We start from the raw sequence: 72,089 nt of genomic DNA, 5'->3' as shown, positions 1-72,089 counted from the left end.
AGGTAGAGAACAGTTCAGTACACGTAGTACAGGTAGAGAACAGTTCAGTACACGTAGTACAGGTAGAGAACAGTTCAGTACACGTAGTACAGGTAGAGAACAGTACAGTACATGTGGTACAGGTAGAAAACAGTTCAGTACACGTAGTACAGGTAGAGAACAGTTCAGTATACGTAGTACAGGTAAAGAACAGTTCAGTACACGTAATACAGGTAGAGAACAGTTCAGTACACATAGTACAGGTAGAGAACAGTTCAGTACACGTAGTACAGGTAGAGAACAGTTCAGTACACGTGGTACAGGTAGAGAACAGTTCAGTACACGTAATACAGGTAGAGAACAGTTCAGTACACGTGGTACAGGTAGAGAACAGTTCAGTACACGTAGTACAGGTAGAGAACAGTTCAGTACACGTAGTACAGGTAGAGAACAGTTCAGTACACGTAGTACAGGTAGAGAACAGTTCAGTACACGTAGTACAGGTAGAGAACAGTTCAGTACACGTGGTACAGGTAGAGAACAGTTCAGTACACGTGGTACAGGTAGAGAACAGTTCAGTACACGTGGTACAGGTAGATGGGTAGATGACATTGCAGAACATTTAGTACAAATTAAGAGCAGTACAGTACATGTAGTACACGTAGTACAGGTAGAGAACAGTTCAGTACACGTGGTACAGGTAGAGAACAGTTCAGTACACGTAGTACAGGTAGAGAACAGTTCAGTACACGTAGTACAGGTAGAGAACAGTTCAGTACACATAGTACAGGTAGAGAACAGTTCAGTACACTTAGTACAGGTAGAGAACAGTTCAGTACACGTAGTACAGGTAGAGAACAGTTCAGTACACGTGGTACAGGTAGAGAACAGTTCAGTACACGTGGTACAGGTAGATGGGTAGATGACATTACAGAACATTTAGTACAAATTAAGAGCAGTACAGGACATGTAGTACACGTAGTACAGGTAGAGAACAGTTCAGTACACATAGTACAGGTAAAGAACAGTTCAGTACACGTAGTACAGGTAGAGAACAGTTCAGTACACGTAGTACAGGTAGAGAACAGTTCAGTACACGTAGTACAGGTAGAGAACAGTTCAGTACACGTGGTACAGGTAGAGAACAGTTCAGTACATGTGGTACAGGTAGATGGGTAGATGACATTACAGAACATTTAGTACAAATTAAGAGCAGTACAGTACATGTAGTACACGTAGTACAGGTAGAGAACAGTTCAGTACACGTAGTACAGGTAAAGAACAGTTCAGTACACGTAGTACAGGTAGAGAACAGTTCAGTACACGTAGTACAGGTAGAGAACAGTTCAGTACACGTAGTACAGGTAGAGAACAGTTCAGTACACGTAGTACAGGTAGAGAACAGTTCAGTACACGTAGTACAGGTAGAGAACAGTTCAGTACACGTAGTACAGGTAGAGAACAGTACAGTACATGTGGTACAGGTAGAAAACAGTTCAGTACACGTAGTACAGGTAGAGAACAGTTCAGTACACGTAGTACAGGTAAAGAACAGTTCAGTACACGTAATACAGGTAGAGAACAGTTCAGTACACATAGTACAGGTAGAGAACAGTTCAGTACACATAGTACAGGTAGAGAACAGTTCAGTACACGTGGTACAGGTAGAGAACAGTTCAGTACACGTAATACAGGTAGAGAACAGTTCAGTACACGTGGTACAGGTAGAGAACAGTTCAGTACACGTAGTACAGGTAGAGAACAGTTCAGTACACGTAGTACAGGTAGAGAACAGTTCAGTACACGTAGTACAGGTAGAGAACAGTTCAGTACACGTAGTACAGGTAGAGAACAGTTCAGTACACGTGGTACAGGTAGAGAACAGTTCAGTACACGTGGTACAGGTAGAGAACAGTTCAGTACACGTGGTACAGGTAGATGGGTAGATGACATTACAGAACATTTAGTACAAATTAAGAGCAGTACAGTACATGTAGTACACGTAGTACAGGTAGAGAACAGTTCAGTACACGTGGTACAGGTAGAGAACAGTTCAGTACACGTAGTACAGGTAGAGAACAGTTCAGTACACGTAGTACAGGTAGAGAACAGTTCAGTACACGTAGTACAGGTAGAGAACAGTTCAGTACACATAGTACAGGTAAAGAACAGTTCAGTACACGTAGTACAGGTAGAGAACAGTTCAGTACACGTAGTACAGGTAGAGAACAGTTCAGTACACGTAGTACAGGTAGAGAACAGTTCAGTACACATAGTACAGGTAGAGAACAGTTCAGTACACTTAGTACAGGTAGAGAACAGTTCAGTACACGTGGTACAGGTAGATGGGTAGATGACATTACAGAACATTTAGTACAAATTAAGAGCAGTACAGTACATGTAGTACACGTAGTACAGGTAGAGAACAGTTCAGTACACGTAGTACAGGTAAAGAACAGTTCAGTACACGTAGTACAGGTAGAGAACAGTTCAGTACACGTAGTACAGGTAGAGAACAGTTCAGTACACGTAGTACAGGTAGAGAACAGTTCAGTACACGTAGTACAGGTAGAGAACAGTTCAGTACACGTAGTACAGGTAGAGAACAGTACAGTACATGTGGTACAGGTAGAAAACAGTTCACTACACGTAGTACAGGTAGAGAACAGTTCAGTACACGTAGTACAGGTAAAGAACAGTTCAGTACACGTAGTACAGGTAGAGAACAGTTCAGTACACATAGTACAGGTAAAGAACAGTTCAGTACACGTAGTACAGGTAGAGAACAGTTCAGTACACGTAGTACAGGTAGAGAACAGTTCAGTACACGTAGTACAGGTAGAGAACAGTTCAGTACACATAGTACAGGTAAAGAACAGTTCAGTACACATAGCACAGGTAGAGAACAGTTCAGTACACATAGTACAGGTAGAGAACAGTTCAGTACACGTAGTACAGGTAGAGAACAGTTCAGTACACATAGTACAGGTAGAGAACAGTTCAGTACACGTAGTACAGGTAGAGAACAGTTCAGTACACGTAGTACAGGTAGAGAACAGTTCAGTACACGTGGTACAGGTAGAGAACAGTTCAGTACACGTGGTACAGGTAGATGGGTAGATGACATTACAGAACATTTAGTACAAATTAAGAGCAGTACAGTACATGTAGTACACGTAGTACAGGTAGAGAAAAGTTCAGTACACATAGTACAGGTAAAGAACAGTTCAGTACACGTAGTACAGGTAGAGAACAGTTCAGTACACGTAGTACAGGTAGAGAACAGTTCAGTACACGTAGTACAGGTAGAGAACAGTTCAGTACACGTGGTACAGGTAGAGAACAGTTCAGTACACGTAGTACAGGTAGAGAACAGTTCAGTACACGTAGTACAGGTAGAGAACAGTTCAGTACACGTAGTACAGGTAGAGAACAGTTCAGTACACGTGGTACAGGTAGAGAACAGTTCAGTACATGTGGTACAGGTAGATGGGTAGATGACATTACAGAACATTTAGTACAAATTAAGAGCAGTACAGTACATGTAGTACACGTAGTACAGGTAGAGAACAGTTCAGTACACGTAGTACAGGTAAAGAACAGTTCAGTACACGTAGTACAGGTAGAGAACAGTTCAGTACATGTAGTACAGGTAGAGAACAGTTCAGTACACGTAGTACAGGTAGAGAACAGTTCAGTACACGTAGTACAGGTAGAGAACAGTTCAGTACACGTAGTACAGGTAGAGAACAGTTCAGTACACGTAGTACAGGTAGAGAACAGTACAGTACATTTGGTACAGGTAGAGAACAGTTCAGTACACGTAGTACAGGTAGAGAACAGTTCAGTACACGTAGTACAGGTAAAGAACAGTTCAGTACACGTAGTACAGGTAGAGAACAGTTCAGTACACGTAGTACAGGTAGAGAACAGTTCAGTACACGTAATACAGGTAGAGAACAGTTCAGTACACGTGGTACAGGTAGAGAACAGTTCAGTACACGTGGTACAGGTAGATGGGTAGATGACATTACAGAACATTTAGTACAATTTAAGAGCAGTACAGTACATGTAGTACACGTAGTACAGGTAGAGAACAGTTCAGTACACATAGTACAGGTAAAGAACAGTTCAGTACACGTAGTACAGGTAGAGAACAGTTCAGTACACGTAGTACAGGTAGAGAGCAGTTCAGTACACGTAGTACAGGTAGAGAACAGTTCAGTACACGTAGTACAGGTAGAGAACAGTTCAGTACACGTGGTACAGGTAGATGGGTAGATGACATTACAGAACATTTAGTACAAATTAAGAGCAGTACAGTACATGTAGTACATGTAGAGAACAGTTCAGTACACGTAGTACAGTTAGAGAACAGTTCAGTACATGCAGTACAGATAGATGACATTACAGAACATTTAGTACATATTAAGAGCAGTACAGTACATGTAGTACATGTAGAGAACAGTTCAGTACACATAGTACAGGTGGAGAACAGTTCAGTACACATAGTACAGGTAAAGAACAGTTCAGTACACATAGTACATGTAGAGAACAGTTCAGTACACGTAGTACAGTTAGAGAAAAGTTCAGTACATGCAGTACAGATAGATGACATTACAGAACATTTAGTACATATTAAGAGCAGTACAGTACATGTAGTACATGTAGAGAACAGTTCAGTACACGTAGTACAGGTGGAGAACAGTTCAGTACACGTAGTACAGGTAAAGAACAGTACAGTACATGTGGTACAGGTAGAGAACAGTTCAGTACACGTAGTACAGGTAGAGAACAGTTCAGTACATGTACTACAGTAGAGAACAGTTCAGTACACGTAGTACAGGTAGAGAACAGTTCAGTACATGTACTACAGTAGAGAACAGTTCAGTACACGTAGTACAGGTAGAGAACAGTTCAGTACATGTACTACAGTAGAGAACAGTTCAGTACACGTAGTACAGGTAGAGAACAGTTCAGTAAACGTACTACAGTAGAGAACAGTTCAGTACATGTAGTACAGGTAGAGAACAGTTCAGTACATGTACTACAGTAGAGAACAGTTCAGTACATGTACTACAGTAGAGAACAGTTCAGTACACGTAGTACAGTAGAGAACAGTTCAGTACATGTACTACAGTAGAGAACAGTTCAGTACATGTACTACAGTAGAGAACAGTTCAGTACATGTAGTACAGGTAGAGAACAGTTCAGTACACGTACTACAGTAGAGAACAGTTCAGTACATGTAGTACAGGTAGAGAACAGTTCAGTACACGTAGTACAGTAGAGAACAGTTCAGTACATGTAGTACAGGTTTTTTGGGGGTAGAAAACTAGAATTAAAGAACCAAAATAATGTGGTTGCATAAATATGGACATCCTTAAAGAAATTCTTTGTTTATGCACTCTTTAATTATAAGACAGAATTCAGTCTTTTGAGCAGAATACCCACTCTTTACTCTCACTTCCTTGCAGTAGCATAACAAATTTGTCAGATTGCGATGGGGCATCTCCTGGGTACAGCTCTCTACAGGTCAACCACCAGATTTTCAACTGGATTTAGGTCTGGGCTCAGGCTGGACCATTTCAACACTTTGATCTTCTTCTGTCAAAGGCATTCTTTTGTTGATTTGGAGATATCCTTATACTCATTAATGTGCTGAAAGGAGAAATTTCTCTTCAACTTCGGCTTTTTGGTAGAGCTTTCAGGTTTTGTTGGAAAATTGACTTATATATGGAACTGATCATAATTTCCTCCAGTAACGCCATAATTCCAGCTGCTGAAAAAAATCCCTAAAGAATAATGCTGCCTCCACCATGCTTCACATTGCGTATAGTGTTATTTTTGATGATGTGCGGTTGGATTTGCGTCACACATACCTTTTGGAATTATGGACAAAAGGTTTAACTTTGGTTTATTCAAACTATAACAATTTTTTCCCACATGCGTTTGACAGACTTATTGTAGGGTTTGGCAAAATATAGGCATGCTTGAATGTCTTTTTATTGTATAAAATGGCTTCCATCATGCCATCCTACCATACAGGCCAGTCATGTGAAGAATATAGGAGATTGTTGTTGCATGTTATACACAACCAGAACTTGTCAGAAATTCCTGCAGCCCCTTTAATGTTGCTATAAACTTTTGAGTAGCCTCCTGGATTAATTCTCTTTTTGCATTTTAACCAATTTTTAGTCGACTTCTTGATAACTATATTCAGTGTTCCATGATATATTTAATGCCTTGGGGATTTTTTGTACTCTTTTCCTGACTTGTAACCAGGCTCGGACTGGCCCACCGGGGAACCGGAGGATCCTCCGGTGGGCCCTGGCACTGGCTGACAGGCCCCCCCCCCCCCCCCCGCTCCAGGCCCCCGCCCGCCGCCCGCCGCCCGCCTTGAATACTCACCCTGCTCCAGCGATGGTCTCGGCGTCTGCACTGCAGCTCGTCCTGAACGAGCGGTCACTTGACACCGCTCATTAAGATCATGAATATGCGCATATTCATGATCTTAATGAACGGTGTCACATGACCGCTCAAGCAGGAAGAAGGTGCTGCGCCGGCGCCGCCGCCTGGAGTCGGGACAGAGCGCGAGGGATGTCGGCATGGCCGTGCAGTGGGAGTCGGACAGGTGAGTATGAGGGACTGAGGGACGGGGGGATGAAGGAGGACATAAGCCAGCGCGCCCAGCAGGAGCAGGAGCGGGTGCTGGTGCAGAGAGATAAGCCGCCATGCAGGGGGGAATCTAAGCCATGCAGGGGGGAATCTAAGCCATGCAGGGGGGAATCTAAGCCATGCAGGGGGGAATCTAAGCCATGCAGGGGGGAATGTAAGCCATGCAGGGGGGAATCTAAGCCATACAGGGGGGAATATACAGTATGGAGCATCATGTGTGGCCGTTATACAGTATGCAGCATCATGTGTGGCCGTTATACAGTATGCAGCATCATCTGTGGCCGTTATACAGTATGGAGCATCATTTGTCGCCATTATACAGTATTGAGCATTATGTGGGAATGGGCCCATTATACAGTATGGAGCACTGTCTGCCCATTATACAGTATGGAGCAATGTGTGGCCATTATACACTATGGAGCATCATTTGTGGCCATTATACAGTATGAAGAACTGTGTGTGGCCATTATACAGTATGGAGCATCATGTGTGTCCATTATACATTATGGAGCATCATGTGTGTGGCCGTTATACAGTATGGAGCATCATGTGTGGCCATTATACAGTATGGAGCATCATGTGTGGCCATTATACAGTATGGAGCATCATGTCTGGTGGACATTATACAGTATTGAGCATCATGTGCGGCAATGATACAGTATGGAGCACTGCTTGGCATTTTTTTATTTGCTTTTAATTATTGTATATAAAACAGTGTGATCAGCAGTGCTAAATGGCTGCGGTTGGGACGTGGATATGGGTGTGACTAGTTGTGAAATGGGTCTGGTCAGAGGCATGGCCTAAAATTTGCCGCGGCGCACTACGCGCGCCGCAAAATTTATGCCTCCTTCCCTTCTTCAAAAGTTGGGAGGTATGGTACCGCATTTGCCAGATCACGGCAAGTGCCGCAAATCCCATAGGGAATGAATGAGGCCGAACGCAGTATTGCCGTAAGTGATCCGTTACGCGGCAGATGCAGAAAAACTGCCGGATTTGCTGCAAAAGGCGACTTTCACATCAGCGATTCTTGCCAAAGTCACTGCTGATAGTGTCATACTCACCAAAGGGGGAGGCAGCACTAAAAGTGCCTAGTGCAGCAGAAACTCTAAATACGGCCCTGGGGGGCTACATTATATTCTGTGGGGGGACTGCATTATACTTAAGGTACTACATTATATTATGGGGGGCTACATCATACTATATGAGGGGTTACAGTATACTCTATGGGGGGCTGCATTATATTCTGTGGTGGGGCTGTATTATTCTCTCAGGGGACTACATAATATTATGGGGGCTACATCATACTATATGAGGGGGCTACAGTATACTCTATGGGGGGGCTGCATTATATTCTGTGGTGGAACTGCATTTTCTCGGGACTACATTATATTCTGTGGTGGGTGGCATTATACTATATGGGGGGGGGGGCTGCATTATACCCTATGGGGTGCTACATTATATTCTATGGTGGGGACTGCGTCATACCTGAGAGGGTTGCATTATATTTTGTGGGGTGCTGCATTATATTCTATGAGAGGGGACTGCATTATATTTTATGAGGGGGCTACATTATATTCTGTGAGGGGGCTACCCCAACCCTTGCTACATTATTAAGACGTGAACTACCTTATATTATACCCTGATATTAGCGCTTTTTACTGCACAATTGGTGGTCTTGTATCTATTTCTATGTAGCTACATAGTGGGCCCCAAGAATGATTTTCTCTGGTGGGCCCAAGGTGCTCCAGTCCGACGCTGCTTGTAACTTCCAAAAGTAAGATCACTTTGCTGTGTTGTAAGCTTTTTATGTACCATGGAATTGCTGTAAAGTGCAACTTAGAAAATCCTACTAGAACAGCAAAACTTTCTTGAAGTGTTGTCGTCTTCAGACTTTGAACATCCAACCTCTTCCATGGCAGTCAGGAGCTATAGTGCTGAGCCACAGGCTGCAATACCATGTATGGGTTACTGCGCCTGACATTCTTCATAATAGGCACATTGTTCTGGTACCATAAGGCTACATCTCTATATACTGGTACATTTCTATGTACCTGTATTCAAGAGGTTAAATAAATGTCAAAGTTTTTTCTTTCTTTTACAACATGAATATCCCCTTAATGACAGCCAATGCGTCTTTTTACTGACCTGACATTTAAGAGAATAGCATTCCCGTACAAGTGACAATCCAGCAGCTGTCGGCTGTACACTATAGCTGACAAATTGCTGCATTAGCCACAATCAGCGATGACACCGTCCATGTCTGTTTAACCCTTTAGATGCTGCTGTCAATAGCGACTACATCATATAAATGGTTAACAGAGTGTGATGGGTTCCTATTTATCCCTATCTGCACTTTGAGATCATAGTTGTGTGGTCCTGATGTTTGCCATGGCACGGCCTTAGAGTCTGTCGGCTACAGCAGCCTGTTCAGAAGTTAGTGACATATAGGTGGTAAAAATGCACTTTTCATGTCACTTTGCATTAATTCCTGAAAATCACCTGAAGAGTTAATAAACTACCTGACTGCATTTTACAATATGTTAAGGGGTGTTGTTTGTAAAATGGTATCGGTTTTGGGGTTTTTTCCAATATATAGGACCCCAAAAGTCACTTGAAATCTGGATAGGTCCGTAACATAATTAGGCTATGTATATAATCCACTGTAATGCAGTGTCACTGCTAGTGCAAGATCTGGACTGCCTGCAGCACCGCAGGGTAGATGAAGTGTATTAGATGAAGAGGCCATTAAAAGGAAAAACTATTGTAAGGTGAGGAGTCGGTGTATTTAGAAATTTTTTTTATTCTAAAAAGATCTTGCATTATTACTTAATTTAAGGAATACAGATTGCCTCCATTTCATTCAGCACAACAGGTTATGTTTGTACATTGCCATTTCAAAGTGTCATTTCACAGGGGTAAGAGTCAAGGTATATTTAATTATATAAGGTGGTTCACTGATATGTATTGTGTTTCAAGAGTCTATTGAATGAAGGAGGTAATCATGCCGGCATGTCATCGATATACACCTCTTGAAGCAGTCTATACTGCAATATGGTGTCCTTGCACAAACATTGCCTCGCATATGATCAAATAGACAAAGAGGTTTAGGAGCCATGCTCTACCTTCTGCTTTACATAGGCATTCTAGAAGGTGCGTAACTGGATCACACCATTGCCATGTATTATTTTGTCTGTAAAAGTACTTCTTCCTTCCGTGCAGGACTGAGTCACCAATATCTCCAATGACTCATAACAACTGGGAAATGGATGCATTAAAAGATTGAAATAGAGATGGCCTCTGTTATGTTAGGAGCAGGTGAAGGTTGGGTTTTGACTTGAATGGCTGTAGTCAGGGCCGCCATGAGGGCATTACTGCTCTTACTGCTGTATGGGGCCTGGTGAGCAGCAGTACAGAGGGGGGCGCACACGTCGCCGCTGAGAGCATCTCTCGGAGCTCCATGTCCGTCTAACCTTGACAGATGAGCAGCTCCTGCTCCCTCCGCCTTCTCTGTACTTCCGGTCAGGTGAAGGCTTGACGTCATGTACCAGATGCTAGAAGCAGAGATGCGCCTGCAGGGTATGTGAGGTAAGTATGAAAAATGTTTTTGTTTTCTTTATAAAATGAATAAAATTGGTGAGGGTAGGAGGAGGGGCACTGCACATGATGAAGTGTGTCTGGGGGGGCGACTACACATGATGAAGTGTGTCTGAGGGGGGACTGCACATGATGAAGTGTACTTGAGGGGGGACTGTACATGATGAAGTGTGTCTGAGGGGGACTGCACATGATGAAGTATGTCTGAGAGGGGACTGCACATGATAAAGTAGTGGAGAGGGGGACGCCACATGTTTAAGTGTGTCTGAGGGGGGAGTGCACAAAATGAAGTGTATCTGAGAGGGGATTGCACATGATGAAGTGTGTGTGGGTACTGCACATGATGAAGTGTGTCTGAGGGGGACTGTATATGATGAATTGGGGAGGGGACTGTATATGATGAATTGGGGGAGGGAAACTGTATATGATGAAGTGTGTCTGACAGGGGACTGTATATGATCAATTGGGGTGAGGAGGACTGCATATGATGAAGTGGGGGGAGGGTGACTGCACATGATGAAGTGTGTCCTAGAGGGGAATGCACATCCTGAAGTGGGAGAGGGGGACTGCACATGATGAAGTGGAGGGAGGAGGACTGCACATGATAAAGTGGGGGGAGGGGAACTGTGCATGATAAAGTGTGTCTGAGGGGGACTGCAAGTGATGAGGTGAGGGAGGAATTAACTAGTACTTAACTAGTAATATGTACAATGATCCACAACCATGCTAACCTAGGTGCACCAAAATGCCCCATCTAGTGGCCAAACTTCAGTACTATATTGTCCCTATATAACAGACACACCAAATAAAATATATACATTTAGAAGAACAAGACATGGTAATACACTTGATTGTGTAGCAGTTCCATTATATAGGTGGTAATACACTCAAATTGTATAGCAATACCACCATACGTAAACCTATATACAAACACCGATAACATACGGCATTGGGACGAGAGGGAAAGGCAAAGGCAATAACACATTTTACCATATCACTTACACTGCTACATCTAGATGGCTAGCTGCTGTGTGCTCAGTATCTCTCTGTGAACTTCTATTAAAATCTGATGGCACCGCGAGCGTGAGAAAGTTCTCCTGCTCGCGGTGCCGTCAGACAGGTCCTGTGAATTTGTAGCCAGTGAACTCACTTCACCTTTCTGACGTCAATGAAAGCACCGTGGGAAAATTTGCCATCATGTTAGCCTCAAATTGCAGCTCTGAAGGAAGATCAGATTGAGGAATTGGAAGACGATGTGGTCGATGATGAGACCACTGATCCAATCTGGCACGGTGGCATGCCTAGCTAGCACAGCAGTGCAGAGAAGGATGGATCCATAGCAAGAAAACAGGCAAGAAGAGGTAGTGGTTTGCCCAGAGGTAGAACTTGGTCAACTGTTCCACAGAGCTCCCCCCCCCCACTCAGCTAGATAACAGGCAAAGGGTGCATTGTTCCCATGTGTGGCAGTTTTTCTGAAAGTCCTTCAGATAAAACAACTGGCATTTGTAGCATCTGCCAAACCAAGCTAAGAAGAGGCAAGAACACTGCTAACCTGAGCACAACCAGCATGCAAAAGTACATGGCAGCCAAGCACCCCAGTAGGTGGAACGCCTAGGTACCAAATCTGTGTCTGAGGGTGAAAGCACTGCCTCTTCCCCTGTGTTACGGCCTTCCCAATCTGCTGGGCATGAAGCAGTCGCTGATGCCTCTTGCCCATAATCAGTGGTTGAACACACACAACAGTCAACAACCACGTCCACTTCGCTGTCCCTGCCCTAGACATTTACTAGAAAGCAAAAATATCCAGCCAAACAGGCCCAAATGCTAAACACCCACATTGCTAGTTTGCTAGCCCTGGAAATATTGCTGTTTTGACTTGTGGGAACTGAGTCTCTCCGTGACCTCTTGTCAGTGCCAGCCCCATGGTACTTGATTCCCAGATGACACTATTTTTCCCGGTGTGCTGTCCCTGGTTACATAAGCACATGTTACACAATATCAGCCGTGCTCTGGCCAACGCAGTCACAGCGAAGGTTCACATAACCACAGACACGTGGACAATTTCTTGCGGAGAGGGATGATAAATTTCACTGACGGCATACTGGGTTAACCTGGTGGAGTCTGAGACAGAGTCAGAGGCTGGTACATCACACATCTAATCCACACCAAGAATAGCAGGCCCAACTTCCATCATATGTACAATAATCAATGGCATAACTAGAGTCCTGAGCCCCCCTGGAATCTTTCCTTGCCACATGTTGGTCAGATGTATGGGGCCTTGTACCATTCTAAATCCTATAAGGACATACAAGTTACACCTCATCCCTCATTATGTAGTAATGTTCCCCATCTTGGACTACTTCTTGGTATATATGTGCACCATCCTAAGCCCATCCTAGTATATATGTTCCCCATCCTGGTATATATGCCCTCCATCCTGGTATATATGTCCCTTATCCTCAGCCCCATCCTGGTATATATATACACTATCCTGGTATATACTGAATATCCTGCATCCTGGTATGCATATTCCCCATCCTGGTATATATGTTCCTTATCCTGCCTGGTCCCCATCCTCTTCTAGATATCTTCTGTCCTATGCCACTTTCTTGGATATACAGTATATCCCCCATCTTGGTATATATCCATCCTAGTATATACCGTATATACTCGAGTATAAGCCGACCCAAGTATAAGCCGACCCCCCTAATTTTGCCACAAAAAACTGGGAAAACTTATTGACTCGAGTATAAGCCTAGGGTAGGAAATGCAGCAGCTACCGGTGAATTAAAAAAATAAAAATAGATGCTCCATACCGTTCATTATTGCCCCATAGATGCTCCATATAAAGCTGTGCCCCATATAATGCTTTGCACCATTCATTATGGCCCCATAGATGCTCCATAGAAAGCTGTGCCACGTATAATGCTCTGCACCATTCATTATTGCCCCATAGATGCTCCATATAAAGCTGTGCCATATATAATGCTCCATACCGTTCATTATGGCCCCATAGATGCTCCATATAAAGCTGTGCTATATAGAATGCTCTGCACCGTTCATTATGGCCCCATAGAGGATCCATAGAAAGCTGTGCCATATAGAATGCTCTGCACCGTTCATTATGGCCCCATAGATGCTCCATAGAAAGCTGTGCCATATAGAATGCTCTGCTCCATTCATTATGGCCCCATAGATGCTCCATATAAAGCTGTGCCATATGGAATGCTCTGCACCGTTCATTATGGCCCCATAGATGCTCCATAGAAAGCTGTGCCATATAGAATGCTCTGCACCGTTCACTATGGCCCCATAGATGCTCCATATAAAGCTGTGCCATATAGAATGCTGCTGCTGCAATAAAAAAAAATCACATACTCACCTCTCTTCGCTCAGGACGCCGGCGCTTTCAATATTTACCTGCTCCTCGTGCGGCTCTGTCTCCAGCACTGACGCTCAGCAGAGGGCGCGCACTGACTACGTCACCGCGCCCTCTAACCTGAGCGTCACAGCCAGAGGATGCTGGAGATGGAGCCGCACCGGAACGAGGAGCGGTAAATATCGCGCAGCGCTCCCCTCCCCGTATACTTACCTGCTCTTGGCGTGGTCCCAGGATGTCCCTGCTTCTTCCACCGCTGCATCTTCTTCCTGCATTGAGCGGTCACAGTCACTGATCATTACAGTCATGAATATGCGGCTTCACCTCTATGGGAGGTGGAGCCGCATATTCATGACTGTAATCAGCCATCCAGGGACCGCGCCAGCAGTAGGTAAGTATAACTAGACAGCCCCCGCTCCCCCTCCCATGCCGACCCCCGGGTATGACTCGAGTATAAGCCGAGAGGGGGACATTCAGCCCAAAAAATGGGCTGAAAATCTCGGCTTATACTCGAGTATATACGGTATGTCCCTTATCTGGTATATCTACTGTATATATATATATATACAGTATATATATACATATACAGGTCCTTCTCAAAAAATTAGCATATAGTGTTAAATTTCATTATTTACCATAATGTAATGATTACAATTAAACTTTCATATATTATAGATTCATTATCCACCAACTGAAATTTGTCAGGTCTTTTATTGTTTTAATACTGATGATTTTGGCATACAACTCCTGATAACCCAAAAAACCTGTCTCAATAAATTAGCATATCAAGAAAAGGTTCTGTAAACGACCTATTACCCTAATCTTCTGAATCAACTAATTAACTCTAAACACATGCAAAAGATACCTGAGGCTTTTATAAACTCCCTGCCTGGTTCATTACTCAAAACCCCCATCATGGGTAAGACTAGCGACCTGACAGATGTCAAGAAGGCCATCATTGACACCCTCAAGCAAGAGGGTAAGACCCAGAAAGAAATTTCTCAACAAATAGGCTGTTCCCAGAGTGCTGTATCAAGGCACCTCAATGGTAAGTCTGTTGGAAGGAAACAATGTGGCAGAAAACGCTGTACAACGAGAAGAGGAGACCGGACCCTGAGGAAGATTGTGGAGAAGGACCGATTCCAGACCTTGGGGAACCTGAGGAAGCAGTGGACTGAGTCTGGTGTGGAAACATCCAGAGCCACCGTGCACAGGCGTGTGCAGGAAATGGGCTACAGGTGCCGCATTCCCCAGGTAAAGCCACTTTTGAGCTACAGAGAAGCAGCACTGGACTGTTGCTAAGTGGTCCCAAGTACTTTTTTCTGATGAAAGCAAATTTTGCATGTCATTCGGAAATCAAGGTGCCAGAGTCTGGAGGAAGACTGGGGAGAAGGAAATGCCAAAATGCCTGAAGTCCAGTGTCAAGTACCCACAGTCAGTGATGGTGTGGGGTGCCATGTCAGCTGCTGGTGTTGGTCCACTGTGTTTCATCAAGGGCAGGGTCAATGCAGCTAGCTATCAGGAGATTTTGGAGCACTTCATGCTTCCATCGGCTGAAATGCTTTATGGAGATGAACATTTCATTTTTCAGCACGACCTGGCACCTGCTCACAGTGCCAAAACCACTGGTAAATGGTTTACTGACCATGGTATTACTGTGCTCAATTGGCCTGCCAACTCTCCTGACCTGAACCCCATAGAGAATCTGTGGGATATTGTGAAGAGAAAGTTGAGAGACGCAAGACCCAACACTCTGGATGAGCTTAAGGCCGCTATTGAAGCATCCTGGGCCTCCATAACATCTCAGCAGTGTCACAGGCTGATTGCCTCCATGCCACGCCGCATTGAAGCAGTCATTTCTGCCAAAGGATTCCTGACCAAGTATTGAGTGCATAACTGAACATTATTATTTGTTGGTTTTTTTGTTTGTTATTAAAAAACACTTTTATTTGATTGGATGGGTGAAATATGCTAATTTATTGAGACAGGTTTTTTGGGTTATCAGGAGTTGTATGCCAAAATCATCAGTATTAAAACAATAAAAGACCTGACAAATTTCAGTTGGTGGATAATGAATCTATAATATATGAAAGTTTAATTGTAATCATTACATTATGGTAAATAATGAAATTTAACACTATATGCTAATTTTTTGAGAAGGACCTGTATATACCCAATTCTGGTAAGTTTGCTCCCCATCCTGGTATATATATACCCCACCCTGGTGTATATGTCCCCCATTCTGCTGCTGTTCTTTAATGCAAAGAAAAATAAAATTCCACTCACCTTCCCTTTGTTCTTCCCCGCCATGCAGCGTCATCTTTTGAAGCTGGCAGCTAACTTCAGTGTGCAAGCGACGGGAACGCTTGACATCACTGCCATGTGTCCCCAGTCACGTGCACGCTGACGTCAGGTACTGGCAGGTACGGACTGGGGCTGAAATTCAGCCCTGGCATTTGAAATCACACAGGCTCATGTTGTCCCCATCCCCAAGCACCAGATGTAATATATTACGAATATTCCCCTGGATGGTGGAAAGTAAGATTTACCACAAGACCAATATACTAATGATACCCGTGACCTGCTGGGGTAAGTGACGGAGTCAGCGACTTTGTGCTCCTTCACAATTCTTAGCAGTATGGGTGTCTTGAGAACACTGATTCTGTTAACAATGTAGAAGACAAGGCAGCCCACAACCAAACAGGCCCTTCTGGCATTTGCCAGAATTGCCAAATGGCCAGTCTGGCCCTGTTTACTGGTCTCTGATCGGCTGGCTTCATGTATTGTAGCTTTGCGCCACACTACACTTCAGCTGAATGTGCAACCACGGACGCACATCCAGTTGAAGTTTGCAATGCTGTCAGCAGGCCCCTCACCCACATTGGCCCGATCGCAGTCACGACCTCTGTGAATGCAATCATTACACACCTGAAAGCGATGCATTAACCCCTTCACGACATGCGCCATACTAGTACTGCGCATGTCGTGTCTCCCCCTTTGGTGTGGGCTCCGGCGGTGAGCCCACAACAAAGTCGGGACATGTCAGCTGTTTTGTACAGCTGACATGTGCGCACAATAGCGGCGGGTGAAATCGCGATTCACCCGCCACTATTAACCTGTTAAATGCCGCTGTCAAATGCTGACAGCGGCATTTAACTACCGCTTTCAGCTGCGCTGCTGGAAATGAGCGCATCGCCGACCTCCCGTCACATGATCGGGGGTCGGCGATGCATCAGGATGGTAACCATAGAGGTCCTTGAGACCTTTATGGTTACTGATGCCGGCCTGCTGTGAGTGCCACTCTGTGGTCGGCGCTCATAGCAAGCCTGCAATTCAGCTACATAGCAGCAATCTGATGATCGCTGCTATATAGCTGAGCCGATCGAGTGGGGCCAGCTTCTAGCCTCCCATGGAGGCTATTGAAGCATGGCAAAAGTTAAAAAAATGTTTTTAAAAATATGAAAAAAAAAATAAAAAAATATAAAAGTTTAAATCACCCCCCTTTCTCCCCATCCAAAATAAAACAATAAAAAAATCAAACCTATACATATTTGGTATCGCCGCGTTCAGAATCGTTCAGTCTATCAATAAAAAAAAAAGCATTAACCTGATCGCTAAACAGTGTAGCGAGACAAAAATTCGAAATGCAAGAATTAAGTTTTTTTGGTCGCCGCGACATTGCATTAAAATGCAATAACGGGCGATCCAAAGAACGTATCTGCATAAATGTGAAATAATTAAAAACGTCAGCTCGGCACGCAAAAAATAAGCCCCCATCTGACCTCAGATCACGAAAAATGGAGACGCTATGGGTATTGGAAAATGGCGCTTCTTTTCTTCTTTTTAGCAAAGTTTTGAATTTGTTTTTACCATTTAGATAAAAAATTTCCTAGACATGTTTGGTGCCTATGAACTCGTAATGACCTGGAGAATCATAATATCAGGTCAGTTTTAGCATTTAATGAACCTAGCAAAAAAGCCAAACAAAAAACCAGTGTGGGACTTCACTTTTTTGCAATTTCACCACATTTGGACTTTTTTTTCCCGTTTTCTAGTACAAGACATGATAAAACCAATGGTGTCTTTCAAAAGTACAACTCATCCCGCAAAAAATAAGCCCTCACATGACCATAGTGATGGAAAAATAAAAAAGTTATGGCTCTGGGAAGGAGGGGAGCGAAAAACAAAAACGCAAAAGCGAAAAAAGGCCGCGGCGTGAATTGTTGCTTCATACATTACAGATTACAATATTGCCAATAATAGTGAGGTGCAGTGTTTTACATAAAGAACCAGTACATTATTTATATCGATAGTTATTTAACAGGTTCTCATTTTATGAGGTAAAATTGGTGCCCAAGTTCCTTCAGCATGGCACAATATTCCTCAGACAACCATTAATAACCTGATTTATAACAGCAAAGGCGTGTGAGTGTGTGTATTTCTGCCCATAGCACTCATACTCGATACTGAATAAATCAAGACATTTTTTTAATTTTAATTCTACTTTTTTATCATTTGCATATTATTAACATTTCCATCAATCCTGTAACTTCCAGAATTCAACGATTTTTCTTTATTAGTGTTGCAATTTCAGTATTGAGGAGTCTAGAGGAAAAAAAATGAATACAGTTTGTTTATATGTCCTAATAAAGTGATATTCACCGCAACAGGGTAAGTGCGCGCCTACTTTTTTCTATTTTGCCATTGAAAAAATAAAGATGACAGCTTTTTTTTACCAGAGTAAAAAAAAAAGCAAAAAAAAAAAAAACCTGATTTGAAAGAAATAATTCATTTTCTGATAATACATTACCTTTAAAATCACTTGTCATTGTTCTCTAGATTCTTGGAAAATGAAAGGTCCGTCAAATGTCTGAAAAATAATTATTCTGATTTGTAGTGAATTACAATTCCACTTTCGCAATGCAAAGCAGATTTAGTTGGTGCGTGTTACAATTTTTTCCAAGGTGAAAAGACAAATTAACAAAAGAACGTTTTATGTCAAATATTCACATTATAGCATTAATGCATGTTTTTTTTTTATACAGACCACCTTTTAATTTGAGAAAAGTGCAGCATTCCAAAGGTAGATGCTGCATAAAACCTTGTATAGGTTGTATAGGTAATGTGTAGGGATGAGCGAGTAGTGAAATATTCAGACTCGCTATACTCATAACGAGTAGGTCTTAATACTCGGGTATTTATAACGAGTAGCGAGTCCAATGCAAGTCAATGGGAAATACGAGAAATTTTATGCTGGACCCCGCAAAGCACTCGGGGGGCCTGAGGAAAAGGCTGAAATGGGTGAATGATTGTTTAAAGGCAGGTGCTAAAAAGCTGTGTGTTGGTTAACGCAGGAAGAAGCCACCCACTACTGTCCTTGTTGTTCCACTGCCACTGCACAATGTGCAGGCATAATGTCTTCAAAAAATTACCCTTAGGGGCTGTATCATGGTTGACACAAGGAAGGATGCCTCAAGAGCCAGACAATTATGACACTAGACTACTAACACGGTAGTTCCAGTGCCCAATGTGCAGGCATACACATAGTATTTCCAAAAAATTGCCCAAGGGGCTTTATCATGGTTGACGCAGGAAGGAGGCCTCAAGAGCCAGACAATTATGACACTAGACTACTAACACGGTAGTTCCAGTGCCCAATGTGCAGGTATACACATAGTGTTTCCAAAAAATTAGCTCTAGGGGCTGTATCATGTTTGATGCAATAAGGAGGCCTCAAGAGTCAGACAATTGTGAAACTAGACTACTATGTGCAGGCATAGACATAGTGTTTCTAAACTTAGCCCAAGGGGCTGTATCATGGTTGACACAGGAAGGAGGCCTCAAGAGCCAGACAATTATGAAACTAGACTACTATGTACAGGCATAGACATAGCATTTCCAAAAATTAGCCCAAGGGGCATGATACCATGGTTGATGCAGGAAGGAGGTCTCATCACAATTGCCTCCGATGGGAAATATTAATGAATGCAACATTGTTTCTAGCTTGTTGACCATGAGGTACAAGTGGCAGAAGCAAGAGTAGAATACACATGTAATTAAAAGGAGGAAAGGGGTTTGTATGGGAAGGGATGGACGTGATCACCAGTAGCATAAAATAATGTTTTAGTTGACTTTAGGTTGGGATGATGTCATCTGGAGGGCTTAAAAACTGTGGCAAAATCCAGTCCTTGTTAATTTTTATCAGAGTCACCCTGTGTGAAATCTTGCTCCATACCCTGCTGATGGGCACTCAAAGATTCCATGTTTAGATTATGCAGTGATTCTTTCAACATACATAGCATAAGGATGATAACGCTGATAATACCCTGATCACCGCTCACGAGGTTGGTGCAGTACTCAAAGTTATCAAGCACCTTACAAATGTCAGCGATCCACACCCATTCGACAGTTGTTATGTGTTTTGGCTGAGTCGCAGTCTGATGGGCATGTTTAAGCTGGTATTCAGAAAGTGCCCTCTGATGCTCACTAATCCTTGCCAACATATGATATGTTGAGTTCCAATGTGTGGGCAGGTCGGAAATGAGTTGGTGATTTGGCAAATTAAATTGCTTTTGAAGCGCTGCAAGATTGGCAACAGCGGTAGAGGAATGGCGGAAATGGGCACAAAAACGGCGCACCATCTCAAGTAGGTACGGCAAGTCAGGGTATGTTTTGATAAATTTCTGAACCCCTAGGTTCAGCATGTGAGCCATGCATGGCACGTGTACCAGCTTCCCGAGCCTTAATACCACCGCCATGTTACGTCCATTATCGCAGACAACCAGACCGGGTTTGAGTTGCAGTGGGGAGAGCCACTGATCGGTTTGTTGTTTATTCCACAGCTCTGCTGCAGTGCGTGGTATTTGACCTAAACAGATCAGCTTCAGCAGGGCGTGTTGCAGCTTTGTCGAGGTTCTGCTGCACACTTCCCAACTCGGGAGTGATGTGGAGGGTAATTCAGCATAGGATGAGGAGGCGGAGGAGGAGAAGGAAGAGAGGAGACTTGATGTATATGATGATGCAGAAACCATGACTGAGTTTGGGCCCGCTATACGTGGCGTGGGAGGTATAACTGATGTTCCAGTTTGCGACTTAGTCCCACCCTCCACCAGGTTCAGCCAGTGTGCCATGACAGAAAGGTATTGTCCTTGTCCACAACTACTTGTCCACGTGTCTGTTGTTAGGTGGACCATCCCAGTTACTGCGTCAGTGAGAGCACGCTTTAGATTGTTTAACATGTGCTGGTGTAATGCAGGGACGACACAGCGGGAAAAATAGTGCCAGCTGGGAACAGAGTATCGTGGGGCAGCCACCGCCAAGAGATCACGGAAAGACTGTGTCCCACAAGCCTAAATGGCAACATCTCCACGGCTAGCAACTTGGCAATGTGTGCGTTTAGTATTTGTGCTTGTGGGTGCGTGGGTTGGTATTTACGCTTCCTTTCATAGATCTGGGGCACGGACAACTGGATGCTTGGCTGGGACAAAAAAGTGGATGGGATTGTTGTGTCCTGTATCTCTGCAACCGCAGCTTGTGAGCAGGAGGTATGAGCATCTGCTTCCTGGCCTGCAGATTGGGAAGGATGGATCACAGGTGACATGGCAGTGGTTTGACCCGCAGACACTGATTTGGTACTCTATTGTTCCACCCACCGACTAGGGTGCTTGGCTTCCATGTGTTTATAGATACTGGTGGTGCTCTGGTTGCCCTTGCCCTGGCCTCTGCTCAGCTTCGTATGGCAGATACTACAGATGGCAAGGTTTGGTTCAGAAGAACTATCTGAAAAAAATTCCAGACAGAGGATGAACGCCCCCTTGCCTTGACTTGGGGCACAGAGGGATTGCGCTTGGCAACCGTTGACACACTTTGCACGCTGCTCAAACCAGTAGCCCTTGGTGCCTTTGTTGGTGCTAAGTAACCACCTTCTTCCTCTGCTGCTGTGCTGGCTATGCGTACCAACGGTCCAGGTCGGATGAGTGGACTCATCATCGACCCTCTCGTCATCCAACTCATCCTCCTTCCATGTTGATATTGTCAACTGGCCAGATGGCAACTGTGTTTCATCATCATCAGCCTCCACCTCTTGAGCCAGTATATCACGTGGCTGAAAGTGGCTTTCTTCTGTCTGTGGGTTTTCAAATATTTGGCCACTAACAGACGATACCTCCTCACATTCCTCTTCAATGTTGTGCATTGAGAGGCCAGAGGCAACCAAAGGATCATATGTACCAAACAGATCATCGGAGTGGCCAAGCATGGGGTCAAATGTTTTCTGTGACTGCTGAGGTGGGGAGGAAGTAGGAACAGGTTGAGGATTGGATGACCCAGTGTTTTGTGTATGGACAGTAGACTGTGTAATCGTGGAGGATTGGGTGGTACTAGATAATTTCATTAAGGCCTTTTCTTCCATCCAAGACAGTATCTGCTCTTGCTCTTCAGGCTTCCAGACACGTTTATGTTCCAGACTGGGAATTTTAGACAGGAACATAGATGCATCAACCTTCTTCTGTCTCCCTGACTCAGCGCCTTGTCGGGCACCACTGACAACCCCACGTCCACGTCCCTGCAACAGGCTTTTGGGGAATTTGTTTTTTTTGTGACATAGTTGCAGAAGTTCAGATGCAGATATTGGAATACAAGGAACAGTTCGTGCTTTGTGGAAGGTAGCACTACAGCCTAGTACTGCTTTGTGTTTTACAAACAGCACCGCAAGGGTAAAAAAATTGAAATGAGTTTACCGCCGAATATTTAGCTCCACAGTCAACACAGAAGACAACGGAGCTGGATGCGTGTCAGTTGTACAGTAACGTGAGTGCTATTCGATGTGCAAACAGCACCGTAAAGGCAAAAGTATTAAACTGAGGCTAACGCCAAATATTTTGCTCGGAAGTCACCACAGAAGACTGCGGTGCTGGCTGCCTGCCTGTTAGTTGTGCAGTAACGTGCTTGCTATTCGGTGTGCAAACAACACCGTAAAGGCACAATAATTGAAATGAGTTTAAAGGGACACTGTCACCTGAATTTGGAGGGAACAATCTTCAGCCATGGAGGCGGGGTTTTGGGGTTTTTGATTCACCCTTTCCTTACCCGCTGGCTGCATGCTGGCTGCAATATTGGATTGAACTTCATTTTCTGTCCTCCGTAGTACACGCCTGCACAAGGTGCAATCTTGCCTTGTGCAGGTGTGTACTAAGGAGGACAGAGAATGAACTTCAATCCAATATTGCAGCCAGCATGCAGCCAGCGGGTAAGGAAAGGGTGAATCAAAAACCCGAAAACCCCGCCTCCATGGCTGAAGATTGTTCCCTCCAAATTCAGGTGACAGTGTCCCTTTAACACTGAATATTTTGCTTGACAATCACCACAGAAGACAACGGAGCTGGATGCGTGTCAGTTGTGCAGTAACGTGTGTGCTATTCGATGTGCAAACAGCACTGCAAGAGCAAAAAAATTGGCCTGCAGGGGTAAATTTGACCCCAAAAATAGCCGGGAAAACTGTCACTACTTCCTGACCTTATACAGTACTTTCAGCAAGAGCAGAGATATTGATGTACTATGTATGTACTGCATCTCTCCTGACTGTCTCCCTGTACTACTACGGTCACTTACTACTAGAATACCTTTCACAAGAGCTTTTGTGTTTTTTTAGATGATTTCTGGACGATTTCCAAAAGCACAACTCTCCCTAGCAGCTGCTCACACTCTCCCTACACTAGTGCTAGCTGTGTTCTGGATGCAATGTGCAGAAAATGGCGCCGGCAGGGCTTGTATAGAGCCTGTGAGTCATAGCGTACTATGATGACTCATCTATGACCCTGCGCAACAGCCAATCACAGTAATGCCACCCACAACCAAGAAGATTGCGGCATTACTGTGATTGGCTAATGCTGGACGGGAGATACGAATATTGCAAGGCGAGTAGTGAAATACTTGCTAGGATTCGAGTACCACAAGTACTGCATTACTCGCCGAGCACCGAATCCTAATGAATATGCTGGCTCATCCAAGGGTGATAGTTTTGAAGCATCTTGATAGATATAATAAATACTCCTTACTCCCCGTTTGCATAGTTTACACTAACATGTGATTATGCTCCAAAATTGCGCCAAAAATGTATCTGACTTTAATCTTAGCATAATTTTGGTGCATTTTGCTGGACATGTTATACACCTTTCTACTCACATGTTATACACCTTTCTACTCCTTATACCACTTCTGTCCTCACTTTACAACTGAATTTTGCACAATCGAGTAAAATGAGAAAAACTCTGCTACAATTCCAGGAATGTCGCCGTTGGGTCTCCGGACTATTGCTCTGTTGGAATGTTGATGACCAGCGGCCATACAGCGACTGTTGACTGGCTGCAGTGCTAACAAGACATAATAAAGTCACAAGCTTTGAGACCCACCGCCTTCATCAATTGAATGTCATCAGTGCGGGAGTTTAGTATAATCTTTTCTTATTTTGCTTGGGAGACTCGGCATTTAAAAACAGATTGTCCAAGTAGTGGACAACACCTATAATTAATGTGGTACACTTCATTATCTCAAGTAGTCACTTTTTTAAACTTTGACAAAAAAGTGTCTAAAAAGAAATCCATGTACGTTTCCTTAGGACAACTTGAGCCAGAATTCTATTTTATTTTGACAATCTTGCTTAGTTGGTCGATTTTTATTCTGTCCCATTTTTAACATTTCGGACACAATTTTTCCTGAATAGATTACAGTAAGTTCTCTGCCTAACTAAAATATGCTGATTGCGTGGGAGCTTGTGATCTGATGTCCAGATTAGTTTCCACACACGTGAGCTATAGTTGGTAATATGATTAGGTAGCGGAGGCTAAAAATGGAGCTGACTTTATGAAGGTGCTGAAGGTTATAAATCTAGCAGCTGAAAAGGCGGCACATTATGATCGTTCAGTATTTCGGATGCCACTGGTGCACAAAATCCATATTATATACGTGACATAAGATTACAAACTCCTTTAGTTTTGCTGTGTTCAAGTGAAATGAATAAGTGGTTGTGAATGTCAGTAGAATTCTCAGCACAATAGAAAGACACATAATGGTAGTTGTTCTTTAAAACGGAGGCTTATACTAAAGCACCATGGTGCCCATTACATTTTTCTTTATTTTTTATTTTATTTTTTTCCCTGATGCATGGAATGCATTCAGCATTTTTACATAAGTAATGCTTCAATCATACTATATCTAGAAGGAATAGAATTGGTTTGGCAAAAAGATTAAATATTGGGATAGTAAATAATGTATAAAGGTCAACAGATTTGTGTGATCTATCTACAGTACAGACCAAAAGTTTGGACACACCTTCTCATTTAAAGATTTTTCTGTATTTTCATGACTATGAAAATATGTGTTATATTCTAGGTTCTTCAAAGTAGCCACCTTTTGCTTTGATGACTGACTTGCACCCTCTTGGCATTCTCTTGATGAGCTTAATCATGGTACCATGATTAAAGGCTGTTAGCTGAAACATGTTGGTTGTTCATCCCAGGTTGTGGTGACCAGGATCCATGTCTTTTTCTTAATGTACTACTGTACCGAATAAAAGTTTTTCCTTTTTTTTTTTTTTTTTACAAAAAAGATAACTTTCCTTCTTGATTTCATCGCTGGAGGTTTCTTATACGGCGTTGTTACAAAGTTTATATAGCACTTTTAGTAAGATATAACAAAAAGAGCAGCCCTCAGACATCACCAAAACAAATGAAACTTTCAAAACTTACAAGAAACGATGAGAAATGCAAAATCACAAATTTGATGAAAATGTAATACTTTAATAGGGTATTTTCAAGTTCTTAAAGGGACACTGTCACCTGGATTTGGAGGGAACAATCTTCAGCCATGGAGGCAGGGTTTTTGGGTTTTTGATTCACCCTTTCCTTACCCGCTGGCTGCACGCTGGCTGCAATATTGGATTGAAGTTCATTCTCTGTCCTCCATAGTACACAAGATTGCCTTGTGCAGGCATGTACTGCAGAGGACAGAGAATGAACTTCAATCCAATATTGCAGCCAGCATGCAGCCAGCGGGTAAGGAAAGGGTGAATCAAAAACCCCAAAACCCCGCCTCCATGGCTGAAGATTGTTCCCTCCAAATTCAGGTGACAGTGTCCCTTTAAATTGATTAAAATAGACAGAATGAAAAGAAGCAAATTTGCAATCAACTTGCTTTTTTATCTGCTGCCATTTTCCTGCAATGAGAGATTTTATCTTTTATAGTGTGTAAGGGGTTCCAAAGAAAAAATAAAAAAATAAAGATTATTATTCCATATACCATAGAGCTTGGCCTCCAGACCCTGGCAGAGAATGTGCAGTAGCTACTGTACATTATTGAGAAAGCGTTAACTTTTAACATCCTAGTCACTTCTCTCCAGCACATTGATTTTTATACAGCAAGTTATCTGCACACCTCCCTTGCCATTCCTCCTTTCCCTCTTATCTTCTGAAGAGATGCAGTTATAAATCACCAGCCTGGCAACTTTCGCAGTAGAGCTGCCAAACATGGCTTTCTGGTTCTCAACTTTTGTTGTCCTGAGCTGTGTACTTGTTCACATGCCCTGTCCTTTCTAGGTGTAAATACTGTGATAACAGTGTAGACTCAGAATAATTATTGATAACTGAATATATTATAGCAAAACTTGTGATCAGCGTTATAGTTTTGCTAATACTACAGTTCTACTATTCACGAGAACTGTCATTGAAGGAGGAGGGTCAACCCCGCTAAAAACCAGAAAAGCATGGAAACTAAGGAAACTGCACAGTTGTGTGCTGCTCAAGAGACAACTGGAGAATATTCCTTTAAAAGTGATGCATGAGATCTGTTCTATAATTTAGACACAGAGACGCACAGGTCTCCAAACATGAAATCCAAAATGCTTCACATATAATAATAATCCTGATAAATCACCACTATAGTAAGTCTCAAATGTAGCATGCAAAAATCCATGCACTTGCTGAAAAGCATCCCCATTCAAAAGTATGAAACTGATATTTCGGCAGCATATCATCAAATATACTCAACTTTATTATGTCTATGCAATGTACATAAAAACTGCAAGACACAGTAGAATAAAAGCAGGCTCAGGGACCCCTTACAAAATATGAGTATTAGGTAGTAACACTGTCATATTGTCATTCAGAGAGTTTGGCTTGATAGGTGTTGTTAGCTTATTACGTCCTGTCAGGTCATTGTTTGACAGCAACCCTAGATCTGTGAGAAAAATAATCCCAAAGTTAGGTCTATAAACATAGCTTATTTCCTGTTTAGTCGCAGATTTTAGATGTTGGGAAATGACTGGCCAGAAGATATGTAATTTCCCTTTGCTTAATGTTTATTCACATATTGTATAGGTCACGGGAAAAGATATTCAATGCTGGAACACCACCAACAAGACGAAAACTCCTGACATTTATCACTCACCCCATCAAGGATATTGTGCCATGCAGTCAAACCAGAGAGTCGAATACAGGATATACCAGACAATTGTCAAGTGGTGTCCACAAAACTGTGTGATACAATTCTTGAAATCATAGAACTGCATTATACGGTGCCTAAAGAGTGTGTGAAACAAGAGAAAACACAACAATGCATCCAACGTAACCGCCTAAGTATTGATTTACCCCCCAGCTCATTCATTCTGCAAACAGGCTGCTGGAAGTCCCCAGACAAAACAATATTTAGTGATTTCCTCTTCTATCGTAGCTTATTTCTAGGGTGAGGCCAGAAGGCCATGCATTGTTCCTGGGGCGGCTGTAAACCACCATGGCCGTTATCTGTTTTTGCAGAGGAACAACATTAATCTGCAAAGCTGTGCGGACACACACCACCCTTATTGTCCTATGTCGTTCATTTGCAATTAGTTTCATATATTCTTTTATGTACTCACTTTTCATAATATTGCAGACATGAATAATTGTATTCCTCTGCTTTAAAGGGATATCAGGGACTTTACAAAAAACAAAAATGTACCTGAGTATTAACAGACAGGTAATTGCAACTTACACACTTGTTGTGCACGGCGCCGTTCTTCCCCGACACAGAACGCTCCTGCCGGGGATTCAGTAGCCTCTGCTGACATCACGTCTGCAGAGTGAAGGCTTCTTTTCCAGTCTGTTCTGTTGACGGGACAGGATTTCCAAGGTTATTATGATTGACAGCCAGATCCACGCTGCCTAACTGGGGAGCCGACTGTCAATCAGAATTACCTTGGAAGTCCCGCCCTGTTGCGTCAGCAGAGGCAGCTGAATCCCCGTGTCAGGGAATAACAGCATTGGGCACAACAGGCAGATAAGTTGCAATTACCTGCCTGTTAGTGCTTAGGTACATTTTTTGTTTTTTTGTAGAGTCCTGGATGCGCTCTTTAAGGTTTCTCCTTTGTGATCACAACAGATATTTACATTGGCAATCTACAGAAAGCGGGACACTGATAATGCTTTGTCCCGACATTACAATACTAATTAGAGTGGGTCTATCTATTCTGTCCATTTTGAATCATTGGGATAAGTAATCTTTTGATATTGTTTTTACATTCTATCCGTAACTATGGAGACACAGAGATCTGCATAGGAGCTGTACACACAAAACAATAGGATATTTTATTCAAGACAAAGTTACTTTCTGTCGCCTTCAGCTGCATTGCCGGAAATGAAAGAGCTACAAAAGTGTACGGAGATTTTATTTTATACTATACTAGCTATTGAACCCGTTCTACGCCCGGGTGGCGAGCATTTATATTGGTATATGGTCTCCATCCTGGTATGTGCTGCTCCATCCTGTGTCCCCATCCTGTCATGTGCTGCTCCATCCTGCGCCCCCATTCTGTCATGTGCTGCACCCATCCTGCGCCCCCATCCTGTCATGTGCTGCACCCATCCTGCGCCCCCATCCTGTCATGTGCTGCTCCATCCTGCGCCCCCATCCTGTCATGTGCTGCTTCATCCTGCGTCCCCATCCTGTCATGTGCTGCTCCCATCCTGCACCCCCATTCTGTCATGTGCTGCACCCATCCTGCGCCCCCATCCTGTCATGTGCTGCTCCCATCCTGCGCCCCCATCCTGTCATGTGCTGCACCCATCCTGCGTCCCCATCCTGTCATGTACTGCTCCCATCCTGCGCCTCCATTCTGACATGTGCTGCACCCATCCTGCGCCTCCATTCTGACATGTGCTGCTCCCATCCTGCGCCACCGTTCTGTAATTTGCTGCTCCCATCCATATGCCCTATACGCTGCTCCATAAAGGTTTATGGCCCCCATAAGATGCTCCATAGTATATGCCCCGTACACTGCTCCATAAAGGTTTATGGCCCCCATAAGATGCTCCATGGTATATGCCCCCGTACACTGCTCCATTATGGTTTATGGCCCCCATAAGATGCTCCATGGTATATGCCCCCATACACTGCTCCATAAAGGTTGATGGCCCCCATAAGATGCTCCACAGTATATGTCCCCGTGCGCTGTTCCATAAAGGTTTATGGCCCCCATAAGATGCTCCATGGTATATGCCCCCGTACACTGCTCCATTATGGTTTATGGCCCCCATAAGATGCTCCATGGTATATGCCCCCGTACACTGCTCCATTATGGTTTATGGCCCCCATAGGATGCTCCATTGTATATGCCCCCGTACACTGCTCCATTATGGTTTATGGCCCCATAAGATGCTCCATGGTATATGCCCCCGTACACTGCTTCATTATGGTTTATGGCCCCATAAGATGCTCCATTGTATATGCCCCCGTACACTGCTCCATTATGGTTTATGGCCCCCATAAGATGCTCCATGGTATATGCCCCCGTACACTGCTCCATTATGGTTTATGGCCCCATAAGATGCTCCAGTGTGTATGCCCCTGTACACTGCTCCATTATGGTTTATGGCCCCCATAAGATGCTCCATAGTGTATGCCCCCGTACACTGCTCCATTATCGTTGATGGCCCCCATAAGATGCTCCATTGTATATGCCCCCGTACACTGCTCCATTATGGTTTATGGCCCCATAAGATGCTCCATTGTATATGCCCCCATACACTGCTCCATTATGGTTTATGGCCCCATAAGATGCTCGATGGTATATGCCCTGTATGCTGCTGCAATATATGAAAAAAAAAATACCATACTCACCTATCGTCGCTGGGCGCCGAGTGCTGGGGGGCCTGAGCAGGCGGGGACACCGGCGCGCTGTGGGGGTCAGGTGCTGGTATCGCCGCTAGTTCAGGCCCCCAGCACTTGCTATATTCACCTGGCCCCGTTCCACCGCTGCGCGCCTCCATCTTCCTGCTCCTCTGGCTGTGACTGGTCAGTCAGCGGGCGGCGCGCATTAAGCACGTCATCGCGCCCTCTGAACTGAACGTCACAGGCAGAGGATCGGGAAGATGGTGGCGCGCAGCGGTGGAACGGAGCCAGGTGAATATAGCCGATACTTACCTTCCTGGCGGTCCCTGCATCTCTGTTGGAGATCGCGGTGTGCGTTCAGTGTTTACGCATACCGCGATCTCCTGGGAGCGGCACTCTGTGGGAGCCAGACTGCGCCGGCGCTTGCGCTTACGCAGTCTATAAAGGCTTCGGACAGAGTGACGCTCCCAGCGTTATATTATAAATGGGACCCTGTATGACTATCCAACCAGGGAAAAGAATATAAAATATGCTTTCTGGCAATTGAAAGTAAAGGTCCCACAGTCCCATGGTGGCTCAGTGGTTCGCACAACAGCCTTGCATGGCTGGGGTCTTGAGTTCAAATCCCACCAAGGACAACATCTGCAAGGAGTTTATATGTTCTCCCTGCTTTTGTCTAGGTTTCTTCCATATTCTTCTCACAATCCAAAGACATATTGAAAGGGAAATTAGATTGTGAGCTCCAATGGGGACAGTGATGATAATGATGTAAAAATGCGAAATGAAATGGTGCTGTGAAAAGAATGTAACTTTGTAAGTAAATATATCTATGTAAGTAAAATAAATACATGAAGACACAGTGAAACATTCAGTCGATTAGATTTGACGATTTAAAACTGGGTGGGTTATATTGCTCTATAACTCTCACTGTGCTATTTATTACTCACAGCATACTAGAAACAATAGACAGGAATGCACAAAAAAGCAAAATTCCTAACTCATTGAGTTATGAAACCCTAGCTCTGTCCCATCGTAGGAGAAGGATGCAGCTGCCATTTCCACCTTGTGCAGGCTGCTGTCAATCCCAGCGGATTACTCAGTGTCCTACAATGCACTGTTAGCGCACTGGAGCTGGAATACGACATACGTCTTTGTTCTGATTGAAACAATTTGTATGAATGTATTTAGTTCTATTTTCATCTACTTTCCACACTACAGTATCTGGAGCTTTGTAAAGTGAGAGTTTATATTCTGCCGCTCTCTTCATGGAAGGTGAATTCGATGAAAATTTCTTTGAGAATTCGTCAAACCTCATCCCCTTAATTCTTATACAGTTATTCCTAACTCCAATAAATATTTTTTAATCCAACTCTTTACCATACATCTGAAGTTTCGCCTTCTTTGTCCTTTTTGATTTCTTAAGCTGAAAACAATAGGCCTGATTCATCGAAGCTTTTTAGCCATATTTTTGGTGTAAAAAGGTTGAAAAATATTAGTACAATGTGAGGTTTTGGAAAAATGTTGCAACTTTTGGTGCTTTCATGACAATTTCACCAAGCTAAAGTGGGTAGAGCTGGGTCAAGACAGGGGTGTATTGACCCCCTCTCGTCAAACTCATAATGTGTGGTGCTGTTTATTACGCCGCAAATCTTACTCCAGCAAAGGACATGTGCATCATCGCTTCATTCATTCTCTTTGTGGCTGATCGAAATAACCTCAGCTTTTTTCTGGCAGTCTCAAAGAGAATGAATGGGACCGGAGGTGCACATATCCTGCCAAATCTACATTCACACATGGCATTTCAGAGCCCCATTTTCAGGATCAGCGAGAGTCCTAGTGGTCAGACAGCCCACCAATCAACAAATTATTATCATCTATTCTCTGGACAACTGCTAAAGATGGAAATAACTCAGAAAGTCCTAGCATCTTTTATCACAGGTATTATATAATGTACCAATAAAAAGTTATATGATTGCCTTTAATTTTAATTATTTGGTAATTTTATAACATGTAAAAGCAGAGGTACAAGAATAACAAGGCCCTGGTGTCACTTTAGAAGGCACTAGTTATATAAAGCCACATGGTACATAAGTGGTCTCTTAACAGATTTTCCAATTCCTCCTCTGCTCATCTGGGCTGATGAAATAGTGGTTGAAAATAGAATTAAAAAGAGAAAAATAAACTTAATAAACCTAATTCGAAACTTGAGAGATGGAGTTATAAAGTGCCAATGTTCTGGAATATTTCCACTGCTCCTCTTCTATCAGGCTATTTGTACTTATTGTGCACTTTTATCAGCAGATAATATAGTGGATAGCTCGTTGCTGGATAGTGGCAGGGTGAGCCTGCGATCTTTCAGACGCAGGTTTTTCTTTGTTTTCAGGTATTCAGGTATACACAGTCAATCTTTTCTGAATATCATGATGACATTTCCCATAATCAAACTCTGGTCTTTATGCAAGTCGCATAGTGATTTACAGTGTGATATGATTGCAAGTGTAGATAGCATCCATTTGTTGATGACCCTACATATTTTGAAATGACTCACATGAAAATTGACAGCGTTAACACACAGTGTAATATTTTAGACTCAACACTTAGAAGAAGACTACAAGAAGAGTCTTTTAAGCTCAGCTCCATTAATGTTCACTGTGGATTGGTAACAACAAGTGCTCCCCTATTGCATTTTAAAGTGTTAAGCGGTATTCACTTGTGCAATTATCTGGTTTTCCATGTACAAGGATTTATACTTGTTTATTGTGAATGTAATGCGCTTAGGCCAGGTCAGGACTTTAATATTTTTTCAGAACTAAAATTTTAATTAAAAGAAACACCGATTTCTACATGAAAGGGAATATAAAGTCCCTCAAGCTAACATTAATTAGTAGAAATCTATCCCTTTTACTAATTGTATCCATTTACTAAGGATGAGATAACAAGCTGCATGTTGAGAAAAGTCCAACCACTGCAAGACCCAGTGACTACAAGATTTTGCTACAGGCTATCTGCCATCATCATGGGCATAGTCTCAGCTGTATCGGCTAGCTGCAGCCTTTGCTTTCACCTTTTAGCCGGGTTCACAAGAGTTTATTAAATATCAGTATGGTACTCTGTTTTTCATATCTGTATTGCACATTGCATCCGTTTTTATATGTCTGTGTGCACATGCTCAAGGCATTCAGTTTAAAATTGAACATTTTAATAAATAGCAGAGCTGAAATACAGTTTTCCTATCTTAATAGTTATAATGGATCCTTGAAAACACATAACGAATGGATGATAACCCATATGTGGTACATTTTTTGTAAACCATTGACTTATAGTGGACAAGAAAAAGCCCCAGAAAAAGCATCAAAGTAACACATGCTAGGATAATTTACACAAAGACCAATTGTCCATGCATAAAAACGTTTTTAACATGGACTACCTATATGCCGATTTTATCTGGCGCTGATCTGTGCCATAGACCGCTTCTGCAGGCGAATCAGTGGCCTAGGCGGACATGTTGTTATTAGAACCCGAGAAGTGGACCCTCCGGGTCACGGCTTCAGAGCCCCCGAAGGCGAGTGGACCAGATGGGGCCACCCCCTGTACAGGGAGTGTTTGGGACAGGCCCAAGGAAGGTGAAGCCGCAACTGCCGGAGCCAAAGGGATGACTGAAGATAGGACCAAAGATGGGTCAGAGGACAGGAAAGAGATGGAGTCACTGAGGCAAACAGAATGGAAGAGACACCGGATGGGCAGAGACTGCTGAAACTATGTACTGACTGGTATGGAGGAGACACACGATAAATGGGGAATGACAGGAACACAGGACCAGCAGGAATGGCAGGAACACAGGACAGGCAGGGAAGACTGGCACACTGGACTGGCAGGGATGACTGGCACACAGGACTGGCAGGGACGGCAGGAACACAGGACTGGCTCAGATGGCGGGAACACAGGACTGGCTGAGATGGCAGGAACACAGGACTGGCTGAGACGGCAGGAACACAGGACTAGCTGAGATGGCAGGAACACAGGACTGGCAGGGATGGCAGGAACACAGGACTGGCAGGGATGACTGACACACAGGACTGGCAAGGATGGCAGGAACACAAGACTGGCAGGGAAGGCAGAAGACGAGAATGAGACACGAGCCTAGACAGGGTAAATGCTAGTGGAGCCAAAGAAGCTAAAGAGACGCCAGCTAGAAGCCAGCATACACAATAGACGCAAAGGCGTCTTACCTGGACGGATGCAGGAGAGAAATACCCAACGGGTGCCACCATATTGGGGGTGGAGCCAGCAGGTCACGACCTCCCAGAAGCCTCAGCAGTGAGAGGAGCACGTCTGCGCATGCGCGGACCGCCGAAGGGACGAGCACCAGGGAATCCAGATGGAGTGGAGCGAGGAGAAGCGTCGGGAGCGCGTCAGCCGGAAAGGTAAGTATTAGGCGGTGTAACACATGTCGATAGTGTAACAGTTTCTCTTCTGCTCTGCTTTGTTGATGGGGCGTAACTGCCATATAGTAGAAAAAAAGAAAGGGCTGACAGCACTCACTCAAGGGGGCGCCCGTTCCATGTCCAGGGAACCATCCTGGATACTCCAAACAGTCCAAAAGTAGATGAACAGCGTTGGAGCGCTGTTCATCTACTTTTGGGGCATGACTGCCAGTGACATGCTGACAGACAGCCTGCTCCCCCTTCCTAACTACTATTGTTGGCAGCAGAATACGACCTTCTGCCACAAAACAATGATTTGTATGCCTGCAATTAAAAAAGAGGAGCAAACAACAAATGATCATGTTAAGATTTGCTTGTGGGGCAGGTTTATTCTGGACAATATTCAGGAATGAACATTTGTTGTAACAGTGATCCCTCATTATTGTTTGCATTGGTAAAGGGTCTAATTGTTAAATTTTACTATTAGAAAAATAGATGTAGACTCTGGATCTAGCACTCTGCTTCTATCTCCGACACAGTAGCTTCTAACAGAAATAAGCCGTTGTCAGGGGGCATATATAGGAGCAGTGAATGACACTACTACCGCCCCACAGCTTCTAGCAATGTCCTCAAATTAAACATCATTCGGAAGCAGCGTTGAGGTCACTGACTGTTTCTATCATCTATGTTTTTGTTTTTAAAAAATGAAAAGTTAATGAGTCTAAAGTACATCGTTCTAGAAACTGAGGCCATGAATTTCTTTGAGATGTGTATTTCTGATCTGGAGATGTTTGACGTAATTTCAAATAGTAAAAATAAAGAAAGGACAAATAGATTTAAAGGTTAAGGATGCTTTCTTTCTGGGATGAATCATTGTAGAGACTGATGATGAGATGGAGTCAGACAGATATCGCTAGAACTTTTCGGTAATACATTCATCAGCCCTTCTCCTAATTCTTAGTTCTTATTTTCCATGCAGTGTATGCAGGTTCAACGTTCACACATAACAATAGTGTTACATTATGAGCTCAGAGTTTATTTCTTCCAGAGGTTAAATGTGACGAAGACAGTAAAAAGTGAATGAAGAGAAATCAATGGTCTGTACAATGTAAAACTCTCTAAGGGAAAGTTCAATGTATTGATTTTTTTCTATTGTCACACTCTTCCATGAGTACCATGTACAGAGACTATGTGGACAAGAGAGAGATATGTGTTGCATTGTATTACATTGTCCAGGTATGGAGATTGTATGATACATTTATCATTTAGCATGCATGACTTTATAGGGACAATTTGTACTTAAAATAGTTTTATTTTTTTTAAAACCATTTATTTTACAAGCATAGGTGCCAATTTAGAGGAGCAGATTTTTTCTTAGTATTTAGATACACCATTGATAATTACAGTGAAAGTTTACAGATGAAAGAAGAAAATGTGATCTTCTAGTTCCTGTGTTGTCGCCATAGAAAACTATTCCAAATGGCAAAATGTACCTATAGGGACCAGATTTCCCTTATCTATAATTTGGGGCAATGTATTCATCTGTCCGCAGGATTTTGATGCCCTAAAATGAATATGTCAGCAGGATTTTACCCCAAACTATTTATTTGCGCATGCAGCTTTTTCAAAGACAAGTCCAGCAATACCTTTACATGGCCAATCTGTTATTCCATTACTTTGAAATCAGCATATGAATTGATATGAAAGCAAGGAAGTAGATATGACGCCTCATATGCATAGATAATAAATTTGGGGGGGTGAAATCCTCATGACTGCTGCCCTTTAAGTTAATCAGATTTATAAATTACCACCTCATTGTTTGTTTTAATGTTTTCATTGGTTAGCCATCAGTAATGCATGTACAGTGTATGCTTTAAAATACCTACAAGTGGCTGTTTTCTGCAGTTTCTAGTGCTGCTCATTTCCCTGTCCTGCATCATGTGACTATTGGTCTTTCTTGCTGAATCACACATCAACCCATTATTTCTTTTCTTGATGTATGTCTATGAGAGGCTCTTAGAGCCATAATCCTAGTCTCAGATAATACATTTAGAAAGTGACATCTGATCTATCCAGAAATGCTGTGTGAGCCGACTAGTCAAAAGTGCAGACACTGATCCTGGAGACGTCTGCAGCAACGCTGGAAATGGCAAGAGAGTGATCAGCAAGTATTCTAATAAACACACTGAGCATATGTGTTTTCCCGAAAATATGCCATAGCATGAATTTAGAGGATTTTTGAAGCAGGCATAAAAAATAAGCCTTCTCCAAAAATAAGTCCTAGTTACAGTCAGGGCCAGCATTTGGGGAAGTCAAGCTGGGAAATTGCCCAGGGCCCCCACTATCTAAGGGACCACCTCTTCCGAGGTTAAGACTACTTAAGGACCTTTGGTGACTTCACAGTCAAGTGACCATGATGTCATCAACGGTCTCTTAACTAGAGGACCTGAACAGGAGACAGGCTGGTATGCAGGTCTGACGTTAGTGTGTAAGAGGGGCAAGCTGGACAATTTCTCAGGGCCCCCCACTCTCTTAGCGGTCCTCAGCATTTTTATCCTGAGGTTAAGACAGTTAAAGACATTTGGCAACATCATGATGTCACCAAAGGTCTCTTAATTGAAGGATTATAGAGCTGAAGAGACAGGCTAGTATTTATTTGTAGTGTGTCTCCTCCACATGTGTATGTGCAATGTATGTGTGTATATTTTTATAGTAGATATAGATGTGTATGTAGGTGCAGTGTGTGTATACATGTCTATGTACATTTCTGCCAGAGGCTCAAGGCACTTGTAAGATTCCGAATGTATTAAGTGGCAGGCAGCTCTTAATGAATTAGGAGCATCTTACTCCAGCACAACGCCAGTCTTAATGCATCAGGGTCATTGTTCACGTTAGCACATTGCCTGGTGTAAACAGGAAATGTGCTGCCAATAATATGTATGGGACAGAATGATCTATTAGTGATCGTTCTAACCACATCATTCTTCTTCAGCATTTCATGTTGGAATTCAGGGTGCTGTTCCAGAATGTGGTGACATGATTATGTTTGAATAAATGTTTTTTTTTATTCAAGAATAAATGGGGATTGTTGTTCATGGAAAAACAAGAAGCTATCCCCTATAAATAAGGCTTAACCCATCTTTAGAGCAAAAAATAATATAAGACCCTGTCATATTTTCGGAGAAACACGGTAGATTATTGATTGCTAACAAATGGTGAAAAAATAATTGATTTAACAATATAATAAGAAATAGTTGTATCATATGACATTTAGTCAAATTGTTCCTTTATTAAATGCAGTAGCCACTAATGATTGGTGCAGCCAGTGCTCGATTATGTAATATGCTGGATGATCCAAGTGAATTTGGACAAAGTAATACCCTGTCAGAAAAGTCGTGCTAAAGAGAGAAATACTCTGCAGTGGCTCTCCCATTTGACTAATGGACAGCCCAGAGACTTCTATATATGATGATAATAACCCTATTAGATCCCATGAACAGGGATTGAGCTGAGGTAAAATCCCTTTAAAAGGAATCTGGCAGCTGAGCACAGGCATCACATTTCAGTAACTGGCTTTATGATTTCAGCGATATATTTTTAATGCTGAAATGTTGCGGCGTGTATAGTGAGAATCCCATCACTCCAGGGCAACGGGCCGGGAGAAGTCACCGAAAACTTGCCTATTTGACTAGTCTCCTATGCGGCACAGTCCTTGGTGGCTATTAAACTATGTTCTTCTCTGAAATAATACAGCGCTTCATAATTAACCCCTTAACGACCGCCGATATGCCTTTTAACGGCGGCAGTTAAGGGTACTTAAACCACAAAGAAAAAGTGGAAAAAGTGTATAGCGCCCCCAGAGTCGGATTTTCTCTTGGGTCTCGGTTGCTGGGGATAGCCGAGACCCCAGAGAACATGATTCAGGCTGGTTTTTACCGACCCCCGAGTTGCAATCGCCGGTATTTAACCGTTTACCGGCAGTCGCAAAAAAAATCGATTTGCCATTTTATTTCTCTGTCCTCCGATGTGATCACACATCAGAGGACAGAGAAATGGAGTCCCCGATCGCCCCCCGATACTCACCCATCTCCCCCGGTGCTCCTCGTGGTTCCCCATGGGAGCCGCCACCTTCTTTTGGCAAAAAAATGGCCGGCGCATGCACAGTGCGCAGTGTGCCTGCCTGCTGGCACCCGGAAGATCTTTGGGGTCTCGGCTGCTGGGGGTAGCCAAAACCCCAGAGAACATGATCAGTGTCGGTTTTTACCGACCTCTGTTTTGTGATCGCCGGTAAATAACCGCTTACCGGCGAACGCAAAAAAAATGCGCTGCGTAATTCTCTGTCCTCTGATGTCCACATCATATGACAGAGAAATGGGGGATCGGGGACCATGTTATACTTACCGGTGTCCCTGGGTCCTCCTGCTTCTTCTCCTGGCCGCCGGCATCTTCCTCCGGAAAGAAAATGACGGGCGCATGCGCAGTGCGCCCGCCATGATCTGATGGCTGGTAGAGGAAGATTCTTCATCTTGTTTTATTTTGGTCACTGTGAGATCCTATCACAGTGATCAAAATAAAAAAAATAGTAAATAACCCCCCCTTTATCACCCCCTTAGTTAGGAAAAAATAATAAAATAAAAAAATGTGTGTATTTCCATTTTCCAATTAGGGTTATGGTTAGGGCAAGGGTTAGGGTTGGGGCTAAAGTTAGGTTTAGGATTGGGGCTAGGGTTAGGGCTAGGGTTAGGGTTGGGGCTAAGTTAGGGTTAGGGTGAGGGTTGGGGCTAAAGTTAGAGTTAGGATTGGGGCTAGGGTTAGAGTTAGGGTTAGGGCTAAAGTTAGGGTTAGGGTTGGGGCTAGGGTTAGGGTTAAGGTTAGGGTTGGGGCTAAAGTTAGGGTTAGGATTGGGGCTAAAGTTAGGGTTAGGGCTAGGGTTGGGGCTAAAGTTAGGGTTAGAGTTGGGATTAGGGTTGGTATTAGGGTTGGGATTAGAATTAGGGTTGGCATTAGGGTTAGGGTTGGCATTAGGGTTACGTTTGGGATTAGGGTTAAGGTAAGGGTTGGGATTAGGGGTGTATTGGGATTAGGGTTAGGTTTGATGTTAGGGTTGAGATTAGGATTAGGGGTGTGTTGGGTTTAGGGTTTTGATTAGGCTTATGGTTAGGGTTGGGATTAGGGTTAGGGGTGTTTTGGGGTTAGGGTTGTGATTAGGATTATGGATCAGGTTGGGATTAGGGTTAGGATGTGTTGGGGTTAGGGTTGGAGTTAGAATTTGGAGCTTTCAACTGTTTAGGTACATCAGGGGGTCTCCAAACGAAACAGCCAATTTTGTGCTCAAAAAGTCAAATAGTGCTCTCTCCCTTCTGAGCTCTGCTGTGCGCCCAAACAGTGGTTTACCCACACATAAGGGGCAACAGCGTACTACAGTAAGTACTAGTTGGACAACAACTTTTGGGGTCCAGTTTCTCCTGTTACCCTTGGGAAAAAAAAATTGGGGGCTAAAAAATCATTTTTGTGAAAAAAAATATTTTTTATTTTCACGGCTCTGCGTCAAACTTCTGTGAAGCACTTGGGCGTTCAAAATACTCACCACACATCTAGATAGAATTCCTTGGGGAGTCTAGTTTCCAAAATGGGGTCACTTGTAGGGGGTTTCTACTGTTTAGGTACATCAGGGGCTCTGCAAACGCAACATAACACCCACAGACCATTTTATCAAAGTCTGCATTCTAAAACGGCGCTTCATCCCTTCCAAGCTCTGCCATGCGCCCAAACAGTGGCCCCCTCCCATATGGGCTATCAGCGTACTCAGGATAAATTGCCCAACAAATTTTGGGGTCCAATTTCTACTGTTACCCTTGTAACAGTAAAAATTTGGGGGTGAAAAGATCATTTTTGTGGAAAAAATTTGATTTTTTATTTTCATGGCTCTACATTATAAACTTCTGTGAAGCAGTTGGGGGTTCATAGTGCTCACCACACATCTATATAAGCTCTTTATGGGGTCTAGTTTCCAAAATGGGGTCACTTGTGGGGGGTTTCTACTGTTTAGGTACATCAGAAGCTCTGCAAATGCAACATGATGCCCGCAGACCATTCTATCAAAGTTTGCATTTTAAAACATCACTACTTCCCTTCCGAGCCCCTATGTAAGCCCAAACAGTGGTCCCCCCACACATGGGGTATCAGTGTATTCAGGAACAATTGGACAACAACTTTTTTCGGGTCCAATTTCACCTGTTACCCTTGGGAAAATAAAAAATTAGGGGCTACAAAAATCATTTTTGTGAAAAAAAATATATTTTTTATTTTCACGACTCTGCATTATAAACTTCTGTGAAGCACTTGGGCGTTCAAAGTGCCCACCACACATCTAAATAAGTTACTTGGCGGGTCTAGTTTCCAAAATGGAGTCACTTGTGGGGGGTTTCTACTGTTTAGGTACATCAGGGGCTCTGCAAACGCAACATAACTTCCGCAGACCATTCTATCAAAGTCTGCATTCCAAAACGGCACTCCTTCCCTTCCGAACTCTGCCATGTACTGCCAAACAGTGGTCCCCCCACATATGGGGTATCAGCGTACTCAGGATAAATTGTCCAATAAATTTTGTGGTCCAATTTCTCATGTTACTCTTGAGAAAATAAAAAATTGCGAGCTAAAAAATCATTTTTGAGGAATTAAAAGGATTGTTTATTTTCACGGCTCTACGTTTCTGTGAAGCGCTTGGTGGTTCAAAGTGCTCACCACACATCTAGAAAAGTTCCATAATAGTCTAGTTTCCAAAATGGGTTCACTTGTGGGGGGCTTCCACTGTTTAGGCACATCAGGGGCTCTCCAAACGCGACATGGCGACCGATCTCAATTCCAGTCAATTCTGCATTGAAAAAGTCAAACAGAACTCCTTCTCTTTCAAGCCCTGCCATGCACCCAAACTGTGGTTTACCCCCACATGTGGGGTATCGGCGTACTCAGAACAAATTACTCATCAACATTCGTTGTCTAATTTCTCCTGTTACACTTGGGAAAATAAAAATTTGGGGGTGAAAAGATCATTTTTTTTTTAAAATGTGATTTTTTATTTTCACGGCTCTACGTTATAAACTTCTGTGAAGCACCTGGGGGTTCAAAGTGCTCACCACACATCTAGATACGTTCCTTAAGGGGTCTAGTTTCCAAAATGATGTCGCTTTTGAGGGGTTTCTACTGTTTAGGCACATCAGGGGCTCTCCAAACGCGACATGGCGTCCGATCTCAATTCCAGCCAATTCTGCATTGAAAAAGTCGAACGGCACTCCTTCTCTTCCAAGCTCTGTCATGCGCCTAAACAGTGGTTTACCACCACATATGGGGTATTGGCATATTCAGGAGAAATTGCACAACAAATCTGTGGTTAATTTTCTCATTTTACATTTGTGAAAATAAAAAAAAATTGGTTCTGAATTTAAATGTTTGCAAAAAAAAGTTAAATGTTAATTTTTTCTTCCACATTGTTTCAGTTCCTGTGAAGCACGTAAAGGGTTAATAAACTTCTTGAATGTGGTTTTGAGCACCTTGAGGGGTGTAGTTTCTAGAATGGTGTCAAGTTTGGGTATTTTCTGTCATGTACACCCCTCAAAGTGACTTTAAATGTGAGATGGTCCCTAAAAAAATGGTTTTGTCAATTTTGTTGTAAAAATGAGAAATCGCTGGTCAACTTTTAACCCTTATAACTTCCTAACAAAAAAAATTTGTTTCCAAAATTGTGCTGATGTAAAGTGGACATGTGGTATATATTATTTATCAATTAGTTTGTGTGACATATCTCTCTGATTTAAGGGAATAAAAATTCAAAGTTTGAAAATTGCAAAAGTTAAATTTTTTTTGCCATATTTCCATTTTTTCCATAAATAATCGCAAGAAATATCGAAGAAATGTTACCACTAAGATGAAGAACAATATGTCATGAAAAAACATTCTCAGAATCAGCGGGATCCGTTAAAGCGTTCCAGAGTTATAACCTCATAAAGTGACAGTGGTCAGAATTGTAAAAATTTGCTTTATCATTAAGTACCAAATTGGCTCTGTCACTAAGGGGTTAAACATACCAGGCAGAAATCATACAGCCGGTGTCTGAAACATGCTGCCTATGGATTGGGTTGCATGTATTAGCTGTTAGGTTCCCTTTATCTATTACTTCCATATTCTATGGTATAAGAGGTAACTATGGTTATTTACAAATACATTTTCCACAGTTAACGAAATGAAACGCCTACAAAACGTCTCTTTTCTCCTAAATGTCATTGCAAAATACTACGTTTCCAAGAATTCAAATCAACACTTATGAGAATTCTGGTAATTGTTCCACCTACCAAACATGATGTAACTTGGGGAAGAACACTCAGATCTTATTTCTGGAGAGATTACATGAATAAAGATATATATTGTTTGATTTGAAAAAAATCCTTCTTCATTTTTTCAGAATAAAAAATGTATTCAAGAAACTAAAACATAATTAAACAAAATCGCAAACAAAAATAGAAAATATCTGCTTTCATTTTTAACTCAAGACACCTATATATTGACCTGAAGTTATAGTAGTCAATAATAGTATAATGACATTATTTTCATGGAAATCAAACTTTGAAATCAATCTCTACAACTCTCTAGATATTTGTCATTCTAGCTGTCGGTTTATAAAATACCTAGATCAACCTTCCACCGTGCTACCTCTTCGCAGAAGGTGTGATTCATAAGAAATTAAAATTCACAAAAATCTCACGAAAGTTTAATAAGGTGAAGATTTGATGGCTGTATAACCCAGTGTATCAAACATAATAATAGTTAAATAGATAAAAAAAATGTATGCATACATGAGAACTTATCAACAGTACACTGTCCTACTATATACAGTGCTCAGCATAAAAAGTGATATCTTAGTCAATAGTTCACTAATGTAATCATTTATTAAACAGTTGTCCAGCAGACAGTTGACTATTAAATTTCTTTGTTGCATAATGTCCTTTAATAGTCAACTGTCTGCTGGACAACTGTTTAATAAATGAATAGACTTAACTGTGATTAAATTCTTGTTAATTTTAATGTTGTAGTCCTTTCATTGGGGTGTACTCACTTTTGCAATAAGAATGAATGTTAGGAAAACTGCACAATAGCAAATCATGTTTGTACTCAATGGCCCACATTTGTGGGAGTATTTTATAGCATGTTGAATCTGAAAGGAAACTAAAGGTTTTCTGCCAAATCTGTTGGGGCATGTTCATTTATGCTGAGCATTGTATATATTGTACGTACCAGTTAGACCCTAATCATAAAGGATGATATGACATATGAAATATAGTGATAAGATTTTGTAGTTACATAGAATGTAGTTGTATAATGTCTTCTGTTGTGAATGATGGTGTCAAGATTAGTGATGAGCGAATTTGTTCGGACAGATCGTTCGCCAAACACAAATTCAGCATGAATATGGCACATTCGGATTTGTGATGGGAAAGACTAGCAAAATTTTATAAAATCAGTAAAAATCAGTAACATTTGGTAAAAAGTGTGGGAAAATATTTGCGTTGCCAAAATAGTATTTTCAGCACTTTTGCAATGATAATGGTGGTATATCATGAGTGTTTTGCATGTGTTTGTTGAGGGGAGGTGGTTTGCAGAGCCGAGAGGCGCGGATTTCTTGCAAACTTTTTTTTCCCTAACTTTAGGGATTGCGGCTAGCTAATAAGGACGCAGGAAACATCCACAATGTCCTGACACAACGGCTTGTATCATTGGCTGCTGAAATCACATATCCATCTCCAGATACATAGTAACATAGTTAGTAAGGCCGAAAAAAGACATTTGTCCATCCAGTTCAGCCTATATTCCATCATAATAAATCATAATAAATACCCAGATCTACGTCCTTCTACAGAACCTAATAATTGTATGATACAATATTGTTCTGCTCCAGGTAAATAAAGGTAGATAAAGGGTTGAACTAGATGGACTTTAAGTCTTCCTCGAACCTTAAAAAATATGATACTATGTTAAAGTGTTAAAGAGCGGACATCTTGTTTTAGTACCATTTTGACATGGTAACAGAGCAGGGAGGCTACTACTAACTCTGGCACTGTTAGCAGCTGGGCAGTTGTATATCAGTCAGATAGTCTGGCTGTTAAAATTATCTTCCACCTTTTTTTTGGCCATTACTGAGGTCCACAGACAAAGCCAGCAGGGCACATGTCCCACAAGTGCTGTATCTCACCTTGTCATTTAGTGCTGTGGAGATATGAAACTGTCTGCAGACCTAATGCACATTAAGAAAAATATAATTTTTCAGTTGCAAAAAGTTAGACAGCCCGTCGTATTACACTTTGTCAATTTGTTGGGTTTAAATTAAGCTGTCTATAGATCTCATGCGCATAAACAAAAACGTCATATAGTAGGGGAGCTGACTTTAAAATAGTTTGTAGCATCTAGTGTGTTATAAAGGCCTGATCCAGAGGCCACAAAAAAATTCTTCTGCTCCAACTGTCATACAGTAAGGTACCTGATTTTAAAATGATTTGTAGCTTCTAGTGTGTTATAGAGGCCTGATCCAGGCATGACAAAGAAAAAGCGAGGCCGTGGTGGAAGGGAGCCTGGCTTGATGTTCAAGTCGTACATGGGGTAGGAGGTAAGGTTAGTGAAAGCACTAGTGAACCAACAACGTCACATCCTATGCAAAGGCGTCTGACAACTTCTGTTACTGGATGGGCTTCTCTACTACCTTTCTTTGGCAGACGCACAGTGGTACGCCTTGTTGATGAGGCCCAGAAACAGCATGTGCTCGAGTGGATGACATGCACTGCTTCAAGTTGCCTCTCCTCCTCCTCAACATCACACTTAGTACAGTCCACAGAGGTGGCATGCAAATTCCCCTTGCTTCCCCTGCATTCCAACTCTTCAACTGTACAAATGACTGTACAGAACCACAGATGGGTGAGTTGAAGAGCTGTTCACACATTCTATGCCATGATCATCAGAAGTGTTCTCAAAAGCTTCAAAGATTTAAGAGGAGGAAATCTGCACAGAAGCCCAAAATGTTTTTAGCTTGGATCTGGGGCAGGACAAAGTAGGGTCCGAACAGCATCCTGACCCTCATCATCAGACGTTAACCCTTGGGGGGAGGTGATCCTGATGAGACTCAGATATCTGAGGCTCGTTAGGATTGTAGTGTGCTGTCAGAGCAGGAAGAGGAGGAGGGCGACTTCAAAGGCGAGGAATGTGATAACACAGAGGATGATGATGAGGTGTTAGATCTCGGTTGGCGTTGACATGGAGGCACACAGCTGAGTAGGTCATCTGAAGAGGTAGACAAGGAGGTTACATTGTGCCATACATTGCAGACATTTAATGATGTAGCCATGACAAGCAATGCATCCTCAGCCACAACTGTGGCTTTGACCAGCAGCTTCTGTGGTTCTGCAGCTTGCAGGGATTGCAGCCTGAGCCTTTTTTTGACACTGCAAAGGATGATCCAACTCACATAATCTGCCAACTTTACAAAGAAAAACTGCGTAGAGGTAAAAAGTGCAATAATTTGACTAGTACATGTATGAACCTTCACATGCGCAATCAACATGCGTAACTGTGGGAATCCCACTGTGCAAAAATGCAGACCATTGGACCACAACAATCATCAGCTGCCCCATCAATTGCATCTGCTGCTTCTTCCTCCTCCTCTGTTACTGTGCCAGCTATTCAGACACCAGTCTTTGACCGCAGAACCTCAGGTTCTTTACTCACTCCAGTCACACTGACTGAGAGTCCGCCATCAGCTGTAATGGAAGCGGACATGCCTGCTCTTTTTGACCGATCTCAGAGAACGAGCACACCACAACTTTCTCAATCCACCATAACATCTCTGCTTGCAACTCTCTCAGTGTCCAGCAGTTTGTCCGATTCACCGTACTCCGCCCTCTCTCAGCACTGCAGCCAGCCCATGGTACCACAGTTGTGGTCACGTAAAAGATTGTTTTCTCCTACGCATGACAAAGCTAAGAGATTGAACTCCAGCATCAACAATCTGTTTGCCAAGGAAATGCTAGCTTTCTTTCTGGTAGATACAGATGGTTTCAGAAAGCTTATGGCTGTCCCCCAGCATCAATTTCCCAGTCGCCATTACTTTTCTAAGAAAACTGTGCCTGCGCTACACCAGTATTTCGCAGACATCGCCCGTTACTTGACTAATTCTGTGTCTGCCAGAGTACAATTCACCACATACACTTGGACAAGTAAGCATGGCCAAGGGCATTACATATTGCTGACTGGGCACTGGGTGACTCTGGTGTCTGGGGGGGCAGGCGCTGCTCCACAAGTCTTGGAATCCCCAAGGCTTGCTGGACAAACCTCTTCATTTAAGACTTCCTTCACTGCTCCTGCCTCCTCCTTTATCTCCTCTGGAGCCTCCACCTGCACCTTCAAACTCTGCCTTAAAGGGCCACTGTCACCCCCTCCAGTCGTTATAAACTAAAAGAGCCACCTTGTGCAGCAGTAATGCTGCATTCTAACAAGGTGGCTCTTTTAGTTTTTGGTTCATGTATTCCCAAAATAAAGCATTTTCAAACTTATCCAAAATACCTGTCTTTATCCAGTGAGGCAGGTCCTCACCCCCCTGCTTGAACCGCCACTCTGCCGTCACTCAAATCTTCAGGGCCTCTAGGCGCCGCCCCTTCCGCTCTGTTTTTGCATGAATTCTGGCGCCAGCGCTGTGTTGTACTGTCTCGTGCAGGCGCAGTAAGCTCTGGCCATCTGACGTCCCAGCCAGTGCGCCTGTGCGGCCAGTGTGGCCACCCACCTTGGTAATCCCAGCCCCGCAGTGTGTTATGCATTATGCATAGTGCGAGGCTGGGATTCATAGGCAGGGCGGCCGCACAGGCGCAGTCTGCAAGCCTGGCAGTGATGTCAGACGGCAGAGTTCTTTGCGCCTGCCCCACACAGTAGTACACAACGCAGGCGCCAGATTTCAAGCGAAAACAGCGTGGAGGGGGCAGCGCCCGGAGCCCCTGAATATTTGAGTGACAGCAGAGTGGCGGTTCAAGCAGGGGGGTGAGGACCTGCCTCCCTGGATAAAGACAGGTATTTTGGATAAGTTTGAAAACGCTTTATTTTGGGAATACATGAACCAAAAACTAAAAGAGCCACCTTGTTAGAATGCAGCATTACTGCTGCACAAGGTGGCTCTTTTAGTTTATAACGGCTGGAGGGGGTGACAGTGGCCCTTTAATGATACTCGCATTCCAAAAGAGCAGAGCGAATCCCCACCACTTCCGTACCGCACAGCCAGGGCTCACTGCAATCAGGCAGTGTTAAAATTGATATGCCTTGGAGATCACAGTCATACTGCTGAAAAGATGTAGATAGTTGAGTTTGATCAATGGCTGTCTCTGCTGAACTTGCATCCAGGGAAGCCTGTGTCCGATAACGGTGCAAACCTGGTGGCGGTCCTACAGTGAGGCAAGCTCACACACGTGCCTTGATTGGCTCACATCCTTAACTTGGTGGTACAGCGTTTTCTTCACCAGTATCCTGGCCTGAGATGCTCCAGAAAGCACAGAAGCTGTGTGCTCATTTCTGCCATTTGAACCCCTCAGGTCATCAACTTGCATCGATACAGAGGTCTTTGTCCATGCCAGTTAACAGGTTGATATGAAATGTGCCAACCCAGTGGAATTCCACTCTGCACATGTTGCAGCAACTGTGGCAGCAGTAATGAGCCCTGACGCAGTATGTCATATAGCCTTGACCAACGTAGTATGGACATGGCGCATATCACATTTACAGAGTGGGCACAGATTAAGTACCTCTGCACACTTCTGCACAGTTTCGAAATGGCTATTCAGATGGTTAACACTGATGACGCCATCATAAGCATCACTATTCCGGTCATCTATATGCTGGAGTAGACTTTGAATAGCCTGCAGGAAGAGATGGTGGTCTCAGAAGAAGAGGAGGAAGCAGAGGAGGTTGCGGAAGGGATAACATTGTCTCTAAGCTACAGATTGTCGTCACACAGGCGTGTGCCATGGGTTATTAACACAAATTTGTGGAAATGTGAACAGTCATGGTTGGTCTATATCTGCTGGGTTTTCTGTAGTGGAAGACGTGTCAGTCCCAATTATACTATTTCTAGTATCATTACATTTATTCCACTTCGGTGATGTCAGGCCCTCATTTTTTTAAATGTGAAAACTCCAGGTTGGTTGTACATCTGCTGGATTGGGCATAGTGGAAGACCTGTCGGTCCCTATTATACTATTTCTACTGTGGTGAAATTGATGCCACTTTCGCATTGTCTGCCACTAATTTTTGAAAATGTGTAGAATCCTGGTTGAGTCTCCTTCATGCGTGTTGTCTGTAGCAGTTGGCTTCCGAAACTTTTAGGCCTCCACTTCCTTGGACTGAACTACCCGTGTTACTATCCTTAAATTTTTCTGACAATGGGAGTCTACAAAACTGATATTTGTGCCACTTGAGTGTGGCTCAGCATGAAAGCAGGTAGAGGTTTTGCATGTGGTATCAGGGCTCCCAGCAAAGGATGCCTACACTGATTCCTCACCCACCTCATCTTAGTGTGACGTTCAATTAAAAGCTGTAAATGCTATCCCAGACCCTGATACTTCATGCCTGGCTGATTGCTACCATGCCATGCTGCAATTTGTACTGTGGGTGAATTGAGGCCACTTTCCTGGTGTCTGTCCCTCATATGATGTGATTTGGCAGCATTTGGGGCTGTTATAAGGTGTTATGCATGGGTTTGTTTTTGCCTCCCTTTAACATGAATGGCGTTTGGTTATGTTCGGTGAATATTCATCGAATTAATAAGCAAATATTGCCAATTCGGCGATCGCAATCAGAACCAAACATTGAAGTATTCGCTCATCTCTAGTCAAGATCTCCTCCAGTAGCTATCCATATACCCTGTATCTCAAAGATGTTCACCTTTTAATCTACCTTAACCTTTACGATTAAACTTATCCAGCCATAGTTTAGATTTTTAATCATCCAATGTTTTGTACTTATTTTAACTTCATTCAGTAAAATAATTTTTTTTCATTTGGACACTAGCATAATAGCTGTTGGAAATAATTATATTATATAAATCTAAACCCCTAATTTTATAAAACCGTATCAACCCATAATTTCAAGAGGTAGATGTTTGTTTTTTTATAAATCAATTTAAATGTCTGTTTTATTCATTTGATATTAGATTACCTATTGTGCATGTAACATTCATATCTGTTAATTTTTAGATGTTGCTATGAAGAAAGAGGTCAGAAATGACTGATGTGGAGCCTGTGGTCACAGATTTTGCAGCATCGGGAAGGTCAGGTCGCCGTAATGCCTTACCAGACATTTTGGGCTCTCCAGCAGGAGCTGACACCTCAGATCTGCCACAGAAACTAGCGGAGCTCTGTGTATCTCAAGGTAAAGTCAACATACAGAGGCTAGAAACAATACTTATTACTGTAATCCAAGCCTCACTCCAATGCTCCCCTTCATAATGGTAGTGATAATGCCCCAACCATTAGTCACTTGACCATGAAGCCAATTGGTGAGCTCAATGTTCAGGTACTGGTGGCCATGATATATCTGATGATGCATATCAAGGGGCAAATTCTAGTGGATAATTTTCCTTTTAATAAGCATGGTTTCCCTATGTTAACTTAAGAACATAAGTGGGAAAACCATTTAATTGAAAGCAATACAATAAATGAATTAAATATATATTGTATATTTAGTTAAAATAACTTTTGTCCATATGTCCTATTTGGGCACATGGATGTCATAGAGGGGATCCTCCCTGGCTCATGCAGGGGCTGGCCAGACAAGGCTTCAGCTGTGTCCCAAGGTTGTGCAGGACATCAATTAAATGTGTATTACATGAGAAAGTATGCAAACTGCATGCATCATAAGGCTAGGGGTATGGAAATGAATAAATGAATAAAAATTGCAGACTGAAAATTTTCTACTTTAAAGTAACCAAAAACATATGTAAAAAATATTTTTTAACTCGTCAAAGATATCCATAACCTTAATAGTCATTTCACACACATTACACAAAACTGATAGAATTGAGCAAAGTTAAATTTGACATTTTATTCCTTATCCATCATTTAGTTATATAGGATCCTCTTATGGTTGTTGAAGGAAAATATATGAAGCTCTTTTTATCTTTTTCGTTCAAGCTTTCTTCCATTCCATTATTTTTAACTACATAGTGATGACAAGCAGAAATGTCAGAGTGAAAACTAAATTGTCACTACTTTGGGGAAGAGTACAATGATCAGTCATTTTTCAATATAGTCTTAACTAGGAGTAGAGTACATTATGATAGCTCTACTTCCTGGCTGAAATTGAAGTCAGCATTGATGATGAGAAATTGGAACAATCATTTATATACATGACTGTCCTCATGCTCCTTTGGGAATTGGGCACTTCTGCTCAAAACTAGGTTTTCAGGTTTTGATGGATTTAGTCTTTAAGCTATATAGATCATTCAAAGATTAGCTTATTGAACAGTGTACAGAAATGTTAAGAAGTAGTCTGAATTGAGGATACCAGAAGATGAATTGAAGTAGACAAGAAAATATTTGTATTAATGTTAATATTTATAGAACTTTACTATTTTTTTATATTTTATTTATGCACTTCCAATCATTGTTGAATTTGATGGTCCATCTTGTTCAGCGCCGTTTCTGCCGAAAGCTTCACATTTTACACAGTCCTCTATGGCAATTCGAATTACTCTGGAAAAGCTGGAATAGATATTAGCATTACCACGCTACTTAGTCTTTTTTAGGGCAATGTACTCTTGGAAAAAGAATGCAAATAGCTTTCCTACAGATGTAAGAAAACTGTCTCCATAGTGCCATCCATATGTGAGTACACAGTGAGCCTGAACTTGAAGAAGTGTCTAAGGGGAATGTTTCTTCCTGTGGAGAGTGTCAAGTAGGATAGGCACTTTCCATAAGGAGACACATCCCCCCTTAGAACCCTAAGACTCTCACCTAGCCAAATAAATCTCATGCTTAGCATTGGTGAAGTGCAAATAAATCAAAACACGTGTCTGCAATAGGACAACTTATGCTAAGTCATGTGGCACTGTTCATTTGTGATGGAAATATATATATATATTTCATATAGATCTCACTTGCATATAAACTCATATATACTCACATCTAATATATACACTATAATCTATTGCTTAGAATGGCTGACATAAACTGATATAAGCCAGACAGACTGTTTGGGGCTTTCCAGGCAAAAGCGGAACAGCACCAGATGTACTAAGTGATGATCAGATGTCTCAACTTTGTCCTAGATGCAGAAAAAGGAGACAGCTACACTTTAGTTACTTAATCAGCATTCATATGTGCATTAATCACAATATTCCATATATATTTAGATAACCAATAACAGAGGAGCTTGACAATATGGTAATTAACTAACCACACCTAAACACTCCCTTTCTATATGCAATTATAAAAACCATGTATGTACAATAAACCATCAATATTGATGGAATGTTTTTCTGTCACCATAGTGTACAGTCTCATTCTTGATGAGCGCTCAAAATACTCAGTCTTATTGGGAACGGCCGCAGCACACACAGGGATGGATTTATCCCAACCAAATTTACATAACACATTAAAGGCGCAATATTGACTTTTAGGATTGCTACCTTTAACAGGTTGCGCTAGAATTCAAGTCTTCGTCCTCTCTGAACAGTCTATTTGTATAAAGAAAGTTCTGGAATGCATCTAAAACCTCCTACACTCACTCTATTATCACATGTACTTTTGTGTTCACTATCATCTATGCCATTCGCCAAGTATGTTTCCTATGATTTTCTTCTTGATAGTTGATGATCGGTCAAATAATATATCCTAGAAATCTTTTTTAGCAGAATAAATGTGTTGAATATATTTGCATGTTATCTTGAAGACAACTAGTTGCGTATTAATATTTTTATTAATATTCTGTTTTCTTTTAGATGAAGGAGCAGAAGAAGGAGGGACAACTTCAGGAGAAACTCCTGCCGAAACTCCAGAAGAAAAATCTGATACCTAAGAGTCATCTTGAGAAAGATACAAGCAGAGTTGACCTTCTCTGATGGACTATGAGCCCAAGTTATTACTGCTGGGCAATGAGTGGACTATGCAACACTTTATATGGGAATAATATATCTCTTAGTGCTTAGTTCTCTGGAATAGGAATATATTTTCTACTCCGTCTAGAGACAGAAGGACACATTTAGGAAAGAGCTATATGACAAAGAATGTTCCTTGGGCTGTGTTTTACAAAACCAGAAATCCGTCTACAGCCTTGTACACGATAGCTACTGGAGTAGTATCAGGTATCAGGTATTGTTTTATTGTTGGTATCCTTCGATAGAAGTACAGAGCAGTAACGGTTTGTTCGGCATACCTAGGAAGCTGTTTCATGAGTAATGCCACCAGGTCTCATAGATTTTGTTTCAATGTTAATCACCACAGGAATTAGGTCACCTTAAACTACTGCTCCATAATTATTGTCTGTCTCTGAAAAGGAGAAAAACATAAAGGCAACCATGTTCCCAGTGCCTTAATGTCATTAGTTTTCTATGTGACAATCCCGTAACCTAAAATCTGAGCCCGTGTAACACGCCTCATGAAGAAATGGTGGAACAGTAGCCAGCAACTAAGCTGCCTCTTTCTGTAATTTTGTCAGCTAATGTAGCATTGTACGTGGTTTCGGTTGTTTGATATGAAAATAAAAATGATCTTGTCATTGCTGCTGTAGTGTGCAACTTGCAATGTTAATTGCTCATTCCTCAGAGATGAATAATTAGACAAGGTATTTCTTATTAAACTGTTTATCTGCCTAACAAGATCATGGCTATAAATAAAACGCTGATTTCTAAGCAGGATGAACGCATTTACAAGAGATATTTGTAACCCAGCTGGGAGTAACATTCTGTGCAGTTGCTCTACATCTGCTAATAATTCAAAATACAATATGCCTAGAGAAAGAGAGAAAGGAAACATGGCTCTCTATTATGTAATGACTGAATTGTCATCCAAGTACATGTATAGAACAGATGTACTATCAGTTCTGGCTTCAGTTGCCACAAATAACCCTAAAATGCAATGTTTCTCTTGTGAGACTCTAGAGAGAGAGCTGAGAGAGAGGAAAATATGAAATTAATTATGATATGCTTATCCGATAATTATTTTGGAATGAGGCAGTCAGTTATTATAATGAGGCAATTATTATTTAGTTTCAGGCATAATGGCCTCGTTCCTTCTACTTGGTTTCACTATGATAATATTTAGAATTCCACTTATCACATCTTTCAGTAAAGTCTATCTGTCCCTATACGAGCAGTAACCCAGTAATTTGTTGTATATTTTCCAGTGGTTGCATCCATGATTGCTTCTAACAGTCTTGCTTAATTTTATATTTGGAAATCAAAATTGTAAAGTTTAATTGCCTCCACAGAAGATGAATGGACCGCTACAGCGAACCCTAAAAATACAGGATTTATTACAGTAAGAGGACCTGTCAGCTACACTGTTATGGTTCATTTTTTTCACATTAATGCACACTCTGCACCCCATCTTGACTGAAAAAAAACAGAAATGTAGAAATTTTTCAGATTTAAGAAAAAAAGAAAAACTGAAATATCACATGGTCATAAGTATTCAGACCCTTTGCTCAGACACTCATATTTAAGTCACCTGCTGTCCATTTCCTTGTGATCCGCATTGAGATGGTTCTACTCCTTCATTGAAGTCCAGCTGTGTTTAATTAATCTAATAGGACTTGATTTGGAAAGGCACACACCTGTCTATATAAGACCTCACAGTTCAAGGTGTATGTCAGACCAAAGGAGAATCATGAGGTCAAAGGAACTTGCCAAGGAGCTCAGAGACAGAATTGTGGCAAGGCACAGATCTGGCCAAGGTTACAACAGAATTTCTGCAGTACTCATGGATCCTAAGAGCACAGTGGCCTCAATAATCCTTAAATGGAAGAAGTTTGGGACCACCAGAAGTCATCCTAGACCTGGCCGTCCAGTCAGACTGAGCAATCGTGGGAGAAGGGCCTTGGTGAGAGGTAAAGAAAAAGCCCAAGATCACTGTGGCTGAGCTCCAGAGATGCAGTAGGGAGATGGGAGAAAGTTCCACAAAGTCAACTATCACTGCAGCCCTCCACCAGTCAGGCTTTTATGGCAGAGTGGCCAAATTGAAGCCTCTCCTCAGTGCAAGATATATGAAAGCCTGCATAAAGTTTGCTAAAAATCACATGAAGGACTCCCAGACTATGAGAAATAAGATTCTCTGGTCTGATTAGATGAAGATAGACCTTTTTGGTGATAATTCTAAGTGGTATGTGTGGAGAAAACCAGCCACTGCTAATCACCTGTACAATACAATCCCAACAGTGAAACATGGTGGTGGCAGCATCATGTTATGTTTTTTTAGCTGTAGGGACAGGACGACTGGTCGTCATTGAAGGAAACATGAATGCGGCAAAGTACCGAGATATCCTTGATGAAAACCTCTTCCAGAGTGCTCTGGACCTCAGACTTGGCTGAAAGTTTACCTTCCAGCAAGACAATGACCCTAAGCACACAGCTAAAATAGCAAAGGAGTGGCTTCAGAACAACTCTGTGACCATTTTTGACTGGCCTAGCCAGAACCCTGACCTAAACCCAATTGAACATATCTGGAAAGACCTGAAAATGGCTGTCCATCAACTGTCACCATCCAACCTGATGGAACTGGAGAAGATCTGCAGGGAAGAATGGCAGAGGATCCCCAAATCCAGGTGTGAAAAACTTGTTGCATCATTCCCAAGAAGCCTCATGGCTGTACTAGCTCAAAAGGGTGCTTCTACTCAATACTGAGCAAAGAGTCTGAATACTTATGACCATGTAATATTTCAGTTTTTCTTTATTAATACATTTGCAAAAATTACTACATTTATGGTTTTCTTCAGTCAAGATGGGGTGCAGAGTGTACATTAATGAGAAAAAAAATACTTTTTTTGAATTTACCAAATGGCTGCAAAGATACAAAAAGTGAAAAAATTTAAAGAGGTCTGAATACTTTCCGTACCAACTGTATACCACCATTAATTTTCACACCACTTTACAGTCATCATCATCATTGTCCCAATGAGTCTCACAATCTAAATTCCCTATCAATATACCCTTGTGGTGTGGTAGGAAACTTACGAAAACACGGTGAGGATATGCCATCTCTTTGCAGATATTGTCCTTGGAGGATGTTTTGGTAATTATATGCAATCCCTATAAAATACCAATGGCAAAGCAATATTTTGTAGAATTTTACGTTGTACAGTTGATCTGTTAATACTCTTGGTCTGAACTTGAGCCCTCCCATTACTGCTGAATAAGACAACCTTGGAAGCCTCTGCAGTATATGACAACCAACCATAGTAAGGATGGTTGTCACAATCTTCCTTAGAGGAAGCTCACTGTCATAGTTGCGATAAGGGCTCAGCAGCTGAGTGGTATCAGAGGATCTACAGCACAGCAGTTAAAAAAAAAAGGTGAAGATACACAACAGCAACTGCTGGATTACACCTGTGGTCATAACCTTTGACAGTAAACAGGAAACAATGGAGTATTTCTAGAGCCACTATCAGGAGAACAGGCCTTTTATAGCATACAGTTACTATCAAAATTATTCCTTACTCAGTGCAAATCAGGTTTATTAGCGACATTTACAAACTGTTTGCAATAAACTAAACAAGAACAATGTCAATACCTCAACAAAGATAATATAACAAGAACGTTTTCCAAATCCAACACAAAATGCCTCTTTTAGTGATTGCTACAATCTCAGAATTATTTAAACCATTCATGACACGCTTCTTAGTAGGGCCCCATTTGACTGTAATGACCCTTTGTAAATGTTATAGATAGCCAGATACCAGCTTCCAGCAATGTCCCTGACAAATCTAGGTCCATTCCTCATTGGTTTGTGTACAGCCTTCTTCAAATACAACCAAAGATTTTCTATGAGGTATCAGCAAGGCATCGTTGAAGGCCTCCCCAGATTCTTCAAGGGCCTCTTCTGAAAAAAAGATTTTGTTGACTTTGAGATATGCTTGGGATCATTGGCATGTTGAAAAGGGAAATAATAACCAAGTTTCACTTTCCTCAAAAAGGTATGAAATTTACTCCTTGTCTTTCCTAATATGTGATTAAAACCATTTTGCCCATTGCACGCTGCAAATTTCCAGTGTCAGAGGAAGTAAAGCAGCCTCAGAACTTCACAGGGCCATCTCTATGCTTCAATGTAAACAGGGTGTTCTTTTCAGCACACAGTGGCTTGCAAAAGTATTTACCCCTTTGGAATTTTTCATGTTTTGCTACCTCACAAACTGAAATTTCACAGTTTTTTTTAGGTTTTGCATAACTTCAGTTTAAGAACATGCCTACAACTGTGAACATCTGATTTTCTGTCTATGTGAAGCAAACAACAAATAATACAAAATAACTGCAAACTTCAGGGTGCATAATTATTTACCGTCCTAAAGTCAGTACTTTGTAGAGCCTCTTTTTGCAGCAATTACAGATGAAAGTCACTTTGGATAAGTCTCTATGTGCTTTCCATATCTTGCCGCTGAAATTTTTGCCTATTCCTCAAGGCAAAACTGTTCTAGCTCCTTCAAGTTAGAGGGTTTCCTCTGGGGAACAGCAATCTTCAGGTCTGACCACAGATTCTCAATTGGATTAATATATGGACTTTGACTAGGTGTTAGGAGTCGAGTTTCCTCTGCTGCACAGGGTGAATCTCGATCCGTGTCTGCTGCGGTCTCCCATTCTGCTTCGGACGCAGTGGGCTCTGCTCAGCGGAGGCGTCGCTCCCAGCGTCTTGCTGGGACTGATTCTGTGCAGGGGGTTACTGCTGCCTTTTCTGGCTCTCCTGTTGTACCCTGCACTGATCTGCGGCGAGCGGGCTTCTCTGGGACTAAGTCCTTATTTGCACACACTGAGCATGCCCATGGCAAGATCTCCCGTTGGAGATCGAGGGTCACATGCTCAGGCACTGCAGCACATCCCATTGGTCCTCTTGGCAGGTCCTGAAAGGGCAAAACTTCTGTAGCTACTTCCTGTGCTGCAACTATATAAACTGCGCATGACCGCACGGCCATGCGCTAGTATTGTCTTGATATAATGTGTGTGTGTAGATGGATGTATGTCGATGGATGAAAGCTCCTAAGTATCCCTCCCTAGTGTTGTTGACTGTTCGCGGATGATGGTAGCTATCTAGCGCCCGACTAGTCATCTACACGTAACACACATCACAGCGTCCTGTGGCTGTGTCCGCCAGTACGACGCCGTGCGCTTCCTCTGCGCTTTCCTTACCCAAGCCTGCGTGGTTAGTGGCGTCCGTCAGTGCGGCACTGCACGCACTCTCGTGCCTATAGTTTCTATTTAATAAGTTTCTTTACACACCCAGTTGCGGTGTTGTGCCAGCAAGTGTCTAATCGGACTTCAATCCTGTGTAGGGGTTGAGTTCGCTGACTCCTTGCTCGCGCTCTATGTGCGATACTGCGGTCCTGTGACGCAACAGGATCGCTTCCTTCACGCAGGGTGATGTTAACCCATGTGTGTATACTTAGTACCACCATATAGTCCGTCTTACTAGCAGCAGGGTCTTTTACCTGCACGGTGGACCTCGGACTGCGAACGCACCTAGTTTCTTATCATCTATACTTGGTGCGTTCCGCCAGTCCTTAACATAATACTAGCGCCAAGGTCTGGCTAGTAAATGGCGGACATTCAGCAATCTTTGAGGTATATCCAGCAGCTGGAGGGTAGGTTGGCGGCTCTCGAGAGCTCAATCTCAGCTGTGGATGTTACCGCAGTTGCTGTACAGGCTGCTAGCGTGGCTGCAGCAACCTTGTCCACTGCCACCCCTGTTCCGACATTATCTCGCCTCCCGTTGCCAGAAAAATTTTCAGGAGATTGCAAAACTTGTAGGGAATTCGTGAGTCAGTGCTCTATCCACCTTGAGCTCCTGGCTGCACGTTTTCCTACAGAGCGGGCTAAGGTGGGATTTATTGTCTCTCTCTTGTCGGACAGGGCGTTGGAGTGGGCTACGCCGCTGTGGGAGCGTGGTGATCATGTGGTGCAGAGTGCTCCGTTGTTTCTGAGCACTCTGAAAAAGGTCTTTTTAGGACCTCAAGTCACCCATGACACAGCGCTCCAACTACTGGCATTAACTCAGGGTGAGTCCTTGGTCAGCCATTTTTCCGTCCGCTTCCGTACTTTAGCTTCTGAGCTGGAGTGGTCGGATAAAGCCCTTATCCCCATATTTTGGAGGGGCTTGGCTGATCACGTTAAGGACGCTCTGGCCTCTAGGGAGATTCCTGCCACACTGGAGGAGTTAATAACTGTCTCTACTTGTATTGACCTCCGTTTTAACGAGCGGAGGTTAGAGCGAGCCCAGTGTAGGCAGAGGTTTCGGCTGGCTCCCACCTTCGCCAAACCTTTGGAATCTCCAATCCAGGCATCTGAGTCACATGAGGCCTTAGAGGTGACACGAGTGGGATCCAAATCTCAGTCCGCCCGTGCACATAGGGTCCGTCATGTTTGCCAGCAGTCAGGACATCTTGCCTCCAAGGGTCCTCAATGGTTGGGGAAACGTCAGCGTCTAGTGGCAGTTGGAGGAGGTACACTAGACAGGGCGACGTTTGCCTCAATGTTGTCCTTCAAGGGGACAATTACCATAGGCCCATCCACTCTTATGGTCGAGCTATGCGTGGATTCTGGGGCAGAGGGTAATTTTATGTCTTCCTCTTTTGCCCAGCGTCACGCAATACCCTTGGTGATGCTCGCCAAGCCTGTAACCGTTCGAGTGGTAAATGGGTCAACTCTACCCTCACAGATTACCCACCAAACCATTCCTTTCATGCTTTCTGTGTCTCCATTACATCAGGAGATAATCTCCCTATTAGTCATTCCTGAGGGAATTGATGAGGTCCTGTTGGGGATACCATGGCTTCGCTACCATTCTCCTCATATTGAGTGGTCCTCTGGGAGAATTTTGGGATGGAGTAAATCCTGCGAGGGTAGATGTCAAAGGGAGTGCGTTCAGGTTGCTACTACACAGGTACCCGCAGATCTTTCCTCTCTCCCCAAGCACTATTGGCCCTATGCAGACGTGTTCTCCAAAAGAGCTGCGGAGACCCTTCCGCCTCACCGCCCCTATGACTGTCCTATTGACCTCTTGCCTGGTGCTGAGCCTCCCCGGGGTCAAGTCTATCCGTTATCTCTCCCGGAGACGGAGGCAATGTCTCAGTACATCCAAGAGAATCTGGCAAGATGATTCATTAGGAAGTCAGTGTCACCGGCAGGGGCTGGGTTCTTCTTCGTACAGAAGAAGACTGGAGATTTACGTCCATGCATAGACTACAGGGGTCTTAACGCCATCACCGTTAAGAACAAGTACCCATAACCCCTGATATCTGAGCTGTTTGATAGGCTACGGGGAGCGAGGATATTTACTAAGTTAGATCTGCGGGGTGCTTACAACCTGATTCGCATCCGTGAGGGGGATGAATGGAAGACGGCTTTTAACACCAGGGATGGACACTATGAATATCTGGTGATGCCCTTCGGGCTCTGTAATGCCCCAGCCGTTTTCCAAGACTTTGTGAACGACATCTTCCGGGATATGCTCACCACCTCGGTCGTAGTCTATCTGGATGATATTCTCATCTTCTCTCCAGATATTGACTCCCATCGGAGAGATGTTCGCAAAGTCTTCGACCTCTTACGGGCAAACTCCCTCTACGCCAAGTTGGAGAAGTGTGTGTTTGAGCAGGAGTCCTTGCCTTTCCTTGGTTATATCATCTCTGCCCAGGGTTTTGCTATGGATCCTGCCAAGCTACAGGCTGTAATGGACTGGCAGGAACCCCATTCTCTTAAAGCGGTGCAGCGCTTTATGGGGTTCATTAATTACTATCGCCAGTTCATTCCACACTTCTCAACTTTGGTAGCTCCCTTGGTTGCCCTCACCAAGAAGGGAGCAAATCCCAAGTTGTGGTCAGAGGAGGTCTCCAAAGCCTTTCTCTCGATCAAGTCACACTTCGCTAGCGCTCCCATCCTACATCGCCCTGATGTTGATAAACCATTTATCTTGGAGGTGGATGCCTCATCTGTTGGTGCTGGAGCAGTCCTTTTCCAAAAGGATGCTCAAGGTCGGAAGCATCCTTGCTTCTTCTTCTCCAAGACCTTCACACCAGCGGAGAGGAATTATTCCATCGGGGACAGGGAGTTGCTAGCCATGAAGTTGGCTTTTTCAGAGTGGAGACATCTCTTGGAGGGAGCTCGCTTTCCCTTCCAAGTCTTCACTGACCACAAGAACTTGGTATATCTACTGACGGCCCAGCGGCTGAATTCTCGCCAGGCTAGATGGTCCCTGTTCTTCTCCCGGTTCCATTTTACTCTCCATTTCCTCTCCGGGGAGAAGAACGTTCGTGCTGACGCTCTCTCCCGCTCCGTGGTGTAATCGGAGGAGGAGGAGGAGGAGCCTCGGCTTATTGTCCCTTCTGAGAGCCTGAGAACTGTAGCTCCGGTTTCGCTAGAGTCTGTGCCCCCGGGCAAGACTTTCGTACCAGCTAAATTGCGACCGGAGGTTCTCTCTTGGGCTCACTCCTCCAGAGTGGGTGGGCATTTTGGGACCAAGAGGACATCTGAGCTTTTGGCGAGAACATACTGGTGGCCGCATATGACCCGAGATGTCAGGGACTATATTCAGGCATGCGTTTCTTGCGCCCATAATCAGTCTCCTCGGCAACGGCCTGCTGGGTTGCTTTACCCTCTACCGGTGGCAGACAGGCCCTGGGAGATGGTCGGGATGGACTTTTTGGTGGGCTTACCCAAGTCGCGTGGCTGCTCCATTATTTGGGTTGTCACCGACCATTTTTCTAAGATGCATTTGGTGCCGCTTCCTCGGTTACCCTCAGCACGGACCTTGGTGGTGTTGTTCATTAAGCACGTTTTCCGATTGCATGGTATGCCTGATAAGGTTGTCAGTAGTGTTGAGCATTCCGATACCGCAAGTATCGGGTATCGGCCGATATTTGCGGTATCGGAATTCCGATACCGAATTCCGATACTTCCCGCGTATCGGATACCGGAATCGGAAGTTCCCAGAATTCAAACAGAACGCAGCAGCCAATGAGGAATGATTGGAAGTGTGGGCACATCCTGTTTAGCATGGTGGGCATGTAAGTACTGGCAAGGCTGTGATTGGCTGCTGAAATGATGTCACTCTGCACTATAAAAAACGCTGCCGCCATTTTGCGCTCACTCTGCTGTGATTTCAGTTAGGGACAGGTCGCTGTGTTCTAACTGAGGGCCAGTTGAGATAGCTAATTGCTTTATTTTCCTTTCCAAAGGCTAATTTAGCAAAACGCTATGTGTTCTTCACTGTTCACCTTGCTCTTGCCTTGCAGCGCTGTTTTAACAGCGTTCTGCAAGGTCTCTGTGTGTGTGTGTGTGTGCAGCTCACTCTGTAGTCTGTGTGCAGCCATATACCCGGTTGTATTCAGCTCAGGGGGGGTTCACACTGCCTCATACAGTTGTCCTTTTTTGCTCATAGTGCAGCCTGCTGCACATTTTTTCTCAAATTTCCTATTAGTGTTTTTCCACCCGTCTCCAGCTGAATTGTGGAAAAACACTACATAGGATAACCTAGAGGGGGGTTTTTGGGCCTTGCAGCGCCGTTTACAGCTGTCTGCACGGTCTCCGTGTGAGCCCAGCTCGCCCTGTAGTCTGTGTGCAGCCATAGCCGGTTGGATTCAGCTCAGGGTTCGTTACTGGCTCATACCTTGAGAAAAATTTTCCTTTTTTTCAAATAGTGCAGCCTGTTTAAAAATTTAAACAAAAAATTCCCTATTAGTGTTTTTCCACCCGTCTCCAGCTAAATTGTGGAAAAACACTACATAGGATAACCTAGAGGGGGGTTTTTGGGCCTTGAAGCGCCGTTTACGGCTGTCTGCACGGTCTCCGTGTGAGCCCAGCTCGCCCTGTAGTCTGTGTGCAGCCATAGCCGGTTGGATTCAGCTCAGGGTTCGTTACTGGCTCATACCTTGAGAAAAATGTTCCTTTTTTTCAAATAGTGCAGCCTGTTTAAAATTAAAAAAAAAAAATTCCTATTAGTGTTTTTCCACCCGTCTCCAGCTAAATAGTGGAAAAACACTACATAGGATAACCTAGAGGGGGTTTATTGGGCCTTGCAGCGCCGTTTACGTCTGTCTGCACGGTCTCTGTGTGAGCGCAGCTCGCCCTGTAGTCTGTGTGCAGCTATAGCCGGTTGGATTCAGCTCAGGGTGCGTTACTGCCTCATACCTTGAAAAACAATTTACTTTTTTTCAAATAGTGCAGCCTGTTTAAAATTTAAAAAAAAAAATTCCTATTAGTGTCTTTCCACCCGTCTCCAGCTAAATAGTGGAAAAACACTACATAGGATAACCTAGAGGAGGGATTTTTGGCCTTGCAGCGCCGTTTACGGCTGTCTGCACGGTCTCCGTGTGATTTAAACTAGCTCTGTAGCCCGATCTGCACAAAAAAAAAAGTAAAGTTCACCAAACACAACTTAACACTTGTGTAGGCCACATTTGAAAAATAATAAAGTTTAGTCCACACTAGTGTTGAGCATTCCGATACCGCAAGTATCGGGTATCGGCCGATACTTGCGGTATCGGAATTCCGATACCGAGATCCGATACTTTTGTGGTATCGGGTATCGGTATCGGATACATAGAGATGTGTAAAATAAAGAATTAAAATAAAAAATATTGATATATTTACCTCTCCGGCGGCCCCTGGTGAGTCAGCGGGTAACCGGCAGGCTTCGTTGTTCAAAATCAGCGCTTTTAGGACCTGAGAATCACGTCCCGGCTTCTGATTGGTCGCGGGCCGCCCATGTGACCGCCACGCGACCAATCACAAGCCGCGACGTCACCGCAAGCTATTAGCGCGCTCATTTTTGAAAAATGAGCGCGTTAATGACTTTCAAAGACGTAGCGGCTTGTGATTGGTCGCGGCCACGCGACCAATCACAAGCCGCGACGTCACCGCAAGCTATTAACGCGCTCATTTTTAAAAATGAGCGCGTTAATGGCTTTCAAAGACGTAGCGGGTTGTGATTGGTCGCGGCCGCGACCAATCACAAGCCGCGACGTCACCGCAAGCTATTAACGCGCTCATTTTTAAAAATGAGCGCGTTAATGGCTTTCAAAGACGTAGCGGCTTGTGATTGGTCGCGTGGCCGCGACCAATCACAAGCCGCGACGTCACCGCAAGCTATTAACGCGCTCATTTTTAAAAATGAGCGCGTTAATGGCTTTCAAAGACGTAGCGGCTTGTGATTGGTCGCGTGGCCGCGACCAATCACAAGCCGCGACGTCACCGCAAGCTATTAACGCGCTCATTTTTAAAAATGAGCGCGTTAATGGCTTTCAAAGACGTAGCGGGTTGTGATTGGTCGCGGCGGCGACCAATCACAAGCCGCGACGTCACCGCAAGCTATTAACGCGCTCATTTTTAAAAATGAGCGCGTTAATGGCTTTCAAAGACGTAGCGGCTTGTGATTGGTCGCGTGGCCGCGACCAATCACAAGCCGCGACGTCACCGCAAGCTATTAACGCGCTCATTTTTAAAAATGAGCGCGTTAATGGCTTTCAAAGACGTAGCGGCTTGTGATTGGTCGCGTGGCCACGACCAATCACAAGCCGCGACGTCACCGCAAGCTATTAACGCGCTCATTTTTAAAAATGAGCGCGTTAATGGCTTTCAAAGACGTAGCGGGTTGTGATTGGTCGCGGCCGCGACCAATCACAAGCCGCGACGTCACCGCAAGCTATTAACGCGCTCATTTTTAAAAATGAGCGCGTTAATGGCTTTCAAAGACGTAGCGGCTTGTGATTGGTCGCGTGGCCGCGACCAATCACAAGCCGCGACGTCACCGCAAGCTATTAACGCGCTCATTTTTAAAAATGAGCGCGTTAATGGCTTTCAAAGACGCAGCGGGTTGTGATTGGTCGCGGCCGCGACCAATCACAAGCCGCGACGTCACCGCAAGCTATTAACGCGCTCATTTTTAAAAATGAGCGCGTTAATGGCTTTCAAAGACGTAGCGGCTTGTGATTGGTCGCGTGGCCGCGACCAATCACAAGCCGCTACGTCTTTGAAAGTCATTAACGCGCTCATTTTTAAAAATGAGCGCGTTAATAGCTTGCGGTGACGTCGCGGCTTGTGATTGGTCGCGTGGCCGCGACCAATCACAAGCCGCCACGTCTTTGAAAGCCATTAACGCGCTCATTTTTAAAAATGAGCGCGTTAATAGCTTGCGGTGACGTCGCGGCTTGTGATTGGTCGCGTGGCCGCGACCAATCACAAGCCGCTACGTCTTTGAAAGTCATTAACGCGCTCATTTTTCAAAAATGAGCGCGCTAATAGCTTGCGGTGACGTCGCGGCTTGTGATTGGTCGTGTGGCGGTCACATGGGCGGCCCGCGACCAATCAGAAGCCGGGACGTGATTCTCAGGTCCTAAAAGCGCTGATTTTGAACAAAGAAGCCTGCCGGTTACCCGCGCTGAGTTCAGGGGCCGCCGGAGAGGTAAATATATCAATATTTTTTATTTTAATTCTTTATTTTACACATCCCTATGGATCCCAGGGCCTGAAGGAGAGTTTCCTCTCCTTCAGACCCTGGGAACCATGAGAATACCTTCCGATACTTGATGTCCCATTGACTTGTATTGGTATCGGATATCGGTATCGGCGATATCCGATATTTTTCGGGTATCGGCCGATACTATCCGATACCGATACTTTCAAGTATCGGACGGTATCGCTCAACACTAGTCCACACTTTACAACATTAGTGTTTCTTACACCTGTTAGGAGGAGTATTTCAGGAATAAGCACACTAAGGCCTTAGTACTTTTCTGCTTATCTTTATCTGTCAACCAAGATGAAGAGGGCAGGGAGTAAGGCACGTGGGCGTGGGCGCAGAGCAGGGAGAGGAGCAGGGAGAGGACGTGGTGATTCTGTGCCTGCTGCGGGCGCCGGTGACTCGTCGTCACTCAGTTTCAGCAGGGAACAGTCCTTCATGCGCAGCTTTGTCGGAGAGCGCCGTGCACCGCTGCTGCGTGAAGACCAAATTGAAGCCGTTGTCGGGTGGATGGCAGCTAATGCCTCGGCATCGACTTCAGTTAGTGCCACATCCTCTCAGGCACAGAGCACTGGAGAGCAGCCATCTGTCTCTTCACCACCTGCCAAATTGGCCAGGCAGTCAGAGAGCCCAGGACAGGAGCCGTCTCTACCTCTGTTCTCTGAATCTCTTGGCTTGGAAACGGGGCCAGCCAAGCAGCATTGGAGAAATGGAAGAAGAGGCAGTGTGCAGTGATGCCCAACAGCTTTTTCTCTCTGACTCTGAAGAGGCAGGTGGGCCAGTGCCTCCGGTGACCACAGCGCAGTACGCATCTGATGATGAAACTCAGGTGCCACTTTCTGATGCGTACTGTGCTGCTGAGACTACCCAGGAGGAGCAGTTGGTGGCAGAGGGTAGTGGAGATGATGAGGTCCTTGACCCATCGTGGCGTGAGGAACAGGAAGGTGGTGGGAGCAGCTCTGAGGAAGAGCTTCCCCTTACGGGCCAGAGAGGGAGAGGGAGGGGGAAGACTGCGGAGCCTGTAGCCTCCACTTTGGCACCCGTTAGAAGCCTGTCTCTTTCCAAAGCCAAAAAGGGCGCTCCCAAGACTTGCAGTGCCTGGTCCTTTTTTGACACAGTTGCAGATGACATTTGTTTTGTCAAATGCAAGCTGTGTCATCAGAAAGTAAAAAGAGGGAAAAATGTCAGCAACCTCAATACCACAAATATGTGGAAACATGTGCGGACCAGGCACGCGGTGGAGTTACAGAAACAGACTGAAGATGTAGGCCAACCAACAGCGGCAGCTACCACCTCTTCAGCTCGTGTTGCCTCTTCCTCCAGCTCACGTACAGCTGGTTTGGCTTCCTCCCAGGATCGCCATGGAAGAACCTCTGGCACTGTTGTCCAGAGACCTTGTGTAATTCCACCCACAGCACCACCTTCCCAGTCATTCTCACACTCCCAGTCTACTCTACAGCCATCGGTAGTACAGGCATGGGAGAAAAGGCAGGCATTCTCGGCCAACCACCCCCGAGCACAGGCTCTGAATGCAGGCATTGCCAAACTGTTGTCCCTGGAAATGCTCTTGTTCAGGCTGGTGGAGACTGACAGCTTCCGTGACTTGATGGCATTGGCAGTCCCACAGTACAAGGTGCCCAGCCGCTTTTACTTCAGCAGGCAGGCTGTCCCTGCCCTGCACAGGCATGTTGAGGCAAACTTAAAACATGCGCTACTGAACGCATTCAGTAGCAAGGTCCACCTCACCACCGATGCGTGGACCAGTCAGCATGGACAGGGGCGATATGTTTCCCTCACTGCCCATTGGGTTAATGTTGTTGAGCCAGGTACAGATAGTGCGAGTGGCGCAGGACGTGTCCTGCCCACTCCAAGGATTGCAGGAATCCAGTCTGTACGCATCGACTCCTCCTCTTACACCAGTTCCTCAGATTCCTCTCTGCAGGATCCGTCACAGTCCACCTCCACATGGACCCGTGAACGTTTACCTATGACCGACATGAGCACAGCCGTGGCCAAACGTCAGCAGGCCGTCTTGAAACTAGTTTCATTGGGGCATCGAAGCCACACAGCGCAGGAGCTCTGGAATGCCATCAAGCAGGAGAGCGATGTGTGGTTACTGCCAGCGAATCTCCAGCCAGGCATGGTAGTGTGTGACAATGGCCGAAATCTGGTGGCAGCTTTGGCCCTTGGCAACCTCACTCACATCCCATGTCTGGCACATGTGCTCAATTTGGTTGTGCAGAGTTTTCTGAGGGACTATCCGGATCTTGATGCCCTGCTGCACAAGGTCTGCCTAGAGTGTGCTCACTTGCGGCGTTCCAGCTTGGCCAGATCACGCATTGCTGCTCTGCAGCGCCGATTCCGCCTTCCGGAACACCGCATCATATGTGACCTACCTACCCGGTGGAATTCCACGTTACATATGTTGGAGCGGTTGTGTGAGCAGCAGCAAGCAGTTATGGAGTACCAGCTGCATCAGGCGCAAAGAAGTCGCAGTCAGCGCCGATCAGACTTCACAACCACAGAGTGGGCCACTATGAAGGACGTCTGCCAGGTTTTGCGTCCTTTTGATTATTCCACGCGGATGGCAAGTGCAGATGATGCACTAGTCAGCATGACTGTCTCCCTTATCTGCCTGCTTCAGCAAACTTTGCAAGGGTTAAGGGATGATGTTGTGGAAGAGGTGGAGGATGAGGAGTCACCTTTTCCATCAGCTTCTGGAGAGTCAGCGCCACGTGGTTCCTCACAAAGGGGTACGCAGGGGCCAATTTGTGAGGAGGATGAGGAGGAGTCAATGGAGGAGGAAGAGCTCCATCCAGAGGAGGGAGCGACACAATTGTCCAGTGGTCAGTGTGTACAGCGAGGGTGGGGTGATGACGAGCGGGCAGAGATCATGTCTCAAGCAGGGGACAGCGTTTCTGGGCCAGTTGGCACTCTGCAGCACATGGTGGCTTTCATGCTGCAGTGCCTGAGAAACGACCGCCGCATCGACCACATTCTCAACATGCCTGATTATTGGGTGTTCACCCTCCTCGATCCTCGCTACCGGGACAACGTCCAAAACCTCATCCCTGCGTTGACCCGGGAGCGTAAATTGCGGGAGTACCACGACACACTGGTGAATTCCATCATCTTCTCCTGTCCAACTGAGAGGAGTGCTGCTAGTGCTTTACAAAGCAGCTCAGTGCGTCGAGGCAGTGGGGGAGGCTCTGCCCAAAGAGGGAGCAGAAGCAGTGCCTCTGCCCAAGGCAAGCCCAGTATGGCACAACTCTGGCACACTTTTGTGTGCCCGCCCCAAATGTCTACACCATCACCGGCGGCTCCAGTCAGCAGGAGGCAACGGTTCCGTCAGATGTTGACAGACTACATGGCTTGCCCTCTTACTGTACTCCCAGACGGCTCTTCCCCGTTCAAGTTTTGGGTCTCTAAGCTGGATACATGGCCAGAGCTAAGCCAGTATGTATTGGAGGTGCTGGCTTGCCCTGCGGCTAGTGTCTTATCGGAACGTGTCTTTAGTGCCGCAGGTGGTGTACTAACAGACCGTCGCATGCGACTATCCTCCGATAACGTTGACCGGCTTACTTTCCTGAAAATGAACCAGGCCTGGATCTCGCAGGAATTTGCCACTCCTCTGCCTGATTAAGTAATTGGGTGTCATCCAGGTCTCCTGCTGTGTTCATCTTTCTACCACCTGAACTGCTATTCCTGGGCTCCAACACCGCCAGTTGCGGCTCAGAAGTGCAGGCTGCACAGTAAAAACATACGACCCAGTGTTATTGGGTTTCAGTAACGTCAGCTGATCCCCAGCTGTGTAGCCGGCAATGTGTCCTGCGACCGCCACGCTGGCACAACAACCTAAATGTAAGGGAACCTGTCCCCCCCCCCCCCCCGTCGTTTGTTACTGAAAGAGCCATCTTGTGCAGCAGTAATGCTGCACAAGGAAAAGGTAGCTCTTTTTTTTTAGCTCCTTGCACACGCAGAACTTAACACTTATAAAATGTGTTCACTGATACCATTATACTGTCCCGGAGCTGGGACTTTCCTTCGTAATGTGACGCAGCACAGCCGTCATTCCTACCCCCTTGGTGCCATGCGCTGCCTCCTCAGCGTTGTTTTAAGCTGTCACGGAGCCTGCGCTGTTCTGTTATCCCTTGGCCATGCCCTATTTGCGCTGCCTGTCTTCTGACATAATTTGGTGTCAGGCTTGCTGCGCCTGTGCGGCCGCGCTGCCCGAGATCCCGCCTCGCAGTGTCTTCTGATTGAGTCACACTGCGGGCCTGGGATCCATGGGCATGCGCAGTGCATATCTTCCCCTCGTGCTCTCGCTCATTTCCCTCCGCCTTCTTTAGACTGTGTGCCGTCAGCTGATCCCTAATAGCATGCCACGGCCGTGACACCGCACAGTCTGAAGAAGAGGGAAGGAGGGGAGTGAGAGTCGAGGATATGCACTGTGCATGCCCATGGTTCCAAGGCCCGCAGTGGGATTACGTTAGACGAGACTGCGAGGTGGGATCTGGAGCAGCGTGGACGCACAGGCACTGACAGCCTGACACCAAATTATGTCAGAAGACAGGCAGCGCTAATTGGGCATGGCCAAGGGCTAACAGAACAGCGCAGGCTCCGTGACAGCTTAAAACAACGCTGAGGAGGCAGCGCACGGCACCAAGGGGATAGGAATGACAGCTGTGCTGTGTCCCATTACGAAGGAAATTCGCACCTCCGGGACGGTTTAACGGTATAAGGGGACACATTTTTAGTGTTTACTTCGGTGTTTGCAAGGAGCATAATTAAAAGAACCACCTTTTCCTTTTGCATCCTTAGTGCTGCACAAGATGGCTCTTTCAGCTACAAACGTCTTGGGGGGGGGTTAAAGGTTCCCTTTCAACTTGCTCCAATCAGGCTTCGGCCTACACTCTGTTCCTCTGCTCCTCCTGCTGTCCCTGGGCTCTAACACCGCCAGTTGGTGCCTGGAAGTGCTGTCTGCACAGTCAACAGTCGCTCCTCTCTTATTGGGGTTCAGTAACGTCAGCTGATCCCCAGCTGTGTGTGCGGCAATACCTTCAATCTGCTCCTCCTGCTGTCCCTGGGCTCTAACACCGCCAGTTGGTGCCTGGAAGTGCTGTGTGCACAGTCAACAGTCGCTCCTCTGTTTTTGGGGTTCAGTAACGTCAGCTGATCCCCAGCTGTGTGTGCGGCAATACCTCCAATCTGCTCCTCCTGCTGTCCCTGGGCTCTAACACCGCCAGTTGGTGCCTGGAAGTGCTGTCTGCACAGTCAACAGTCGCTCCTCTGTTATTGGGGTTCAGTAACGTCAGCTGATCCCCAGCTGTGTGTGCGGCAATACCTCCAATCTGCTCCTCCTGCTGTCCCTGGGCTCTAACTCCGCCAGTTGGTGCCTGGAAGTGCTGTGTGCACAGTCAACAGTCGCTCCTCTGTTATTGGGGTTCAGTAACGTCAGCTGATCCCCAGCTGTGTGTGCGGCAATACCTCCAATCTGCTCCTCCTGCTGTCCCTGGGCTCTAACACCGCCAGTTGGTGCCTGGAAGTGCTGTGTGCACAGTCAGCAGTCGCTCCTCTGTTATTGGGGTTCAGTAACGTCAGCTGATCCCCAGCTGTGTATCTGGCAACGTGTCATGCGACCGCCACGCTGGCACAACTAAAATGTAAGGGGACCTGTCCCCCCCCCCCTAGGCGTTTGTTACTGAAAGAGCCACCATGTGCAGCACTAATACTGCACAAGGAAAAGGTCGCTCTTGAAATTATGCTCCTTGCAAACGCTGAACTACACACTCATGTAATGTGTCCCCTCACACCGTCCAACCGTCCCGGAGGTGGGACTTTCCTTTGTAATGTGACGCAACACAGCCGTCATTGCTACCCCCTTGGCACCGTGCGCTGCCTCCTTAGCGTTGTTTGATTCCGTCATGGACCCTGCGCTGTTATGTTATCCCTTGGCCATGCACAGTTTGCGCTGCCCGTCCTCTGACATCATTTGTTGTCGTCCTGGCTGCGCCTGTGCGTCCACGCTGCCCGAAATCACACCTCGCAGTGTCGTCTAATGTGATCCCACAGTGGGCCTGGTATCCATGGCCATGCGCAGTGCATATACTAGCCTCTCACTCCCCTTCTTCACGCTTCTTCAGACTAGGCGGCGTCAGCTGATCCCTAATAGCATGCCACGGCCATGACGCCGCACAGTCTGAAGAAGCAGGAAGGAGGTGAGTGAGAGGCGATGATATGCACTGCGCATGCCCATGGATCCCTGGCCCGCAGTGGGACTACATTAGATTACACTGCAAGGTTGGATCTCGGGCAGCTTGGACGCACAGGCACTGCCAGCCTGACACCTACATGATGTCAGAAGACGGGCACCGCTAACTGTGCATGGCCAAGGGATAACATTACAGCGCGGGCTCCGTGACAGAACCAAACAACGTTGAGGAGGTGGCGCACGGCACCAAGGGGGTTGGAATGACGGCTGTGCTGTGTCACATTACAAAGGAAAGTCCTACTTCCGGGATGGTTTGACGGTGTGAGGGGACACATTATATGAGTGTGTACTTCAGCGTTTGCAAGGAGCATAATTTTCAGAGCCACCATTTTCCATGTGCAGTATTACTGCTGTACAAGATGGCTCTTTCAGCAACAAATGCCTGGGGGGGGGGGTTAAAGGTTCCCTTTCAACTTGCTCCACTGCAGGCTTTGGCCTACACTCTGCTCCTCTTTGATTCCCTGGGTTTCAACACTGTCAGTTGCCACCTGGAAGTGTTGTCTACACAGAAAAAACACTAGGTGATGTGTCAGTGGGGTTCAGCACCGCCAGCTGTTCCCCTGCTGTGTAGTCGGCAACGTGTCCAGCACAAGCCACGCTAGCACAACAGAACAAAAGCTGCCACCAGTGCAGGCTTCGGCCTACACTCTGCTCCTCTCCTCCTCCTGCTGACCCTGGGCTCAAACACCGCTAGTTTTTGCCCGGAAGTGCTAGCTGCACAGAGAAAAACACCAGCCAATGTGTTAGTGGGGTTCAGCAACGCCAGCTGTTCCCCTGCTGTGTAGCCGGCAACGTGACCTGCAAACGCCACGCAGGCACATGAACTGAAATTAAAGGGAACCTGGCCCCACCCCCCCAGGTGTTTCTATGTATAACAGCCACCTAGTACAGCAGTA

General features: G+C 44.4%; 1 protein-coding gene across 1 annotated transcript; it reads left to right on the top strand.

Annotated features, from left to right (window-relative positions):
• Nucleotides 1-33,269: 33,269 nt before the first annotated feature.
• On the top strand, nt 33,270-52,988 carry LOC138637728 (cAMP-dependent protein kinase inhibitor beta-like). The gene is made up of 3 exons (XM_069726633.1): nt 33,270-33,445; nt 49,478-49,638; nt 52,208-52,988. The coding sequence occupies exons 1-3, from the start codon at nt 33,270-33,272 to the stop codon at nt 52,282-52,284; spliced, it is 414 nt and encodes a 137-aa protein (XP_069582734.1). The 3' UTR covers nt 52,285-52,988.
• Nucleotides 52,989-72,089: the final 19,101 nt, after the last annotated feature.

This window comes from Ranitomeya imitator, chromosome 5, assembly GCF_032444005.1.
Source record: "Ranitomeya imitator isolate aRanImi1 chromosome 5, aRanImi1.pri, whole genome shotgun sequence".
NCBI classification, from domain to species: Eukaryota; Metazoa; Chordata; class Amphibia; order Anura; family Dendrobatidae; genus Ranitomeya; species Ranitomeya imitator.
This window is presented reverse-complemented; position numbering and strand designations above follow the sequence as displayed.

Bases quoted from the DNA above. Each gene is read 5' to 3' on its own strand.
- LOC138637728 (XM_069726633.1), top strand. From the start codon at position 33,270: ATGTTGTTATTAGAACCCGAGAAGTGGACCCTCCGGGTCACGGCTTCA. The intron at 33,446-49,477 runs GTCAGAGGACAG...GTTGCTATGAAG, and splicing joins GAAGATAGGACCAAAGATGG to AAAGAGGTCAGAAATGACTG. The intron at 49,639-52,207 runs GTAAAGTCAACA...GTTTTCTTTTAG, and splicing joins GGAGCTCTGTGTATCTCAAG to ATGAAGGAGCAGAAGAAGGA.